General features: G+C 40.8%; 1 long non-coding RNA gene across 1 annotated transcript; it reads left to right on the top strand.

Moving 5' to 3' along the window:
* The first annotated feature begins 40507 nt into the window (after window positions 1-40507).
* On the top strand, window positions 40508-47957 carry LOC117505832. Its single transcript, XR_004559279.1, has 3 exons — window positions 40508-40645; window positions 40778-40831; window positions 47886-47957. It is a non-coding gene; the product is annotated as an uncharacterized LOC117505832 (long non-coding RNA).
* Window positions 47958-72089: the final 24132 nt, after the last annotated feature.

Raw genomic sequence — 72089 nt, 5'->3', positions numbered from 1 at the left:
TATATGACTATATCTCATGTCATGTTCCTTTGTCTGTCTTCCCTTCTGCAGCGTCAGCAACCTAAGATGAGATGCAATGTGGAGCTCTGGCTCCAGGAATACATTTAACGTCAGTTGGCGTCTGTAACCTGACTTTGCGGGTGATAGAATCCCCTATCACTAAAGTCCGGTGTTTCAGCCTGGAGACAGGAGTGGAAGTAACAACGGAGAGGGGAGGTGTTGACCTAGCTAGCGAATGCTAACTGCTAGTGAATGCTAACCGCTAGCAAATGCTAACTGTTAGCTATTCACAACAGGACTGTTGTTAACTAACGTTCAGAGTAGATACAATTAATAATAACCAGAAGAGTGCTAAACAGAAATAAAAGAAGCGTATACAACCATATGAAGTTCAGAGTGGCATCACAGCAACAAACAATCCGTCCAAAGCCATCAGACTCCTCAATAACTAGAACTCTGAAGAACTGCACACATTTTAATGACTGTAACAAGAATGTATATATGTATACACACACACACACACACACACACACACACACACACACACACACACACACACACACACACACACACACATACACACACACACTTGGCTTGTGTATTTATACTTCTTGCCCTTGTGCATTTAGTGTACTGTACTTATTGTATTGGTAAGTCGTTTAGCGTCGTACTACTGTAAATGTGCACTTTGATGAATTGTGTAGTTTCTTGTTTTTATGTAGCACCTCGGTCCTGGAGAAACATTGTTTGGCTTCACTGTGTACTGTATGCTGCAGTGCATGGTTGAAGTGACAAATACTACAACTCCTACATGTTCCAAACTATATAGTACAAATGCGGCTCCATGGACAGTGATGGTTTTTCTAATTTTGCCTCGTACACCACAATGATAGAGATTAAATAAAACAATCGAGATGTGCCTGTTGTGTAGACTTGCCATGACCATGAATGTAGTTTGTAACTGTAAGTTGCAATTGTCAAGAAGTGCCCTAAGTGATTTGGGCGCTATATAAATGAAGATAAATACTAAATAAGCTGAACATAAATGAACATTGTGATTAAATAGTGTTTGTGTGTGTGCCGCATGGACACCCGTCCATGCGGCACACACAATGTTTTCATTATCGGATTATTTTCTTAGATAAATTTAAAAACCATCATCTGACTAATTATCTTCCGATGAATTGCTGTCCGATAACTTTTAGACCGATAACATAGTAAACCAAGCTGAACAGTGAAAAATATTTTTAAAACTTGAAAGCAAAAGAGATCTACCTGGTAAAGTTTCCTAATAAGTATGTTGTTCTACTCTCTGCAAACAGAAGAGAGCTGTTTTCAGAAGAAACCACTCTATCCTCTGTAGGCAAAGGAGAACTGGTGACCAAAAAAATAATAATTTCTTTTAACAACATACTGATATAATCGCAAAATCACCTAAGTCATCCAGAGGCATACACTTTTAACTTGTAAATTTTAACCTACTCATTTTGGGCAAGTTATTTAAAATTACTGCCATGTCTGAGTTTTATAAAGTGAAAATATCAGATATATGTTTTCGTTTTAAAGTAATGCTGTGCCAGGCAGCAATGCATTATGGGTAGCATAGGGTAATCTCAGACGTTCACGACAGGACAAATGCATTTCAGACACTCTGTTCAGGCTCCACGGACAACAGCATTAAACTCTAGTGCCTAAAACTCTTGTGAATATATTCTCTGGGTTTATAGATGTTAGCATATTTGCGTTTGTTAAATTCCACGCATCTTAAATGTAGCAGACATGTATTGTCTGGAATTTTGTTTGGCAAGTTTTCAAGGCCTCTACTGCCATCTACTGGCCAGTAGTGTTCATGGCAGTATTCGCCCCAAGTACTAAGCGTCTGGGCACCAGTAGATGGCAGTGTTCTATTTATTTTGACCCGATTATATCAGATGGTGATCAAATCAACTTTTTGGCTTTGCAAATGGCTTTTTTTTTTTTTTTTTTTACAAAATTTTACAAATTAAGTTTTAAAACAGCTCTGCGGTTGGATGCTTGTAGCTTTTAGCAGCAGGAGGTGGTCGTGAGATGTTAAAGCTTGTTACTCCACTACATGATGCAGGACGCACAATTAACCTGAAACTCAGTCCAAAAATTCTCACACGAATGAAAAATCATCTGAAAAATGGCCAAAACATGCACAGTGTAAAGCCAACATTTATGTCAAGATAAGGCTTTTCAGAACTGACCAATTGTTAACCTTGTCCTTTGTTTTATCTGTTTTTATTATTTATTATTGCATTTTAACCCGTGAAGTGCTTTGTGACTTATGTCTGTGAAAGGCACTATATAAATACATTTACTTACTTACTTACTAATTGAGTGCACGTTTTACAACATCATAAAACGCACACATCATCAGACGTGCGTACGGCATTAATAAAACATGCGCACATTCTCTCCACATGCAAAACATTTTGCGATGACACTTCCAGGGCTCCGTAAAAATGCCTGTTTTTACAAATAAAAATGGAATATTTTACAAAAGCACATTTATCTTTAAACCAACACATGACACACGTCACATTAACGTGTTGGTTTACATAATGAATGACTGAACCAATCAGTGTTTAGCAGAGGCACTTTTACCCAGAATGCTTTGCAGTCTGTGTTTGTTACAAAACCTCAGAATTAGTGCATTATTCAACATTAAAAGATATATGTTATATTTTAACTTTGTACAAATGACAGAATTGACATTAATGGAGATATTCATCAGTATTTTCACAAAACCATAAGTTAGTATGACTTTATTTTTCAAGACCTCCGCCTGACCGGAGCATTACGATTAGCCAAGAGCTGTTTTTGTGGGTGCATTTAAGATTCGTCTGTGCAGCTTCCTGCAGGAGGCAGCATGGTCAAACATAGAAAATACTGACTCATTCTTTGGGTCCTTTGTTGCTTTAGATGTTTTCAAAAGCGATCATGTTAAAAATCAATTTCAGCTTCTTAGTAATTGCAAATGTACTGGAGATAACACGGGAATTTATCGATTATCTGTAACTTCCCATACATTTTTGGGTGGTTTATCGGTTTATCTTTATCAAAGATAACTTTTCAGTTATGTTATCTGTTATTGAAGTTAATTTTTTGGTTATCTGTGCCCGCCACTGTATATGTGTATATATATATATATATATATATATATATATATATATATATATATATATATATATATATATATATACGCGAACAAAAACACAATGTGCACACAAAAATAACCAATAATGGATAAGCTAACCACTCCTAAGGCTCACACATACGCAGATAAATGAATTAAAATTCACAGCAGTTACACTGAAAAACCAACAGAAGTATTAAACAGGTGAAAAAGCAGCAGCTATAAAATACACTAAACAGTTAATTAACTAACAGGAATGTAAAAAATGAAATGAAAAAATGATGAGAAGGGTCAGAAATAGCTAACACAAGCTAGCCACTAGCAAAAATGCTAGCCACTCCTAAGATTTTACACAGGAGTAAAAATTACTTAAAATTCACAGCAAGAGAAATTACTGTCTCTGCCTCCAGGCAAAGATCTACAGCTTTAAAGGCAGAATTCTGACATAAAAGAAATTTGGGGTACAACCCCCCCCCCCCCAAAAAAAAAATTATAGATCTAATGGAATTTGGCCCTTCTGACTTTAATCTCAGAATTTAGTTTATTTATCCTTCAAAAGATCAATACTCAATATTACAGAATACTTTAAAATTAAAACGTTATGTTAAATCCAAATCTGTTTTAATTCGGTTGAAAAACCCATCTGAACCCAAAACAATTTTTAAAGTTTGTGCAAACTTTAACACGACCATGGCGCAATCAACAGCACAGAGACAAGTTATTCTACAGGCATGTCAAGAGAGCATCCTTCAACTGTTCCTGAGCTTCTGCAATTCGCTGTCAGAGGAACAATGGCAGAGAATCCTGAGGGGAGACTCCATGGAGGAGTCCACCATCTGCCTGCTTGAGGAGTTGATCTGTGACGTCATGGCAGAGGTATCAAAGGCGATAAGACAGAAATTCTGTACCAGGTCTGCCTCACCAACATCACCCACTGAAGACACACTGAGTGTGACCAGTGAGGCGTCTCAAAAGTCATGTTTCGATACAGACAGCTTAGACAGTGTGATCACACAGAGGCTCATCATCAGGAGCCTGAACGAAACTTTTAACCAGAGTCTGAATGAGTGTGTTGGATCTCATGTCAGAATTGAGAGTGAAAGTACAGAAACGCTGGCCAGGCTGGTCGGAGAAGAGGTTATCCAAAGTCTGAGGTCCATGCCCTCCAGCACAGATAGTAGTAATGACTCTAAGGCCTGGTTTTCCCACACCAGAGACACCCTCCACAAAGCTTTCCAGTGCATCACCAAAATGTTGAAAGATGCTGCTGTCAAGATGAAGAGATGGTCATGCAAGCAGAAAAAATCCCAAAAAAGCCCAAAGCAGGAGGAGCATGTGGAGCAGATTTCATCTGATGACACATTTGTCCTCAAAGCTGCAAAACATTTCCAGGACGTGATCAGGGCAGAGGCCACAGAAATCCTGTCCACTGTCTCTAATCATCTGTCAGAAACCGACCGCTTGTATTTAGAGTCTCACATCTCATCAGAGACAGAGTCCCTATCATCTGAGATTGTTGATGAGATGATAAGTTGGAAGCCACAGATGGAGGAAAAACAGCAGAACACCCTGATGAACAAGGTTCTAAATCGGGTGAAATGCTTTTACACAAAAGTGTTCAGCAAAGTCTCATTGCTTTGGAAAGTCAGAAAACTCCGTAAAAATCTGAATCTTCCTGCATTAGACAAAGCTTCAGTTCACACTTTAATCAGCTGTGTTGATACAGCGTTCAAAGAATTCACTGAGCTGCCAATCCAAGCAACTGAAACAACCTCATGTTATTATAACGATCTTAAATTCAAAATCAGCTGTGGAAGCTCACTGCAGTTCACCAAGGCCCTGAGTGACATCCTCCACAGATCCATCACGGACATGATGTTCAGTGGGCCAAGACATGCATACGACAAAATGAATGAACCTGAACCCCAAGAGCCCAATGAGGTCAACGTTTACATCGACATATCCCTCGCAACACGACTCTTCCTGGAGCGAATGGAAGCTTGGCTGCACCGGCAAACGACGCAAAAAGCCAAACGTGAAACTTTAACACGCGTTTGGAAAAACATCCAGGACCATTTCCAGGCAGAGCACACTAAATTTTATGCCACCTGCCTCTGCAAGATGCTGGTGTCACACACCGTCAAAAAATCTGGAAGTCTTGAGGTCGTGCCTGAACAAAACAAGATCGTCGCTCGCCTTGTTGCAGCCGTTTTGGAAGAAATCAAAGATACTGGTGCCATTTTTGTGGGAAAAGAGAAGATAATGAAGAACATCTTCAAAGATGTTTACAAAGACCTCAAACAAAGTTATCACAATTCAACCATTTTAATGGTAGCCATGACAATGGAGAACCAACAATTCAACATGTTTGTTGCCAGGTGCATCAAACGGCACCTGATGGCACCAAACAAATCCACATGGTTTGGGAAGCTTTTTGGGGTTAATAACGTTAGCCCTAAGTGATTTGGGCGCGCTATATAAATGAAAATATATATTAAATAAGCTGAACATAAATGAAAATTGTGATTAAATAGTGTGTTTGTTTGTATGTGTGTGTGTGTGCCGCATGGACGCGTAGTCAGCATCTAAACCGGCTCCCGCACTATCGTTCATGCTGGTGAGGAGGGTGGCATGACACCCAGCAGGAGGAAAAACAAGACCTGTCAAAGGGTGATATATATATATATATGTATATGTACGTATATGTACATATATGTATATATGTATATATATATATATATATGTATATGTATATATGTGAACAAAAACAATGTGCACACAAATAAAGATGAACAAAAACAATATTCAAACTAAAATAAAGTAAATGTGAACAAAAACATGCAGACTAAGATAAGGCAAAATTGAACACACACAATGTAGACCCTTAATATAAAGTAAAGGTGAATAAAAACACAATGTGATGACTAAAAAATAAAGCAACAGTGAAGAAAAACAATTTGCAACCTAAAATAAACCAAAGGTGATCAAAAACACAATGTGCAGACTAAAATAAAATTAAAAGTTAGCAAAAACAATGTGCAGACCAAAATAAAGCAATGGTGAAAAAACAACAATGTACAGACTAAAATAAATCATAAGTGAACAAAAACACAATGTACAGACAAAAATAAAGCAGTCTGTACATTGTGTTTTTTCACCGTTGCTTTATTTTAGTCTACTAACTCAGCCACATGGGGTGTGCAGCGAGTACATTCTGTGCTGGTCCCAAGCCCAGATAAATGAGGAGGGTTGCATCAGGAAGGGCATCTGGCGTAAAACAAGCCATCTCAGCTATGCAGACTAAGAATCGAATTTCCATACCGGATCGATCGCGGCCCGGGTTAACAACGTCCGCCACCGGTACTGTTGCCCAACAGGGTGCCGGTGGAAACTGTGCTACTGCTGGGCGAAGACGACGAAGAAGAGGATGAGAACATTTCCACAAACAGCGGGAGAAGAAGAAAACTGGAAGTTGTGTGTGCAAGAGACCAAGTGAAAGGGAAGTAAGAGCAGGAGCATTGCCGGTGGGTACAAGTTGTTGTACCATGGTGAGGACAGGAACAGAAATGGTGTTGGGGTCATTTTAAAGGAAGAGTATGTTAAACGTGTGTTGGAGGTTAATCGAGTGTCTGACCTGGTGATGAGTGTGAAGTTGGAAATTGAAGGGGTGATGATGAATATCATCAGTGCATATGCCCCACAGGTAGGTTGTGAGATGAAGGAGAAAGAAGATTTCTGGAGTGTGTTAGATGAGGTGGTGGAGAGTGTGCCCAAGCATGAAAGAGTGGTGATAGGAGCAGACTTCAATGGGCATGTTGGTGAAGGGAACAGAGGTGATGAGAAAGTAATGGGTAGATATGGTATCAAGGATAGGAATGGGGAAGGACAGATGGTAGTTGATTTTGCAAAAAGGATGGAAATGGCTGTGGTAAACACCTGCTTTAAGAAAAGGGAGGAGCACAGGGTAACATATAAGAGTGGAAGGAAAACATTAAGAAACAAAATTATTTGGTCCACTTACATGAAGAAAAAAAGCATACGTCCATGATTATTAAAGGGTCACCATTTGGGTGTTGCAGTAAATTAGCTGATAGATGATTATGATGCATATAATAAATTCAACTCCCTCACAGCGAGAAGGCTGTGGGTTCAACTCCCGTGGCCTTTCTGTGTGGAGTTTGCATGTTCTCCCCGTGTTTGCGTGGGTTTCCTCCCACATCCAAAGACATGCGGGTTAGGTGGATTGGAATCTTTAAATTGTCCTTAGGTGTGCGTGTGGGTGTGTATGTGTTTGTTTGTCTGTTTGTGGCCCTGCGGCAGACTGGCATCCTGTCCTGGGTGTACCCCGCCTCACGCCCTATGACTGCTGGGATAGGCTCCAGCCCCCCGCGACCCTTAATTGGACTAAGCAGTAGAAGATGGATGGATGGGATTCAAACATCAAATCCTTATCTTATCTCAACACTTCACAGCAACATTCACATGCCTGCAGCTTGGATGTTAAGTCCTAAATCTAAACATTTTCTTTGCTCGCTTGTATTGTTGCAAGTTCCTGCTTTACTACCTTATTCTGACCAAGAAACATCTGAAGTGAGTCAAAAAAATAACTGAAACTTCTTGAAAGCAGCTTTTTTCTGGTTAGTTTTTAATACTCCCTGAAGACATCAAGATTCTCTGATCAGATTTCTTGGGAGACTTTCCAAAAGGGAGACATCTATTGTTTTAATATGAAAATCAGCCGTCACCATTTTATGTCAAGTGTTCCCTGAAAATCACAGATAACTGAGTGACAGAGAACTGAAGCAACAAGTTTGAAGTTTCAAATAAAACAGGGTTCATCAGCATTTTCTTCATAAACGCCTGCTGGTTTATCAGAATCTGAATCAGAACAGCTTTTAATGGCCAAGTATCCACAGAATACATGGAATTTGACTTTGGTTTGAGCCACACTCTCTCTGTACACTGTAAATGCATGCAAACATACAAACAAATTAAGTATGATAAGTTAACCAGACTCAGTTTTCAAGCTGTAGCTTCAAGAAAATTAAGTTGACCTGAATATGATGAATGAACAAAACTATTTTGAGAATTAAGCCGTTACTTGCTGGATGCTCATGCTTTTTAAGCCAGCAAGTTTGCATTTTTTTTTTAGTAAAGTCAACTTATTATATTTTACAGTGCATGGCATGTAGAAATACACTAAACACTGAATAATCCGCAGTAAAAAAAATGTACAGTGTTGTGTGGGCCGCTGAAGAGGAGGTACTGCTGGCCCACCACCACCAGAGGGCGCCCTGCTTGGAGTGCAGGCTCCAAGCACGAGAGGGCGCCAGACCTAGAAGAAGTGACAGCTGTCATTCATCCCCTGCACCAGCTGTCACTCGTTCATCATCATCACCATCATAAAAGCCGGACTGCAACTCCACCTCCTCGCCAAGAAATTGACTACCAGTAACAAGGTAATTTCTCTGCTGCCTGACACTGTGTGTGTTTAACCTGAACTTCTATTGCAGTCGTTTTCCTGGAGTGTTTCCTTATCTGGAGGATTGGCGTTTGGTGTGACAGTGACGGCTTCGTCTCACACCCCAACTCAGATAAGTGGTTAACCAGGAGCTGCACGAGTGTGTGTGATTGGAGGTGGAGGTGCTTCCTCCTAACTGTGTTTGGACTGTGAATTACTGAGTGTGCGGACACACACTCACACATCATATCTCTGCTTTCTGCCAGCAGTACCAGGGTCGACAGCCGAAGACAGAGGCCACCTGGGGACTCGGGACTTGGCGGGTCCGGTGTTCTTCAGACCGTTGGTGGTGGAAGCCGTGTGGGACGCGGCTTCTCTCTCGTCAGGAGTCTTCTATCTTCGAGCCTGCCCACACGTCACCTGGTGTTTATTGACTGTGCAAATTACTGTACATTTCGTTGTGTATTATCACAACATTAAATTGTTACCTTTCATTTGCGCCCCCTGTTGTGGGTCCGTGCTACGACACCTTCCCAACACAATGTGTTTTTAAAAACCGCTTGTAATTATGAAGAAACTAGTTTAGCTAACAACTGCTACAGAAAGGTGAACATTTGTTAAAATTAATCTGAAATACACGAGTTGACCAACATCAGGAGGGTAAGAGTTCTAATGTTAAAACTCACTGTTGTTACTCTGCTGTTTTATGATTTGTAAAAAGCTGCACCAGGCACTTGAAAGTTGCACATTTCCGACAAATTCTGTCAAAAAACATTAAAAGCCTGTGAGCCGACACACTGCTGTCAGTGTGACAAGAGGAAAGTGTGTCATGTAGAATCTGTGCATTTGTTCAGAGTGTAATTATAAATCTCAAGCCATTTTTTAATGTGGATAAAGATTTAAATGTGGTTGTTTTGCAGAAGTTCCCCTGAAAACACACCGAAGATGTAATTTTTACAATTCACATAACTCACACATGCCGTATCTTTGATAGTATCGTTAAACAGTTGGCAGTCATTTATTGAGAAATCTAACTAGCGGAGGGTTTTATGCTTTAAATTGTTATTTGGTTGTGAAAAGTTCCACAAAGTCTTAGTTTTTGAGCTGATGCTGTCTGTCTGCATAAATTTTTGTCTGAGAGGGGAAACGTCTGACATTACAGCCAATATGTTTTTTTTTTCTTACTTTATGGACCTTTAAAAACTTTAGTCATATTAAATCAATGTTTTTTCTATTTTCTTTCTTACCTCATAAAGGCAACTCTCTCCCTGGCTCCTCGTCTCGTCTAAATTATCCTCTGGGGTAAATCTATCGGCCTGAATTCTTCTTCTTCTTCTTCTTGTTAAACCAGAATAAACTTTTTATGCATCACAATTATTTCTCAAAAACATTTATTAATACCAGTCCAAAATACCCTCGAACCTCCGGGCATCTTGCAGGAGCGACGGTCTCGTCTCGCCACAAACTGAAAGAAAAGACGTGACTTATTAAATATTTACACTTTAAAAAAACGTCATGATGTGATTTTTTGTTCTTACTGTGTGTAACACGAGTCCGTCCCCGCGGCGCCCTGTTGATGGTTCGACAGACCTCCGTCGGTTGTAACACATCAGCTCTGCGTTATTAACCTGTATTTTTAATGTAAATGAAATTTCAGAGGGTTTACATCTCTGTTGCTGTGTCTGGGGGAAAGCTTGATTAAACAGCGTTAAATAAACTCCTAACAGAGAATATCCACAAACTGTAACACAGAAGATACTTATTAATGAAATATTTACACTTAAATATGAGCTGATTTTCTTACCTCATAAAGGAGAGTCTGTCCCTGGCGCGTCGTGTCGTCTAAATGATCCTCTGGGGTTAATTTGTTGGGCTGAATTCTTCTTCTCCATCGTAACCAGAATCAACTTTTCTCTCTGTGGGGCTCTATCTAACAAAAAACATTATTTAAAAATGTTTAATCAATCAATCAATTTTATTTATATAGCGCCAAATCACAACAAACAGTTGCCCCAAGGCGCTTTATATTGTAAGGCAAAAGCCATACAATAATTACAGAAAAACCCCAACGGTCAAAACGACCCCCTGTGAGCAAGCACTTGGCAACAGTGGGAAGGAAAAACTCCCTTTTAACAGGAAGAAACCTCCAGCAGAACCAGGCTCAGGGAGGGGCAGTCTTCTGCTGGGACTGGTTGGGGCTGAGGGAGAGAACCAGGAAAAAGACATGCTGTGGAGGGGAGCAGAGATCGATCACTAATGATTAAATGCAGAGTGGTGCATACAGAGCAAAAAGAGAAGGAAACACTCAGTGCATCATGGGAACCCCCCAGCAGTCTACGTCTATAGCATAACTAAGGGATGGTTCAGGGTCACCTGATCCAGCCCTAACTATAAGCTTTAGCAAAAAGGAAAGTTTTAAGCCTAATCTTAAAAGTAGAGAGGGTGTCTGTCTCCCTGATCTGAATTGGGAGCTGGTTCCACAGGAGAGGAGCCTGAAAGCTGAAGGCTCTGCAAAAAAGCAGTCCTACATATTTGTTTAATATGCACATTGAATGACATATCCTGATCAAAAATGACTCCAAGATTTCTCACAGTATTACTAGAGGTCAGGGTAATGCCATCCAGAGTAAGGATCTGGTTAGACACCATGTTTCTAAGATTTGTGGGGCCAAGTACAATAACTTCAGTTTTATCTGAGTTTAAAAGCAGGAAATTAGAGGTCATCCATGTCTTTATGTCTGTAAGACAATCCTGGAGTTTAGCTAATTGATGTGTGTCCTCTGGCTTCATGGATAAATAAAGCTGGGTATCATCTGCGTAACAATGAAAATTTAAGCAGTGCCGTCTAATAATACTGCCTAAGGGAAGCATGTATAAAGTGAATAAAATTGGTCCTAGCACAGAACCTTGTGGAACTCCATAATTAACCTTAGTCTGTGAAGAAGATTCCCCATTTACATGAACAAATTGTTTACCACCGTGGATCTTTAAAAAAAAAACAAAAAAAAAACAGAAGCATTTCTATCAAAAGATTACTTAAATCACTTACCGTGAAAGACTTTCACACTCTGAAGAAAAAGAAAACTTCATTCCGACTTCATTAAATGAACGTCTGCTCCGGTCAGCGGCTGGAATGATGGAAAAACACTGCAGCGGGGGGCGGATGATGATGATTGATGATTACGTGTGTTTTACGGTGGACACCATAAAACACACGTAATCATCGATCAGGGAATTTAGCCTGACACCTCTGTCCGAGGGAAACAGCTGGACCTCATAAAATATTGCTTCAAACGATGACCTCTCTAAGACCTAAGATCTGTGATGCTCACCTGGTTTGTCAAAAGAGCTGCGACCTTTTGTGCTAAACACCACAAATACACACACACACACAGGCACACACTTTTAAGATGCAAATATCCCCAGCCCCGTGCGTGTATTGGTACCATATTATGAACAAAAGTGGATGGATAGCAAAGTCATGACAACTTTATACACCATGTCAGAAACCGCACGAACAAAACATCTACATATCTTTAACACCAAAGAGATTTAAATATATCTGTACATACATATTTACATATGTACATACTCATAATTTTTTCCCATTTCTGATCGTTCGATCGATTCAATCATGGTGTATAAAGTTTTATCGTGTTTGCACGCGTTTAAAAATGTCCCTCACATAAAACATGTTCAAGCTAAAATATCTGAAGTGTTTCTAGTATCCTCAACAAAGCAAAAATATTTATCGAATTACAAAGCTCTACATATTTTATGACACTCCATGTGGTCCAGCTGCTGATGGTCTATTTCAGAGAGCCCACGGATGGGCTTGTCCTTCTTGCAGATGTAAGTTTGTTCCTCTTCTTTCTTAAATTTTTATTGCATTGAATAATATTCTCACAACATGTATATATTTTCTGTACCCTATAGTCATCTTTCACAGTGGCTGACATCAAGAAGACCCTGACATTAGATGAGCTGAAGTTATAGTCATCCCAGCAAAGCATGAATGTTAACCCAATTAGAGATATTTTCAAGATGCTTTCTGAAATAACTCCAATTTCAGATGAGACAGAGTGTGTAACTGCGATACTGTAATTTCAGTGTACTACATCTTTAACCTGCAGTGCCAAGAGGAGGCTGCCTGCACTTGAATTCATTCAAATGTAAGGCTTGTCTTCTCCAATTGACCTTATTCACAGCAGTCATTTTGACATTAAATTGTATGGTCAACTCTATCATGGTACTGTAATGACATAAACTGAAATGAAATAAACAATATAGAAGGTTCACTTCTTCTATAAACAACAATCATCTTTGGGAGTGACAAGAATGGACAAGATTAGGAATGAACATACCAGAGGGACAACTCAGCATCCTCAACCTGGGAGAGAACCATCTGAACATCTTTGTTGGCAGTTTTGCTCTGAAAGTATTCCACAATCGCTCTTCCATATTCTTCCATGGCGAGTTCCAGGAGATGCAGCACATTAGAGGTCTGTGAGAAGCTCAAAATGAGAATAGATGACCCTTTTATGGTTGAATTTTGACTGTTAAGGTGTGAACTTTCCGTTTATTGATGGAGTTGCTGATTGATGAAAGTAATCCCTTATTTTAATAAATGTTATAATTAATCATGTGTCTTCTTTCCCATAGAAATTGTATTGCTGCATTTTACTTAATTACATCATTTCAATAGGCTATATGTTGTATAAAATAAAGAATACACATTAAATTTGCTAATCAAGGTTATAGTAAAGACACTGCTTAATTGGTTGTCATGAATACTGACAAGGTATCATAAAGGTAATGGTCGACATAAGGATTTGTAAGTGTTGCCCCAAACTTCCACGCAGTAATTCAGATATGGCAAAACAAGTGAACAATATAAAATATGTAGAGCTTTGTAAATATTTTTGCTTTGTTGAGGATAGCATTACCCTGACCTCTAGTAATACTGTGAGAAATCTTGGAGTCATTTTTGATCAGGATATGTCATTCAAAGCGCATATTAAACAAATATGTAGGACTGCTTTTTTGCATTTACGCAATATCTCTAAAATCAGAAAGGTCTTGTCTCAGAGTGATGCTGAAAAACTAATTCATGCATTTATTTCCTCTAGGCTGGACTATTGTAATTCATTATTATCAGGTTGTCCTAAAAGTTCCCTAAAAAGCCTTCAGTTAATTCAAAATGCTGCAGCTAGAGTACTGACAGGGACTAGAAGGAGAGAGCATATCTCACCCATATTGGCCTCTCTTCATTGGCTTCCTGTTAATTCTAGAATAGAATTTAAAATTCTTCTTCTTACTTATAAGGTTTTGAATAATCAGGTCCCATCTTATCTTAGGGACCTCGTAGTACCATATCACCCCAATAGAGCACTTCGCTCTCAGACTGCAGGCTTACTTGTAGTTCCTAGGGTTTGTAAGAGTAGAATGGGAGGCAGAGCCTTCAGCTTTCAGGCTCCTCTCCTGTGGAACCAGCTCCCAATTCAGATCAGGGAGACAGACACCCTCTCTACTTTTAAGATTAGGCTTAAAACTTTCCTTTTTGCTAAAGCTTATAGTTAGGGCTGGATCAGGTGACCCTGAACCATCCCTTAGTTATGCTGCTATAGACGTAGACTGCTGGGGGGTTCCCATGATGCACTGTTTCTTTCTCTTTTTGCTCTGTATGCACCACTCTGCATTTAATCATTAGTGATCGATCTCTGCTCCCCTCCACAGCATGTCTTTTTCCTGGTTCTCTCCCTCAGCCCCAACCAGTCCCAGCAGAAGACTGCCCCTCCCTGAGCCTGGTTCTGCTGGAGGTTTCTTCCTGTTAAAAGGGAGTTTTTCCTTCCCACTGTAGCCAAGTGCTTGCTCACAGGGGGTCGTTTTGACCGTTGGGGTTTTACATCATTATTGTATGGCCTTGCCTTATAATATAAAGCGCCTTGGGGCAACTGTTTGTTGTGATTTGGCGCTATATAAAAAAAAAATTGATTGATTGATTGATTGATACTAGAAACACTTTTAGATATTTTAGCTTGAACATGTTTTATGTGAGGGACATTTTTAAACGTGTGCAAACGCGATAAAACTTTATACACCATGATCGGGAGGCCGCTCTCAACATCCAGTCCATTTTCAGGCGAAAAAAAAAAATAAAAAAATTTCAGGATCAAAGATTAACACGAGCCGTGACTATTTGAAACGCGTGCAAACGCGATAAAACTTTAAAGGTATGATCGGGAGACCGCTCTCAACACATCTGACTCGTTTTCAGGCGAAAAAAACATAAAAAAAAAAATTTAGGATCAAAGTTTAACAAGACCCGCGGTAATTTTTAAATGTGTGCAAACGTGATAAAACTTTAAAGGTATGATCGGGAGACTGTTCTCAACACATCCAGAACATTTTTTCACAAAAACACACGCATAAAAAAAATCAAGGTCAAAGGTCAACACTTCTTTCTGTACTTAATAACTTTTTAAATTATGCAAATGTGATAAAACTTTAAACATATGATCCGGAGGTTGTCCTAAGATAGGGGTTACATTTTCATGAGAAAAAAAAAAAAAATTTAGGATCAAAGGATATAGCTCATAGCTCAGCTCATAACTTTTTTTAAGTGTAAATATTTCATGAATAAGTATCATTTGTGTTACAGTTTGTGGATATTCTCTGTTAGGAGTTTATTTAATGCTGTTTAATCAAGTTTATCCCCAGACAGAGCAGCAGAGACGTAAACCCTCTGAAATTTCATTTACATTAAAAATACAGGTTAATAATGCAGAGCTGATATGTTATAACCGACGGAGGTCTGTCGAACCGTCAACAGAGTGCCGTGGGGATGAACTCACGTTACACGGTAAGAAAGAAAAATCATATCATGACGTTTTTTTAACGTATATTTAATAAGTCGCGTCTTTTCTTTCAGTTTGTGGCAACTTTATGTAAGCGGGCTTTAATAAACATGAACAATTGCTTTTTTCTCTCTGTGTGACTTTAATGAATGTAATAAACCACAGATTCTAAAACTTATAAGGCCTGTGTTCTTTCCTATAATGTTGAAAAGGGTCAGTTGTTTTTCAAACGAGGTTTTGGTGGAAAAAAAGGTTCTCATTTGAAGTATGCACGCACGCACACACACACACACACACACGCCCCCCTTCTAAAAAAAAAAAAAAAAAAACCCTCTCTACCGTTTGGCGTGATGCACGCACACACACACACACACATGCACACAGACAGTTCTAGCCTCTGCAACAGGTATTACAGTCACGGGGTCATATTCCGGTGAGGAGCTTCTTGTTTCAGTGAGAGGCTATTTCTTTAATTATTCCGAGAGAAAAAAAGTTTTTTTTTTTTTTTTTTAACATCTAATAGGTATTAACAGTGGGGCTCATGGGATGTGACGCCTGGGTCTCTCCGTGCAAAGACTTAACCCTCCCACCATTACATTGAAGAGGCGGTTATTTTTTAATCGTTCTTTAATTTAAGAATTAAAAATTATTAAAGGGGTATTAAAATATTCACGTTTAATTAAAGCATAACTCGATATTTCTGTGATTAGTAAATTAAAGAAATCCTTAAGAATTAAAAAATATTAAAGGGGTATTAAAATAGAGTCTGTTTTAAATATTCACATTTAATTATATCATAATTCAATATTTCTGTAATTAGTAAAATAAAGAAATCCTTAAGAATTAAAAATATTAAAGTGGTATTATAATATTCACGTTTAATCAGTAAATTAAAGAAAAGCTCCCATAATTGAGTAAAAGATATGGGTATTTTTTAATCGTTCTTTAATTCAAGAATTAAAAAACATAAAAAGGACATGCTTTAATTTAAGAATTAAAAAATATTAAAGGGGTATTAAAATATTAGACACTGTTTTAGATATTTGTGTTTAATTATTTCATAATTAGTTAATTCTTTAATTAATACATTAAAAAAGATACAGGTATTTTTTAATCATTCTTTAATTCAAGAAATAAAAGGATATTAAAATATTAGACACAGGTGGGGAGGTGGGGCTTGGAGGCGGGGCTGGGGGAGGAGCTTAGGGCGGGGCTAGGGGGTGGGGGGTTACCTTTGACCTTTAGGTTGTAAATCAAGGGGCCCAACCCTTTGATGTGATGTGAAGTCGTTTAGTTTTCTCTCTCAGGTGCAATTAATACAGGTAAAGAGTGCAGAATAAGAGGGCTTCTTAAAGAAAAATTAACAGGTCTGTGTGAGACAGAATTCTTGCTGGTTGGTAGGGGATCAAATACTTATTTGCAGCAGTAACATACATATAAATTATTTTTAAAAAAAATCATACATTGTGATTTATGGAATTTTTTTTTATTATGTCTCTCACAGTGGACATGCACCTAAGATGAAAATTTCAGACCCCTCCATGATTTCTAAGTGGGAGAACTTGCAAAATCGCAGGTGGTTCAGTGTAATATTAAATAATGTTGCATCCCTAGTAACTTGAATTGTTGGAAAAGGTCATTTCCTCCAGTTCTTCTTCACCGTCCTCTGACGAGGACTCTTCAGAAGAAGAAGAAAAGAAAAAGAAAAGCAAGAGTCCAAGAAAATCTAAAGACACCTTTGGCAAAAGAAGTATGAACCAAAGCAATGTTTCAAGTTTTTTTTTTTTTTTTGCGCAATTATGATATTTACCATTTTTTCTTTTTTTTCCCAGTCAGTGATCCTGAGGGCATCCTTCACCGCTACCAAGCAATTTTAAAGACATTCAAAAAAACCCAGAAGCATTAACAGAAGCTGCAAAAAGTACAACATAGATCGAAACACCCTTGCATACACTGCAATCATCGCAGAAGTGCGAATACCTGCAGAGACAGAGGCTTCACAGATCCCACCTTTTACAGGAGGCTCAATTCTGAAGTATGCTCACACAGTGAAAGTGTTTTTGGATGGGAAACCTGACTTGAAGGCCAAAATTGCTAAAATGAAAGGAGATAAGGACTTGATCCCCATAGCCCACAAGTTTAAGATCTAAATGACATGTTTTAGGGTTTTATAATGTTCTTATTCTTTTAGAAAAAAAAGAATCTGGTTACTGGTTCAAGCTTGCAGTATTATTGTTAAAACATAAAACTTTCCTCCACATTGTGTTTGAGCACTACTCACCAACAGATCTGTAGTGAGCAGTGTTAACCATTATTTGTTTTGCTTGTGTTTCAGTTAAACCCTGTGTGTTGTTCCAGTTACTGCCTGTAGAGGGAGCCTCTATGCAGAACATAAAAAATTTCATTTTTTTTTTTCACTTAATTTGATTGTGTATTGATGCCAGTTTATATGGACAGTTGTACAGAACTTGATGCTGTTGCACTATTGTAATTGTCTTGTTTAAAAGAATGTTCGTTTATTATTGAGAAATGTGCATTTTGCAGCCCTGATTCCTGTTTATTACATAAAAACTACCAAATGTGTTTCTTGGTTTTGTTTCCATATAACAGAATTGAAACAGTCCAAAGTGAATTTTGCAGCTCTGTTTCTGATAAATTATATGAATATTACAAATGTAATTTCATAAATATAACAATACGGTAGTCTTAGCAGGGTGTTGTGACCCTGAACCATCCCTTAGTTATGCTGCTATAGACGTAGACTGCTGGGGGGTTCCCATGATGCATTGTTTCTTTCTCTTTTTGCTCTGTATGCACCACTCTGCATTTAATCATTAGTGATCGATCTCTGCTTCCCTCCACAGCATGTCTTTTTCCTGGTTCTCTCCCTCAGCCCCAACCAGTCCCAGCAGAAGACTGCCCCTCCCTGAGCCTGGTTCTGCTGGAGGTTTCTTCCTGTTAAAAGGGAGTTTTTCCTTCCCACTGTAGCCAAGTGCTTGCTCACAGGGGGTCGTTTTGACCGTTGGGGTTTTACATAATTATTGTATGGCCTTACCTTACAATATAAAGCGCCTTGGGGCAACTGTTTGTTGTGATTTGGCGCTATATAAAAAAATTGATTGATTGATTGATTGATTGATTATTAGTGCAATTTCATAGAAATTACAAATAAATTACATAGCTTCTCGTCTTAACATGTTTTCCCTAAATTAATGGAAACATTGTAATTTCTATAGGAACATCATGGTAATATGTGTAAAGAATCAGTTGAGTTACCTTTGATATTTAAACCAATGATGGAAACTACACAGATGTTTTCCACTAAGTATGTGGCTATTCTGTTACTGCAGTTATACAATAACACAGAAATGACCTTGTAACGCATCAATTCAAGATCCCCTCATAATGAAACAAGTGTGATGTGACAGCTATTACTTGGAAATTACCCATTAATACTTTGTTTACATGTAATCCAGTGGCAAATTCATGAGAACATTTTATACAAACAAAATATAAGAATCTACCTTGTCACTGTAATTATGATGTAATTTCATGGAAATAAGAAATAAATTACACACAAATAGTATTTTACTACACAGTTATTATTAAATATAACTAGGGTAGTTTCATGCAAATAAGACCTATGTTACCATACAATTTCCCTATTTAGTTTATTACCATGTTATTATGCTAATATTACCATATTATTACCATGCAGTCATGTAAAGTGCTACCCATGGGGTAGAAAGAATGCTATGTGAAAGACTAAAGATAATTTTATGTTTACTGAAGAAGTAGCAGAATTTCTTTTTGTTTGTTTGTTTGTTTTGTATATTGTTCTGCCACTTTTAATTACAAATTCATCCGCCCACCACCTGAGTTTTCACTATCCTTCATTTGTTTGGCATTTTTTGTTGAAAATTTAGCAGGTGAACACTTAATTCATAAGTGTGAAGTAAAACACAGCATACCATGTAAAAGAAACTGTTTTATTTTTGCTTAATAAACTGTACAATGTGGTCAAGACTATTTCTATTTAGTTTCTTTTGTCTGTATTAGCATATTTGATATTGGAGTAATCCAGAAGTAATTGAAAGTAATCAAATTACATTACTTTAAAATTATACACCAAAATGAACCAGCGCTGGAATCCACATAAAAACAGGTAACTATTAACTGTATTTTTAAACATATACATATACATATACATTTATACATTTTTAAAGTAACCCTCCCAACCCTGATTGCACACAAAATTGGCTCATATTCGGTTAACATCCGCAATACACGTGAAACGTGCTTGTATGAGTACTTTGCATCTGATTTGCGGCGGATGAAAATCAGATGCGCTGTGTTCACAGCTGGACGCCATTCTTTGTTCTACCGGCTGCCACGTGCTCTGCGCTGGACGCTGCATATATAAAATAATTATTTCGTGGCGGATTAATCATTTTATTCTGCAAATTGGCTGTTGAAAATGGCTCTAATCACCTCCTGAATCACAGAGGAAGCTGCAGCTGGGCTCGCGCGCACAAACGGCTAAGAAGCTGCAAAAAGCATTTTGAGCCGTCTAAAAAGGTAATTATTTGATTTATTTACATTGTCAAGGCTTGATAAAACAGTTGCGTGTTTTTTCTTCTTGTCTGCAGCTGTTACAGTATTTATTCCTGTGTTTATAACAGATTTGACTTCTTGTTATTATCATTCAGACGAGCTGCGCTATGGTGCGATCCACTGACGTCACCACCCGCTTTGTTCACTGCTTCTTTACTCCACTTGAGCTGCATGTGTTCGAGATTAGATCGCGCCACATAGCATGACATTTGTGCGTGAAAGATTTTTTGAACATTTCAAAATTCTCTGTGCGTAATAGCACGCACCAGCGCCCCTCTGGTGTCCTGTCTCCACCTGTTAAAGAACAGACACAGGTTGTGATGTGTCATGCGGAAAAGACAGGCTTGTGTCAGAGCACTTTAACAATCAACTTGAACAAGTCCAGCAATTGCTCCAGAGGCTGTATTATTGGTGTAAATAGTGATGCAGATGGCCCGGTGAATCATGTTTCATGCATATTGTGGATGTTAAGCGAATATGAGCCAATTTTGTGCGCAATCCATACGCAAATCCTCCTAAACGCCAGTGGGACAAGGCCCTAAAATAAATCAAAGGTGAACAAAAACACAATGTGCAAACAAATAAAGGTGAACAAAAACACAATGTGGAGTCTAAAATGAAGCAAAAGTGAACAAAAACACAATGTACTGTCAAAAATAAAGTAAAAGTGAACAAAAACGCAATGTACAAACTAAAATAAAGGTGAACAATTTGAACAACAACGTGCAGACAAAAATGAAGCAAAAGTGAAAAAATTCACAATGTGCAGATAAAAATATACCAAAAGTGAATAAACCAACAACGTGCAGACTAAAATAAAGCCACAGTAACAAAATCACAATGTGCAGACAAAGATAAAGCAAAGGTGAACAAAAACAAAATGTGCAGATTGAAATAAAGCAAAAGTGAAGAAAAACACAATGTGCAAAATAAAATAAAGGTGAACAAAAACACAATGTGCAAACTAAAATGAAGCAAAAATGAACAAAAACACAATGTGCAAACTATAATAACGTAAAAGTGAACAAAAACACAATGTGCACACTAAAATAAAGCAAAAGTGAACAAAAACACAATGTGCACACTATAATAACATAAAGGTGAACAAAAACACAATGTGCAGACTAAAATAACATAAAGGTGAACAAAAACACAATGTGCACACTAAAATAAAGCAAAAGTGAACAAAAACACAATGTGCACACTAAAATAAAGCAAAAGTGAACAAAAACACAATGTGCATACTATAATAACGTAAAGGTGAACAAAAATAATGTGCACACTAAAATAAAGCAAAAGTGAACAAAAACACAATGTGCATACTATAATAACGTAAAGGTGAACAAAAACACAATGTGCATACTAAAATGAAGCAAAAATGAACAAAAACACAATGTGCAAACTATAATAACATAAAGTGTTGGGAAAGTGTAGTGACACGGACCCACAACAGGGGGCGTAAATGAACGGACAATGGAAGGAGTCAAATTATAACACTTTACTGGTGTGAATGTCACAACCAAACACAGCAGAATCAGAATGTGCAACAGTCAATTAATAAAGGTGTCGTGTGGGCAGGCTCGACGATAGGAGACGCCCGTCTGGAAACGAATCGGAACCACACGATTTCCACCGCCACCTGAACCCGAGGAATACTGGAGCCGCCAAGTTCCGGAGTCCCCAGGTGGCCACTTTCCCGGAGTGTCGGATCTGGTACTGCTGGCAGAAAGCAAAAGACAGTCAAAGGGTGGGTGTGTGAACACCCAGTAACAAAGGTGGGAATGCCACCTCCACCTCTCACTCAGCGTGTTGCAGCGGTCTCAGCTGAAAAGGAGCGCCGTCTTGCACAGCCTCCTCACAAACGACTGGTTCTCCTGCAAACACTCACAATAATAGATTTATCGATCTCAAAAGGGGCTGAGAGTATTACCTCCAGATGAAGATGATATCTCGGCAGTTTGGTGGAGGTGTCTTCCTGCTTTTATACCAGATGTGTTGATTAGTGACAGTTGTCACAGATGATGGGTGACAGCTGTCACCACGGCTTGTTACTGAGGCGGCAGCGCCCTCTCGTGCCTGAAGCCCGCACTTCAGGCAGGGTGCCTTCTGGTGGTGGTCAGCGGCCTACACAACAGGAACCCCCCCTCAACGGGCGCCTCCTGGCGCCCGACCAGGCTTGTCCGGGTGGCGACGATAGAAATCGGCCAGGAGGGCCGGATCCAGGATGAAGCTCCTCTTCACCCAGGAGCGTTCTTCGGGTCCATACCCCTCCCAGTCCACCAAATACTGGAAACCCCGGCCCATTCGACGGACGTTCAAGAGCCGGCGAACTGTCCAAGCCGGCTCCCCGTCGATAATACGGGCAGGAGGCGGCGCCGGACCGGGTGCACAGAGGGGTGAGGTGTGATGCGGTTTTACCCTGGAGACATGAAAGACCGGATGGATCCGCAGTGAGGCCGGGAGTTGGAGCCTCACTGCGGTAGGACTGAGGACCTTGAGGATGGGGAAGGGTCCAATGAAGCGGTCCTTCAATTTGGGGGACTTGACCTGGAGAGGAATGTCCTTGGTGGAAAGCCACACCTCCTGCCCGGGCTGGTAAGTAGGGGCCGGGGACCGTCGACGATCTGCATGGGCTTTAGCCCTCGTCCGGGCCCTCAACAAGGCCGAACGGGCGGTGCGCCACACCTGACGGCATCTCCGCAGGTGGGCCTGGACCGAGGGCACACCGACCTCACCCTCCACCAAAGGAAACAAAGGGGGCTGGTACCCCAGACACACCTCGAATGGGGAGAGGCCGGTGGCAGAGGACACCTGGCTGTTATGAGCGTACTCGATCCAGGCCAGATGTTCACTCCAAGCCGTCGGGTGTGCGGAGGTCGTGCACCTGAGGGCCTGCTCCAACTCCTGGTTGGCCCGTTCGACCTGTCCGTTAGTCTGTGGGTGATACCCAGACCAGAGGCTTACAGTGGCCCCCAGTTCCCGGCAGAAACTTTTCAACACCTGCGAGGAGAAGTGGGGACCGCGATCCGAAACGATGTCTGTTGGTATCCCATGCAGCCGGACAACATGGTGGACGAGGAGATCCGCCGTCTCCTGGGCCGACGGGAGCTTCGGGAGGGCCACGAAGTGGGCCGCCTTGGAGAAACGGTCCACTATGTTGAGTATGGTGTTGTGTCCCCGGTACGGCGGGAGGCCCGTGACAAAATCCAGACCGATGTGGGAGCAGGGGCGGTGAGGCACAGGAAGTGGCTGTAAAAGTCCCTGTACCTTCTGGTGGTCAGCCTTGCCTCTGGCGCAGGTGGTGCAGGCCTGGATGTAAGCCCGGACATCAGTCTCCAGGGACGCCCACCAGAAGCGCTGCCGGACCACTGCCACGGTCCTACGCACCCATGGGTGGCAGGAGAGTTTGGACCCGTGACAGAAGTCCAGGACGGCAGCCCTGGCCTCTGGTGGGACGTATAGTCTGTTCGTCGGTCCTGTTCCGGGATCCGGGCTCCGTGCCAGGGCCTCCCGGACGGTCTTCTCCACGTCCCAGGTCAGAACAGCCACGATAGTGGACTCCGGGAGAATGGGTTCCGGTGGATCCGACAGCTCGGTCTTGACTTCCTGTTCATGCACCCGGGACAGGGCATCCGATCTTTGGTTTTTGGTCCCAGGGTGGTAAGTGATCCGGAAGTCAAAACGGCCGAAAAACAGTGACCAGCGGGCTTGCCTGGGGTTCAGTCGCTTGGCGGTCCTGATATACTCCAGGTTCCGGTGGTCAGTGAAAACCGTGAAAGGCACTGACGCTCCCTCCTGCAGGTGTCTCCACTCCTCAAGGGCCTCTTTCACCGCAAGGAGCTCTCGATTGCCCACGTCATAGTTCCGCTCTGCTGGGGTCAACCTGCGGGAAAAATAGGCACACGGGTGAAGAACCTTATCGATTTCTCCGCTCTGGGATAGCACGGCTCCTATCCCCGAGTCAGAGGCGTCCACTTCAACCACGAACTGGCGACCAGGATCGGGCTGCACCAAGACCGGTGCAGTCGAGAACCGGCGTTTCAACTCCCTAAACGCGGCTTCGCACCGATCCGACCAGGTGAAGGGAACTTTTGGTGAGGTCAGGGCCGTCAGGGGGCTAACAACCTGACTATACCCCTTAATGAACCTCCTGTAGAAATTTGCGAAGCCGAGGAACTGTTGCAGCTTCCTACGGCTTGTCGGTTGGGGCCAGTCTCTCACCGCTGCGACCTTGGCCGGATCCGGGGCGACGGAGTTGGAGGAGATGATAAACCCCAGGAAGGACAAAGAAGTGCGGTGAAACTCACACTTCTCGCCCTTCACAAACAACCGGTTCTCCAACAACCGCTGCAGGACCTGACGTACATGCCGCACATGGGTCTCAGGGTCCGGAGAAAAGATGAGTATATCATCTAGATATACGAAGATGAATCGGTGCAGGAAGTCCCGCAAGACGTCATTAACCAAAGCTTGGAACGTCGCGGGGGCGTTAGTGAGGCCGAACGGCATGACCAGGTACTCAAAATGACCTAACGGGGTGTTAAATGCTGTCTTCCATTCGTCTCCCTTCCGGATCCGAACTAGGTGGTATGCATTCCTAAGATCCAACTTTGTGAAGATTTTGGCTCCATGCAGGGGGGTGAACACTGAATCCAACAAAGGCAATGGGTATCGGTTGCGAACCGTGATCTCGTTTAGCCCCCGATAATCAATGCATGGACGAAGACCGCCATCTTTTTTTCCCACAAAAAAGAAACCCGCTCCCATCGGAGAGGTGGAGTTACGGATCAGCCCGGCAGCTAAGGAGTCCCGGATGTAGGTCTCCATCGATTCGCGCTTAGGTCGGGAGAGGTTGTACAGCCTGCTGGACGGGAACTCCACGCCTGGCAACAAATCGATGGCACAATCATATGGACGGTGCGGGGGAAAAGTGAGTGCCCGATCCTTGCTAAAAACGTCAGCAAGATCATGGTACTCAACCGGCACCGCCGACAGATTGGGGGGTACTTGGACCTGCTCCTTCGCCTGGGAACCGGGAGGAACCGAGGATCCCAAACACCTCCGATGGCAGGTTTCGCTCCACTGTACCACCACCCCGGACGGCCAATCAATCCGGGGATTGTGTTTCAACATCCAGGGGAACCCCAGAATCACACGGGAGGTAGAAGGAGTCACAAAAAACTCAATCTCCTCCCTATGATTCCCTGACACCACCAGAGTTACTGGTGGTGTCTTGTGTGTGAGTAAAGGGAGTAGGGTGCCATCTAGTGCTCGCACCTGCAATGGTGTAGGTAGCGCCACCAGAGGGAGCCCTACCTCCCTGGCCCATCTGCTGTCTAATAGATTCCCTTCTGACCCTGTGTCTACCAGTGCTGGGGCCTGAAGGGTTAAATCCCCACTAAGGATTGTAACTGGGAGTCGTGCGGCAATATGTGTGTGTCCCACGTGAAGTTTTTGGCCCACCCTAAGCCCAGTCTCTAGGGGCGGGCGTTGGTGTTTAACCGTTCGGGGCAATCGCTCAATTGATGCTCCATTGAGCCACAAACAAAACACGCCCCGCGTGGAAACCTCCTCTGTCTATTAGGTGGTCTAAATGTGGCCCTGCTCGTGTCCATAGCTTCGTCAGCAGGGGGAGCTGTCGCCCCACAGGACGTAGAGGCCAGGGAGCGTGGGAAGGGCGGACCCTTCTCGGACCCGGAAGGAAGAGGCGACGGCGCGCGCCCGGCCACGTCCTTCGTCTCGTTCCCGACGGCGTTCCTCCAACCGATTGTCTAACCGTATAACGAGATCAATAAGCCCATCTAATTCCCGCGGGTCATTGTTGGCCACTAGGTGCTCCTTTAGGACTGATGACAGTCTGTTTACAAAGGCGGCGCAGAGCGCAGCGTTATTCCAGCCGGACCTCGCAGCCGCGATGCGGAAGTCGAATGCATAAGCGGCTGCGCTCCGGCGTCCCTGTCTCATCGACAGCAGCACAGTTGAAGCGGTCTCTCAAACACAGTTCTGAACTCCCTCACAAACCCAGTGTATGTGTGAAGGAGCCGTGAATTTTGCTCCCAAAGCGCCGTAGCCCAAGCGCGTGCCTCTCCCCGAAGCAGAGTGATCACATAAGCTATTTTGCTTGCGTCTGACGCGTACATGACGGGACGTTGTGCGAAGACGAGCGAACACTGCATAAGAAAGTCCGCGCACGTCTCCACACAACCTCCGTACGGCTCAGGAGGGCTTATGTATGCTTCAGGGGATGGTGGGAGGGGTTGTTGAACCACCACTGGAACATTAATATCTAGCACAGGATCGACAGGAGGAGGAGCTGCAGCAGCGCCCTGAGCGCTCGCCGCCACTTGCGCGGAGAGAGCCTCCACCCTGCGGTTCAGGAGGATGTTTTGCTCGGCTATTTGATCCATTCGAGCCATAAAGGCGGTGAGAATATGCTGTAGCTCACCAATCACGCCTCCTGCAGATGCCTGCGCTCCCTGCTCTCCCATTGGTTGTTCAACAGCCTGGTGACGCCCCTCGGAGTCCATGACGCTGGCCGAGATATCCTGTTGGGAAAGTGTAGTGACACGGACCCACAACAGGGGGCGTAAATGAACGGACAATGGAAGGAGTCAAATTATAACACTTTACTGGTGTGAATGTCACAACCAAACACAGCAGAATCAGAATGTGCAACAGTCAATTAATAAAGGTGTCGTGTGGGCAGGCTTGACGATAGGAGACGCCCGTCTGGAAACGAACTGGAACCACACGATTTCCACCGCCACCTGAACCCGAGGAATACTGGAGCCGCCAAGTTCCGGAGTCCCCAGGTGGCCACTTTCCCGGAGTGTCGGATCTGGTACTGCTGGCAGAAAGCAAAAGACAGTCAAAGGGTGGGTGTGTGAACACCCAGTAACAAAGGTGGGAATGCCACCTCCACCTCTCACTCAGCGTGTTGCAGCGGTCTCACCTGAAAAGGAGCGCCGTCTTGCACAGCCTCCTCACAAACGACCGGTTCTCCTGCAAACACTCACAATAATAGATTTATCGATCTCAAAAGGGGCTGAGAGTATTACCTCCAGATGAAGATGATATCTCGGCAGTTTGGTGGAGGTGTCTTCCTGCTTTTATACCAGATGTATAGATTAGTGACAGCTGTCACAGATGATGGGTGACAGCTGTCACCACAGCTTGTTCCTGAGGCGGCAGCGCCCTCTCGTGCCTGAAGCCCGCACTTCAGGCAGGGTGCCTTCTGGTGGTGGGCCAGCAGTACCTCCTCTTCAGCGGCCCACACAACAGTAAAGGTGAACAAAAACACAATGTGCAAACTATAATAACGTAAAGGTGAACAAAAACACAATGTGCACACTAAAATAAAGCAAAAGTGAACAAAAACACAATGTGCATACTAAAATAAAGCAAAAGTGAAGAAAAACACAATGTGCAAACTAAAATAAAGGTGAAAAAAACAATGTACAAACTAAAATAAAGATGAACAAAAACACAATGTGCAGACTAAAATGAAGTAAAGGTGAACAAAAACACAATGTGCAAACTAAAATGAAGTAAAGGTGAACAAAAACACAATGTGCAAACTAAAATGAAGTAAAGGTGAACAAAAACACAATGTGCAAACTAAAATGAAGTAAAGGTGAACAAAAACACAATGTGCAAACTAAAATGAAGTAAAGGTGAACAAAAACACAATGTGCAAACTAAAATGAAGTAAAGGTGAACAAAAACACAATGTGCAAACTAAAATGAAGTAAAGGTGAACAAAAACACAATGTGCAAACTAAAATGAAGTAAAGGTGAACAAAAACACAATGTGCACACTAAAATAAAGCAAAAGTGAACAAAAACACAATGTGCATACTAAAATAAAGCAAAAGTGAAGAAAAACACAATGTGCAAACTAAAATAAAGGTGAAAAAAACAATGTACAAACTAAAATAAAGATGAACAAAAACACAATGTGCAGACTAAAATGAAGTAAAGGTGAACAAAAACACAATGTGCAAACTAAAATGAAGTAAAGGTGAACAAAAACACAATGTGCATACTAAAATAAAGATGAACAAAAACACAATGTGCAAACTAAAATGAAGTAAAGGTGAACAAAAACACAATGTGCAAACTAAAATGAAGTAAAGGTGAACAAAAACACAATGTGCAAACTAAAATAAAGCAAAAGTGAACAAAAACACAATGTGCATACTAAAATAAAGCAAAAGTGAAGAAAAACACAATGTGCAAACTAAAATAAAGGTGAAAAAAACAATGTACAAACTAAAATAAAGATGAACAAAAACACAATGTGCAGACTAAAATGAAGTAAAGGTGAACAAAAACACAATGTGCAAACTAAAATGAAGTAAAGGTGAACAAAAACACAATGTGCATACTAAAATAAAGATGAACAAAAACACAATGTGCAAACTAAAATGAAGTAAAGGTGAACAAAAACACAATGTGCAAACTAAAATGAAGTAAAGGTGAACAAAAACACAATGTGCATACTAAAATAAAGATGAACAAAAACACAATGTGCAAACTAAAATGAAGTAAAGGTGAACAAAAACACAATGTGCAAACTAAAATAAAGGTGAAAAAAAACAATGTACAAACTAAAATAAAGATGAACAAAAACACAATGTGCAGACTAAAATGAAGTAAAGGTGAACAAAAACACAATGTGCAAACTAAAATGAAGTAAAGGTGAACAAAAACACAATGTGCATACTAAAATAAAGATGAACAAAAACACAATGTGCAAACTAAAATGAAGTAAAGGTGAACAAAAACACAATGTGCAAACTAAAATGAAGTAAAGGTGAACAAAAACACAATGTGCAAACTAAAATAAAGCAAAAGTGAACAAAAACACAATGTGCATACTAAAATAAAGCAAAAGTGAAGAAAAACACAATGTGCAAACTAAAATAAAGGTGAAAAAAACAATGTACAAACTAAAATAAAGATGAACAAAAACACAATGTGCAGACTAAAATGAAGTAAAGGTGAACAAAAACACAATGTGCAAACTAAAATGAAGTAAAGGTGAACAAAAACACAATGTGCAAACTAAAATGAAGTAAAGGTGAACAAAAACACAATGTGCAAACTAAAATGAAGTAAAGGTGAACAAAAACACAATGTGCAAACTAAGATGAAGTAAAGGTGAACAAAAACACAATGTGCAAACTAAAATGAAGTAAAGGTGAACAAAAACACAATGTGCAAACTAAAATGAAGTAAAGGTGAACAAAAACACAATGTGCAAACTAAAATGAAGTAAAGGTGAACAAAAACACAATGTGCACACTAAAATAAAGCAAAAGTGAACAAAAACACAATGTGCATACTAAAATAAAGCAAAAGTGAAGAAAAACACAATGTGCAAACTAAAATAAAGGTGAAAAAAACAATGTACAAACTAAAATAAAGATGAACAAAAACACAATGTGCAGACTAAAATGAAGTAAAGGTGAACAAAAACACAATGTGCAAACTAAAATGAAGTAAAGGTGAACAAAAACACAATGTGCATACTAAAATAAAGATGAACAAAAACACAATGTGCAAACTAAAATGAAGTAAAGGTGAACAAAAACACAATGTGCAAACTAAAATGAAGTAAAGGTGAACAAAAACACAATGTGCAAACTAAAATAAAGCAAAAGTGAACAAAAACACAATGTGCATACTAAAATAAAGCAAAAGTGAAGAAAAACACAATGTGCAAACTAAAATAAAGGTGAAAAAAACAATGTACAAACTAAAATAAAGATGAACAAAAACACAATGTGCAGACTAAAATGAAGTAAAGGTGAACAAAAACACAATGTGCAAACTAAAATGAAGTAAAGGTGAACAAAAACACAATGTGCATACTAAAATAAAGATGAACAAAAACACAATGTGCAAACTAAAATGAAGTAAAGGTGAACAAAAACACAATGTGCAAACTAAAATGAAGTAAAGGTGAACAAAAACACAATGTGCATACTAAAATAAAGATGAACAAAAACACAATGTGCAAACTAAAATGAAGTAAAGGTGAACAAAAACACAATGTGCAAACTAAAATAAAGGTGAAAAAAACAATGTACAAACTAAAATAAAGATGAACAAAAACACAATGTGCAGACTAAAATGAAGTAAAGGTGAACAAAAACACAATGTGCAAACTAAAATGAAGTAAAGGTGAACAAAAACACAATGTGCATACTAAAATAAAGATGAACAAAAACACAATGTGCAAACTAAAATGAAGTAAAGGTGAACAAAAACACAATGTGCAAACTAAAATGAAGTAAAGGTGAACAAAAACACAATGTGCAAACTAAAATAAAGCAAAAGTGAACAAAAACACAATGTGCATACTAAAATAAAGCAAAAGTGAAGAAAAACACAATGTGCAAACTAAAATAAAGGTGAAAAAAACAATGTACAAACTAAAATAAAGATGAACAAAAACACAATGTGCAGACTAAAATGAAGTAAAGGTGAACAAAAACACAATGTGCAAACTAAAATGAAGTAAAGGTGAACAAAAACACAATGTGCATACTAAAATAAAGATGAACAAAAACACAATGTGCAAACTAAAATGAAGTAAAGGTGAACAAAAACACAATGTGCAAACTAAAATGAAGTAAAGGTGAACAAAAACACACTGGGCCTCATGTGTCAACGTTGCATATGGCAATATTTGAGCGTATATGGGGTGTACGCCAAAACGGCTGCGCTACTTGGCATTTATTAGTAGAGGCACTTGCTTGCCTCTACTGGTGGTTGGCTCTCACTGCGGTATTGTATCACTTCCTGTTCCGGAGCACAGCGGTGTTTTTCTGTATCTGTTAGCTGTTTAATCTGCGCAGTTAGATTGATCTAGTTATCTAGATTACGATTTGTTTCCCAGTGTAATCTTTACGTGCCTTAACTAAAGCACTCCTTCTGCTGAATCACCTCTAAATTATTTACACATTATTCACTTTGCGTGTTTTTAGGAATCCGCTAGCTTAGCGTAGCTACTAGCTCTTAGCCGATTTAGCATGGCGGCTTCTCCTGTCTCTCCCGCACTTTTCTGCTCTGGGTGTGAAATGTTTAGTTATTCCTCGGCCTCCTTTAGCAGTAATGGTACTTGTAATAAGTGTAGCTTATTCGTAGCTTTGGAGGCCAGGCTGGGCGAATTGGAGACTCGGCTCCGCACCGTGGAAAATTCTACAGCTAGCAAGGCCCCTGTAGTCGGTGCGGACCAAGGTAGCTTAGCCGCCGTTAGTTCCCCCCTGGCAGATCCCGAGCAGCCGGGAAAGCAGGCCGACTGGGTGACTGTGAGGAGGAAGCGTAGCCCTAAACAGAAGCCCCGTGTACACCGCCAACCCGTTCACATCTCTAACCGTTTTTTCCCACTCGACGACACACCCGCCGAGGATCAAACTCTGGTTATTGGCGACTCTGTTTTGAGAAATGTGAAGTTAGCGACACCAGCAACCATAGTCAATTGTCTTCCGGGGGCCAGAGCAGGCGACATTGAAGGAAATTTGAAACTGCTGGCTAAGGCTAAGCGTAAATTTGGTAAGATTGTAATTCACGTCGGCAGTAATGACACCCGGTTACGCCAATCGGAGGTCACTAAAATTAACATTAAATCGGTGTGTAACTGTGCAAAAACAATGTCGGACTCTGTAGTTTTCTCTGGGCCCCTCCCCAATCGGACCGGGAGTGACATGTTTAGCCGCATGTTCTCCTTGAATTGCTGGCTGTCTGAGTGGTGTCCAAAAAATGAGGTGGGCTTCATAGATAATTGGCAAAGCTTCTGGGGAAAACCTGGTCTTGTTAGGAGAGACGGCATCCATCCCACTTTGGATGGAGCAGCTCTCATTTCTAGAAATCTGCCAATTTTCTTAAATCCTCCAAACCTTGACTATCCAGGGTTGGGACCAGGAAGCAGAGTTGTAGTCTTACACACCTCTCTGCAGCTTCTCTCCCCCTGCCATCCCCTCATTACCCCATCCCCGTAGAGACGGTGCCTGCTCCCAGACCACCAATAACCAGCAAAAATCTATTTAAGCATAAAAATTCAAAAAGAAAAAATAATATAGCACCTTCAACTGCACCACAGACTAAAACAGTTAAATGTGGTCTATTAAACATTAGGTCTCTCTCTTCTAAGTCCCTGTTGGTAAATGATATAATAATTGATCAACATATTGATTTATTCTGCCTAACAGAAACCTGGTTACAGCAGGATGAATATGTTAGTTTAAATGAGTCAACACCCCCGAGTCACACTAACTGTCAGAATGCTCGTAGCACGGGCCGGGGTGGAGGATTAGCAGCAATCTTCCATTCCAGCTTATTAATTAATCCAAAACCCAGACAGAGCTTTAATTCATTTGAAAGCTTGTCTCTTAGTCTTGTCCATCCAAATTGGAAGTCCCAAAAACCAGTTTTATTTGTTATTATCTATCGTCCACCTGGTTGTTACTGTGAGTTTCTCTGTGAATTTTCAGACCTTTTGTCTGACTTAGTGCTTAGCTCAGATAAGATAATTATAGTGGGCGATTTTAACATCCACACAGATGCTGAGAATGACAGCCTCAACACTGCATTTAATCTATTATTAGACTCTATTGGCTTTGCTCAAAAAGTAAATGAGTCCACCCACCACTTTAATCATATCTTAGATCTTGTTCTGACTTATGGTATGGAAATAGAAGACTTAACAGTATTCCCTGAAAACTCCCTTCTGTCTGATCATTTCTTAATAACATTTACATTTACTCTGATGGACTACCCAGCAGTGGGGAATAAGTTTCATTACACTAGAAGTCTTTCAGAAAGCGCTGTAACTAGGTTTAAGGATATGATTCCTTCTTTATGTTCTCTAATGCCATATACCAACACAGTGCAGAGTAGCTACCTAAACTCTGTAAGGGAGATAGAGTATCTCGTCAATAGTTTTACATCCTCATTGAAGACAACTTTGGATGCTGTAGCTCCTCTGAAAAAGAGAGCTTTAAATCAGAAGTGTCTGACTCCGTGGTATAACTCACAAACTCGTAGCTTAAAGCAGATAACCCGTAAGTTGGAGAGGAAATGGCGTCTCACTAATTTAGAAGATCTTCACTTAGCCTGGAAAAAGAGTCTGTTGCTCTATAAAAAAGCCCTCCGTAAAGCTAGGACATCTTTCTACTCATCACTAATTGAAGAAAATAAGAACAACCCCAGGTTTCTTTTCAGCACTGTAGCCAGGCTGACAAAGAGTCAGAGCTCTATTGAGCTGAGTATTCCATTAACTTTAACTAGTAATGACTTCATGACTTTCTTTGCTAACAAAATTTTAACTATTAGAGAAAAAATTACTCATAACCATCCCAAAGACGTATCGTTATCTTTGGCTGCTTTCAGTGATGCCGGTATTTGGTTAGACTCTTTCTCTCCGATTGTTCTGTCTGAGTTATTCTCATTAGTTACTTCATCCAAACCATCAACATGTTTATTAGACCCCATTCCTACCAGGCTGCTCAAGGAAGCCCTACCATTATTTAATGCTTCGATCTTAAATATGATCAATCTATCTTTGTTAGTTGGCTATGTACCACAGGCTTTTAAGGTGGCAGTAATTAAACCATTACTTAAAAAGCCATCACTTGACCCAGCTATCTTAGCTAATTATAGGCCAATCTCCAACCTTCCTTTTCTCTCAAAAATTCTTGAAAGGGTAGTTGTAAAACAGCTAACTGATTATCTGCAGAGGAATGGTCTATTTGAAGAGTTTCAGTCAGGTTTTAGAATTCATCATAGTACAGAAACAGCATTAGTGAAGGTTACAAATGATCTTATGGCCTCGGACAGTGGACTCATCTCTGTGCTTGTTCTGTTAGACCTCAGTGCTGCTTTTGATACTGTTGACCATAAAATTTTATTACAGAGATTAGAGCATGCCATAGGTATTAAAGGCACTGCGCTGCGGTGGTTTGAATCATATTTGTCTAATAGATTACAATTTGTTCATGTAAATGGGGAATCTTCTTCACAGACTAAAGTTAATTATGGAGTTCCACAAGGTTCTGTGCTAGGACCAATTTTATTTACTTTATACATGCTTCCCTTAGGCAGTATTATTAGACGGTATTGCTTAAATTTTCATTGTTACGCAGATGATACCCAGCTTTATCTATCCATGAAGCCAGAGGACACACACCAATTAGCTAAACTGCAGGATTGTCTTACAGACATAAAGACATGGATGACCTCTAATTTTCTGCTTTTAAACTCAGATAAAACTGAAGTTATTGTACTTGGCCCCACAAATCTTAGAAACATGGTGTCTAACCAGATCCTTACTCTGGATGGCATTACCCTGACCTCTAGTAATACTGTGAGAAATCTTGGAGTCATTTTTGATCAGGATATGTCATTCAAAGCGCATATTAAACAAATATGTAGGACTGCTTTTTTGCATTTACGCAATATCTCTAAAATCAGAAAGGTCTTGTCTCAGAGTGATGCTGAAAAACTAATTCATGCATTTATTTCCTCTAGGCTGGACTATTGTAATTCATTATTATCAGGTTGTCCTAAAAGTTCCCTAAAAAGCCTTCAGTTAATTCAAAATGTTGCAGCTAGAGTACTGACGGGGACTAGAAGGAGAGAGCATATCTCACCCATATTGGCCTCTCTTCATTGGCTTCCTGTTAATTCTAGAATAGAATTTAAAATTCTTCTTCTTACTTATAAGGTTTTGAATAATCAGGTCCCATCTTATCTTAGGGACCTCGTAGTACCATATCACCCCAATAGAGCGCTTCGCTCTCAGACTGCAGGCTTACATGTGGTTCCTAGGGTTTGTAAGAGTAGAATGGGAGGCAGAGCCTTCAGCTTTCAGGCTCCTCTCCTGTGGAACCAGCTCCCAATTCAGATCAGGGAGACAGACACCCTCTCTACTTTTAAGATTAGGCTTAAAACTTTCCTTTTTGCTAAAGCTTATAGTTAGGGCTGGATCAGGTGACCCTGAACCATCCCTTAGTTATGCTGCTATAGACGTAGACTGCTGGGGGGTTCCCATGATGCACTGTTTCTTTCTCTTTTTGCTCTGTATGCACCACTCTGCATTTAATCATTAGTGATCGATCTCTGCTCCCCTCCACAGCATGTCTTTTTCTTGGTTCTCTCCCTCAGCCCCAACCAGTCCCAGCAGAAGACTGCCCCTCCCTGAGCCTGGTTCTGCTGGAGGTTTCTTCCTGTTAAAAGGGAGTTTTTCCTTCCCACTGTAGCCAAGTGCTTGCTCACAGGGGGTCGTTTTGACCGTTGGGGTTTTACATAATTATTGTATGGCCTTGCCTTGCAATATAAAGCGCCTTGGGGCAACTGTTTGTTGTGATTTGGCGCTATATAAAAAAATTGATTGATTGATTGATTGATTTATCAATGTGGTCGTTGGCGTACGCTGCGCTGAAAATATACACCAGGTCGAGAGGTGGCGTAAATTATAAACCAAAATGAACCAGCGCTGGAATCCACATAAAAATGAAGATGATCAATATGATAAACAGTGCCATTATACAAATCAATGCATATGTTACATAAATAACACTTTCCTGATTATACTACATAATAATCAATATAAATCCCGCCTTTGCGGGACTGTTATGGAGCACGATCCGTGGCCACAGCGCTGACTGCAAAAAAAGCGCTGCTCACGTTTTTCTCCAGACTTCGAGCCTGGAGCCAGAACAGCGCTGAGCTTAACTTCATGTGGTGTGATCGTTTTAGACTATGAAAATGATAACAACAACTGTAGTTTCGTCATTCCCTTAATTCGCCCGTGCTGCAACCAGGTTTTGTCGTCTCCATTCGGTTGTCACAATAAAATAAATACAGAAATACATTTAAAAAATAAAGAAATCTGACAGATTAGGCGTGTCTTATTAATTGAGCGAGCAAATATCCACATGTCAAGAATTATTGACATGTGAAAAGAGAATACAGTGGTCCCTCGCTATAACGCCGTTCACCTGTCGTGGCCTCAGAGTCTCGCGGAGTATTTAGTCCAATTTTGCATGCCTTTTTTTTTACAGTGTTCTGTGTTCTGCGTATCTGTTTATACGAATCTTCTCGCCCAGAAGAGAAAAGAGCGCCAACAACTACTCATAACTGTTTTTGTCACTCGGAAACAGACACCTGCAGCCAGGTGTGAGTGGAAAAAGGCGCAGCGCCAGGACGCAGAGGCACGATCTGTGAAATACTGGTCAGTCACTATTAATAATTTGGGCCTGAAAACAGGTTGGTCTTATTTTTCTAATAAGGTTTGAACTTTGAGAGTGTTTACACACGAGAGAAAATGTGTAAACTAAAATAAAGCAAAAGTGAACAAAAACATAATGTAGAGATTAAAACAAAGCAACAGTCAACAAACACACAATGTGTAAACTAAAATAAAGTAAAGGTGAACAAAAACACAATGTGCAGATTAAAATGAAGCGAAAGTGAACAAAAACAATGTGCAAACTAAAATAATGAAAAGGTGAACAAAAACACAATGTGCATACTAAAATAAAGCAAAAGTGAACAAAAATGCAATGTGCAAACTAAAATAAAGTAAAGGTGAACAAAAACACAATGTGCAGATTAAAATGAAGCGAAAGTGAACAAAAACAATGTGCAAACTAAAATAATGAAAAGGTGAACAAAAACACAATGTGCAGACTAAAATAAAGCAAAAGTGAACAAAAACGCAATGTGCAAACTAAAATAAAGTAAAAGTGAACAAAAACGCAATGTGCAAACTAAAATAAAGCAAAAGTGAACAAAAACGCAATGTGCAAACTAAAATAAAGTAAAGGTGAACAAAAACACAATATGCAGACTAAAATAAGCCAAAGGTGAACAAAAATACATGTTCAAACTACACTCAACAAAAATATAAATGCAACACTTTTGGTTTTGTTCTCATTTTGTATGAGATGAACTCAAAGATCTAAAACTTTTTCCACATACACAATATCACCATTTCCCTCAAATATTGTTCACAAACCAGTCTAAATCTGTGATAGTGAGCACTTCTCCTTTGCTGAGATAATCCATCCCACCTCACAGGTGTGCCATATCAAGATGCTGATTAGACACCATGATTAGTGCACAGGTGTGCCTTAGACTGCCCACAATAAAAGGCCACTCTGAAAGGTGCAGTTTTATCACACAGCACAATGTCACAGATGTCGCAAGATTTGAGGGAGCGTGCAATTGGCATGCTGACAGCAGGAATGTCAACCAGAGCTGTTGCTCGTGTATTGAATGTTCATTTCTCTACCATAAACCGTCTCCAAAGGCGTTTCAGAGAATTTGGCAGTACATCCAACCAGCCTCACAACCGCAGACCACATGTGACCACACCAGCCCAGGACCTCCACATCCAGCATGTTCACCTCCAAGATCGTCTGAGACCAGCCACTCGGACAGCTGCTGGAACAATCGGTTTGGTGATACTGTGTATGTGGAAAAACTTTTAGATCTTTGAGTTCATCTCATACAAAATGGGAGCAAAACCAAAAGTGTTGCGTTTATATTTTTGTTGAGTATAAAATAAAGGCAAAGAAAAACACAATGTGCAGAAGAAAATAAAACAAAGTGAACAAAAATACAATGTGCATACTAAAATAAAACAAAGGTAATAAATGAAATCCTACGGAAGCGTATTGCATTCACTGGATAAAAAAAAAAAAAATTGAGATCTTGATCAGGTGTGTAAATAGTTTTATGTATATACTTCCGTACTTCCAGTCCCTCAGCACAGACGTGAGCTGAGCTCAGCCGATGATAACACACTATAATCAAACACAGTGTGGATTTTCCCCCTGAAGTGCTCCCGGATGAATGTCCAGGGAGGAGCACGGGGCGACTTCCAGCTTTCACTCACACAGACCCACCGACCACTGAGGGACACAGCGGGGCTCACTCCCACCCGGGCACATGCCAGTCTGTGTGCCCGAGCTGTGCCTCGCCTCGCTGGAGGAGTTTCATTCATCCAGGAACAGTTTAGTGGGAAATCCACACTTTGTGCGCTGTGGTGTGGATCACAGTGCAGTGTCGGGGGTTACAAATTGGCCTATTATGACTCGGGCATTCTCACGCTTGGACTGGAAGTACGGAAACGATTACACACACACACACACACACACACACACACACACACACATAGAAAATAAATAAATAAAAACAATAGCTTGATCTCATAATTACGGCGACGTGGAGCATAATTTCTTGTTATAATGTGATAATTTCTCGTTATAACGTGAAAATACCGCATCATGAAATAACATGATAATTTCATATGACGAAATAACGTGATAAATATCACGTTATAACATGAAACTTTTCACGTAATTGCATGATACTGAGCCAAATATATATTAGGGCTTGGCAGCTCAGAGCTTCCGTACGTAAGAAAGAGAGCGACGTCCAGCACGTTAGACTGGGCTTTCTGCCGGAACAATCCCAAGGACTTGAGATACCTGCAGTGTTGACATACTAATATTAATATCATCCTCATTTTTAAGAAATATCAGTATTTCTCAGTGTCTCAGACCGAGAAGGTGGTAACAGCAGATTAATTGCGACAGCGCCATCATGCCCGCTGATCATTGAGGAAACGCGCATACGGGAAAAAATCGACCAGTGATCTCGTAATTATGAGATCTTTTCTCGTAATTACGAGATCAGGATGTCGTAATTATGAGAAAAGATCTCACAATTACAAGATAAGATCTCGAAATTACGAGATCAGTGGTCTATTTTTTTTTTATCCAGTGAATGCAATACGCTTCCGTAAAATCCATATAGTTTTTGAAAAAAATAAAAAGGACCTATATTTTATTGACAGACCTTGTATTATTTTGCAATAAACATTCAAGTGCTCCCCCCCCCAGGTATTGATGCTTGAAATAAAGATCCAAACAGGTGAAAGTAAAATGCTTTATTTCCTCTCTCTTTTTTAAGGTGTGTGTGTTTTCTGTATTTGAGTAAATCAGTTAAAGTTGAGAGTTGTTAACTGACAAAGTGGTTTTAGTGGTGAAGTGTGAATGAAGGACATGCAAACATTAAAAATGACTTTACAGCTTTGTTATCTGTACTGAATTGCTTCTGCAAACTTAATAAACATCTGTTTGACAGTGCAATAAAACTCTAAGTCAGTAAACCAGTACCCAGGCTTTCAATGGAATTAAGGATTGTTTCAACATAAAATGTAATTTCACTAATTAAAATTACAGCAATTTACCAAATCCCTTAATTTTTTTTTCTTTTGAGCTGTGTTAGGAGCTTTCCCTCCCCAATTTTTAACATTTTTTTATTCTTTTTTTGGGGGGTGGGGGGGCAGGTGGTCATGTGCCCTGGATGTACCCCACAATGGAGACTGAGTAGGTAACTCAGAAATGGGAGTTGGTCCACCAGTATATTGATCTGGGTTTGGTTACTGTTCACCCTACCTGTCTGTGGTCTTGGACATGTCACGGTCTCAGTCCACCCAGCTGTAAATCGGTACCAGCCTTATTTGGGGAAGTAACCTGTGATGGACTGGCATCTTGTTTAAGAGGAATTGTAGACTAAAGTCCACTTCAGACTACACGAGCAGGGGATAAGCACTGGCACCAGTGACACCTGGAGGATCGCTGAACTGAACTTAGGTGCTTAGGTGTTTCCTCTGAACATTTTCTGACTGTAGGTTCCTCTAACCCAGACCTGGGCAAACTGCGGCCCGGGGGCCACATGCGGCCCTTTGCATGTCTCTGTCCGGCCCTCATGAGGTCTGTGATTATTATTACATATATTAAAAATGTCAAGCTTGTGTGTTGCAAATCAGAGAGGTTTATTTAGGTATATTTAAATATTTACATATTATTACAATAATACAAATTACCTATAAAAGCTATTAAATAGGTAATTTTTTGTAAAAAATTTGTAATGGGAGACAGCCGAGTTATCGATGGTGTGGCCCTCGGACATAATTCAGGTTCCCTATGTGGCCCCTTGTAAAAATTAATTGCCCACCCCTGCTCTAACCAGAACTTTGAACCTCACTCTGATTTTGGGGGACCTTCTGTACCTGAGATACGTGTGTGTCAGGATGTTTTTGTTGTCTTCTCTCGTTCTGAAATATCCTTCCTGAGGATCCCACAGAGGAGAACCACCACATTGGATACGCCCCTGTAGCCTATTGAGTTTCCGAGCAGCACCTGAACGCAGCATTATTTTGAGCTCCCAGGTGAGCAGGCTACGCCCTCTCGCGCACAGGTGATGGGTAGAAACCGGTTCCACTGGTTTTCAGGGGTGTTTATGAAAACCAGCAGGAGTCACACGGATCCGATCTCCTGGATGAATGTTGTTGGGTTTTTTTTTATGGCGGATCTTCAGCTCCACACAGAAAACCGACTCCGTCTTCATCAGTTCAGGAAGGACAGAACGTCTGAAAGACAACAACAAATCTCTACCAACACCAGGCGTTAGCCGGTACCAACCAGCACAAGAACTTAACGCTGAACCGCAGCGGGCATAGGATAAATAATGGTGAGTTGTCGCTGGAGTTTATGTTTTGACGCCGATTATCAGTCGTGTGTCGTCATGACAGACTGCTAAAAGTTGTTATAAATGTCCTTTAATTGTTAAAATGAGTTTTTAAATGACTGATTCGTGTGTCAGGATCGATATGGGAACCTGGATTTGGATTTGGAGTGTGATGGAGGCGGCGTATCTGTGAGTAGTTTCTGTTTTCAACATAGTTTTGTGTCGTGTGGGAATTTATTTTTATTTTTCCTGGATAATCTAAGGCGCCCTTAACTCTGATTAAAAACAGATTTTAACAGTTTTCTGAGTGAAGCGGTGACACGCAGAGCCGTGTTCACATTGCTGGGGGGCCGGGGCTTCACCTGGGAACCAGAGTGATGTCTGAGATCTCTCCAAACCTAACCAGAAAAAAAAAAAAAAAAATCAGTAATGACCTTGTACACTATCAGGTGTACTATTGTTGAAAAAGTATTGTTATGCAAGCTTTGGGAAATACATTGTGCTCAGTATGATTAGTCGAGTAACTCGATTACAAAAAATGTTCGAGCCAAATTCTGTGCCTCAAAGCTTCATTTAACGTTGTAGTCCATATGCCAGGCCTGTGTGTGCTACAGCTTTCCAGTGTGACACAGAGTAAGTAAAGCTTTTTAGGAGAAAGACGGTGTCCCGTCGAGATGAGGTGAACGTCGAGATGAGGTGCGTCGCTCTACTGCGCATGCGCACATCGCTCTGCCCCGGACTTGAAGACGTCACCCGTCGAGATGAGGTGCCTCGCGCAACTGCACATGTGGAGATCAATCAATCAATTTTTTTATATAGCGCCAAATCACAACAAACAGTTGCCCCAAGGCGCTTTATATTGTAAGGCAAGGCCATACATAAATTATGTAAAACCCCAACGGTCAAAACGACCCCCTGTGAGCAAGCACTTGGCTACAGTGGGAAGGAAAAACTCCCTTTTAACAGGAAGAAACCTCCAGCAGAACCAGGCTCAGGGAGGGGCAGTCTTCTGCTGGGACTGGTTGGGGCTGAGGGAGAGAACCAGGAAAAAGACATGCTGTGGAGGGGAGCAGAGATCGATCACTAATGATTAAATGCAGAGTGGTGCATACAGAGCAAAAAGAGAAAGAAACAGTGCATCATGGGAACCCCCCAGCAGTCTACGTCTAAAGCAGCATAACTAAGGGATGGTTCAGGGTCACCTGATCCAGCCCTAACTATAAGCTTTAGCAAAAAGGAAAGTTTTAAGCCTAATCTTAAAAGTAGAGAGGGTGTCGATCTCCCTGATCTGAATTGGGAGCTGGTTCCACAGGAGAGGAGCCTGAAAGCTGAAGGCTCTGCCTCCCATTCTACTCTTACAAACCCTAGGAACTACAAGTAAGCCTGCAGTCTGAGAGCGAAGCGCTCTATTGGGGTGATATGGTACTACGAGGTCCCTAAGATAAGATGGGACCTGATTATTCAAAACCTTATAAGTAAGAAGAAGAATTTTAAATTCTATTCTAGAATTAACAGGAAGCCAATGAAGAGGCCAATATGGGTGAGATATGCTCTCTCCTTCTAGTCCCCGTCAGTACTCTAGCTGCAGCATTTTGAATTAACTGAAGGCTTTTTAGGGAACTTTTAGGACAACCTGATAATAATGAATTACAATAGTCCAGCCTAGAGGAAATAAATGCATGAATTAGTTTGTCAGCATCACTCTGAGACAAGACCTTTCTGATTTTAGAGATATTGCGTAAATGCAAAAAAGCAGTCCTACATATTTGTTTAATATGCGCTTTGAATGACATATCCTGATCAAAAATGACTCCAAGATTTCTCACAGTATTACTAGAGGTCAGGGTAATGCCATCCAGAGTAAGGATCTGGTTAGACACCATGTTTCTAAGATTTGTGGGGCCAAGTACAATAACTTCAGTTTTATCTGAGTTTAAAAGCAGGAAATTAGAGGTCTTTATGTCTGTAAGACAATCCTGCAGTTTAGCTAATTGGTGTGTGTCCTCTGGCTTCATGGATAGATAAAGCTGGGTATCATCTGCGTAACAATGAAAATTTAAGCAATACCGTCTAATAATACTGCCTAAGGGAAGCATGTATAAAGTGAATAAAATTGGTCCTAGCACAGAACCTTGTGGAACTCCATAATTAACTTTAGTCTGTGAAGAAGATTCCCCATTTACATGAACAAATTGTAATCTATTAGACAAATATGATTCAAACCACCGCAGCGCAGTGCCTTTAATACCTATGGCATGCTCTAATCTCTGTAATAAAATTTTATGGTCAACAGTATCAAAAGCAGCACTGAGGTCTAACAGAACAAGCACAGAGATGAGTCCACTGTCCGAGGCCATAAGAAGATCATTTGTAACCTTCACTAATGCTGTTTCTGTACTATGATGAATTCTAAAACCTGACTGAAACTCTTCAAATAGACCATTCCTCTGCAGATGATCAGTTAGCTGTTTTACAACTACCCTTTCAAGAATTTTTGAGAGAAAAGGAAGGTTGGAGATTGGCCTATAATTAGCTAAGATAGCTGGGTCAAGTGATGGCTTTTTAAGTAATGGTTTAATTACTGCCACCTTAAAAGCCTGTGGTACATAGCCAACTAACAAAGATAGATTGATCATATTTAAGATCGAAGCATTAAATAATGGTAGGGCTTCCTTGAGCAGCCTGGTAGGAATGGGGTCTAATAAACATGTTGATGGTTTGGATGAAGTAACTAATGAAAATAACTCAGACAGAACAATCGGAGAGAAAGAGTCTAACCAAATACCGGCATCACTGAAAGCAGCCAAAGATAACGATACGTCTTTGGGATGGTTATGAGTAATTTTTTTCTCTAATAGTTAAAATTTTGTTAGCAAAGAAAGTCATGAAGTCATTACTAGTTAAAGTTAATGGAATACTCAGCTCAATAGAGCTCTGACTCTTTGTCAGCCTGGCTACAGTGCTGAAAAGAAACCTGGGGTTGTTCTTATTTTCTTCAATTAGTGATGAGTAGAAAGATGTCCTAGCTTTACGGAGGCCTTTTTTTGAGCAACAGACTCTTTTTCCAGGCTAAGTGAAGATCTTCTAAATCAGTGAGACGCCATTTCCTCTCCAACTTACGGGTTATCTGCTTTAAGCTACGAGTTTGTGAGTTATACCACGGAGTCAGGCACTTCTGATTTAAAGCTCTCTTTTTTAGAGGAGCTACAGCATCCAAAGTTGTCTTCAATGAGGATGTAAAACTATTGACGAGATACTCTATCTCACTTACAGAGTTTAGGTAGCTACTCTGCACTGTGTTGGTATATGGCATTAGAGAACATAAAGAAGGAATCATATCCTTAAACCTAGTTGCAGTGCTTTCTGAAAGACTTCTAGTGTAATGAAACTTATTCCCCACTGCTGGGTAGTCCATCAGAGTAAATGTAAATGTTATTAAGAAATGATCAGACAGAAGGGAGTTTTCAGGGAATACTGTTAAGTCTTCTATTTCCATACCATAAGTCAGAACAAGATCTAAGATATGATTAAAGTGGTGGGTGGACTCATTTACTTTTGAGCAAAGCCAATAGAGTCTAATAATAGATTAAATGCAGTGTTGAGGCTGTCATTCTCAGCATCTGTGTGGATGTTAAAATCGCCCACTATAATTATCTTATCTGAGCTAAGCACTAAGTCAGACAAAAGGTCCGAAAATTCACAGAGAAACTCACAGTAACGACCAGGTGGACGATAGATAATAACAAATAAAACTGGTTTTTGGGACTTCCAATTTGGATGGACAAGACTAAGAGTCAAGCTTTCAAATGAATTAAAGCTCTGTCTGGGTTTTTGATTAATTAATAAGCTGGAATGGAAGATTGCTGCTAATCCTCCGCCCCGGCCCGTGCTACGAGCATTCTGACAGTTAGTGTGACTCGGGGGTGTTGACTCATTTAAACTAACATATTCATCCTGTTGTAACCAGGTTTCTGTAAGGCAGAATAAATCAATATGTTGATCAATTATTATATCATTTACCAACAGGGACTTAGAAGAGAGAGACCTAATGTTTAATAGACCACATTTAACTGTTTTAGTCTGTGGTGCAGTTGAAGGTGCTGTATTATTTTTTCTTTTTGAATTTTTATGCTTAAATAGATTTTTGCTGGTTATTGGTGGTCTTGGAGCAGGCACCGTCTCAACGGGGATGGGGTAATGAGGGGATGGCAGGGGGAGAGAAGCTGCAGAGAGGTGTGTAAGACTACAACTCTGCTTCCTGGTCCCAACCCTGGATAGTCACGGTTTGGAGGATTTAAGAAAATTGGCCAGATTTCTAGAAATGAGAGCTGCTCCATCCAAAGTGGGATGGATGCCGTCTCTCCTAACAAGACCAGGTTTTCCCCAGAAGCTTTGCCAATTATCTATGAAGCCCACCTCATTTTTTGGACAGCACTCAGACAGCCAGCAATTCAAGGAGAACATGCGGCTAAACATGTCACTCCCGGTCTGATTGGGGAGGGGCCCAGAGAAAACTACAGAGTCCGACATTGTTTTTGCAAAGTTACACACCGATTTAATGTTAATTTTAGTGACCTCCGATTGGCGTAACCGGGTGTCATTACTGCTGACGTGAATTACAATCTTACCAAATTTACGCTTAGCCTTAGCCAGCAGTTTCAAATTTCCTTCAATGTCGCCTGCTTTGGCCCCCGGAAGACAATTGACTATGGTTGCTGGTGTCGCTAACTTCACATTTCGCAAAACAGAGTCGCCAATAACCAGAGTTTGATCCTCGGCGGGTGTGTCGTCGAGTGGGGAAAAACGGTTAGAGATGTGAACGGGTTGGCGGTGTACACGGGGCTTCTGTTTAGGGCTACGCTTCCTCCTCACAGTCACCCAGTCAGCCTGCTTTCCCGGCTGCTCGGGATCTGCCAGAGGGTAACTAACGGCGGCTAAGCTACCTTGGTCCGCACCGACTACAGGGGCCTGGCTAGCTGTAGAATTTTCCACGGTGTGGAGCCGAGTCTCCAATTCGCCCAGCCTGGCCTCCAAAGCTACGAATAAGCTACACTTATTGCAAGTACCGTTACTGCTAAAGGAGGCCGAGGAATAACTAAATATTTCACACCCAGAGCAGAAAAGTGCGGGAGAGACAGGAGAAGCTGCCATGCTAAATCGGCTAAGAGCTAGTAGCTACGCTAAGCTAGCGGATTCCTAAAAACACGCAAAGTGAATAATGTGTAAATAATTTAGAGGTGATTCAGCAGAAGGAGTACTTTAGTTAAGGCACGTAAAGATTACACTGGGAAACAAATCGTAATCTAGATAACTAGATCAATCTAACTGCGCAGATTAAACAGCTAACAGATACAGAAAAACACCGCAGTGCTCCGGAACAGGAAGTGATACAATACCGCAGTGAGAGCCAACCACCAGTAGAGGCAAGCAAGAGCTTGAGATGATGTAACTCGTTCAACATGCAACTGCGCATGCGCATTTTGTTTTTTCGTCAGTTTTTTTTTTATTAATTGTATTCAGTGTATTTATAGCCTAGTAAGTAAAACTTTCTGTATTTTACGTTAGGAGCATAAATGTATGTATATGTATATTTTGTCTGTCGAAATAAGCTAACTCCAGGTTACAAATATTTATCGTTTTATAGTGAGTAGATTTTATACATTACTACGTTCGGATGAACAATTTATACACTCAACAAAAACATATACGCAACACTTTTGGTTTTGCTCCCATTTTGTATGAGATGAACTCAAAGATCTAAAACTTTTTCCACATACACAATATCACCATTTCCCTCAAATATTGTTCACAAACCAGTCTAAATCTGTGATAGTGAGCACTTCTCCTTTGCTGAGATAATCCATCCCACCTCACAGGTGTGCCATATCAAGATGCTGATTAGACACCATGATTAGTGCACAGGTGTGCCTTAGACTGCCCACAATGCGGCGGCACAGGAAAAACACCTCCGTGTTGATAACCATTTGTAAAATCCAGACGGCTTTTGATGGCTTTCAGTGGAGTGAGTATATGAGAAATTGTTTAACAGCTGGACATGTTCCAACTTGTCCTTAAGGCTTCCAACGGAGGTGTTTTTCCTGTGGTGGAGCGTCGCAACGGTTGCGAGGCGACGCTGCAATCTGCCCGCACGTCTTTCATAAAAAATCTCCTTTAACAGTGGAATATCCGGATAAAATGCTGAAACCGACTTCTTCTGAAACTTCTCTGTTCTCTCACGATGTCCTGGATCAATATAGCCTGAAATGTGGAGGTTTTCAGCTTGAAACAGGCTGACGACGGCGCCTGAGAGCGCTGCGCGACATATCGCACCGTGGGAAGTCCTTAAAACAACAGTATTACCTCAAAATCTCTCATCAGCCGTTAAAATTTTCACCGAAAACCAGCTTAATTTTTCGAACCATGTCCACTTCGATGTGTCTCACAGGTTTAGAAAAAATTTTGATCAAACAAAGCGCCAGTCTCTCAGCAACTTCTCAGACAAAGGAATTCCGACGAGGGGCTGGACGACTCCTCCCACAAGGAGTGCTCACAGGCGGATGACGTCACCGACAAGCGTGGAAAAACTCACGCATGCGCACGAGGGTTCAAGCATGTCTGACGTAAAAACATATGAATGAAATCCATATAGTTTTTGAAAAAATAAAAAGGACCTATACTTTATTGACAGACCTCGTATATTCATCAATCGCAATTATTTGTCTGACAATTAATCGTCTCCAGAAATTCCTTATCGTGACAGCCCTACTGTTAATTCCACTTAGTACTCATGTTTTGATGATGTATCCTCATTGTCAATGACCACAGTGGAAATAAATGCTTGCACTTTATTGTGTTTAGCCTTTTCTTGTCATGCTATTGTATCTGTGTTACGCAATGCCTTTAAAATGTATTTATTTTGAGTTAAGTCTTTTACATGATTGTAAACTGGTCATGAGTGGGCATCTCGAGAATATTCAATTTGGAATGTTTTAATTGTAAAATGGTTGGAAAACTTCAATGTCCTGCCACCATGAATACACAAATAATTAAGTTCAGCAAATGTAACCTGATCAACAACTTCACAGCCCCCCTCCCCTTCATATTTTTCACAAAAAAATTGCAATTTGAATAATTCTCATGATGCGCTCTTCCACAGTCATGTGAACATAGTCATGAGTTAACTTGTTTCATCTACATTTTAGTTCAAATACTGTTTTATTTTCTCTTTTTACCTGTCATTCAGCAAAAAGCTTCATTATTCAGTGGGATGTTCAAGAAATCCTCCAAGTCTGGAGAATCGTCTGTCCAAGTTCAGGTGATGGCAGTTTGTGAGAAAATGTGCTGGAATGTGATTGAAATTTGACTGTGAGCCATTGTTCTACGTCGTGTGTGTGTGTGTGTGTGTGTGTGTGTGTGTGTGTGTGTGTGTGTGTGTGTGTGTGTGTGTGTGTGTGTGTGTGTGTGTGTGATATACAGTAGTGTTCAGAATAATAGTAGTGTTATGTGACTAAAAAGATTAATCCAGGTTTTGAGTATATTTCTTATTGTTACATGGGAAACAAGGTACCAGTAGATTCTCACAAATCCAACAAGACCAAGCATTCATGATATGCACACTCTTAAGGCTATGAAATTGGGCTATTAGTAAAAAAGAAGTAGAAAAGGGGGTGTTCACAATAATAGTAGCATCTGCTGTTGACACTACAAACTCAAAACTATTATGTTTAAACTGTTTTTTTTAGCAATCCTGTGAATCACTAAACTAGTATTTAGTTGTATAACCACAGTTTTTCATGATTTCTTCACATCTGCGAGGCATGGAGTCAACCAACTTGTGGCACCTTTCAGCTGTTATCCCACTCCAAGATTCTTATCAACATTCCACAATTCATTCACATTTCATGGTTTTGCTTCAGAAACAGCTTTTTTGATGTCACCCCACAAGTTCTCAATTGGATTTAGGTCCGGGGATTGGGCAGGCCACTCCAAAACATTCATTTTATTGGTTTGGAACCAAGATTTTTGCCCGTTTACTAGTGTGCTTGGGGGTCATTGTCTTGTTGAAACACTCATTTCAAGGGCATGTCCTCTTCAGCAACATGACCTCTTCAAGTATTTTGACATATCCAAACTGATCCATGATACCTGGTATGCAATATATAGGCCCAACACCATAGTAGGAGAAACATGCCCATATCATGATGCTTGCACCACCATGCTCACTGTCTTCACTGTGACCTGTGGCTTGAATTCAGAGTTTGCGGGTCGTCTCACAAGCTGTCTGCGGCCCTTGGACCCAAAAAGAACAATTTTACTCATCAGTCCACAAAATATTCCTCCATTTCTCTTTAGGCCAGTTGATGTGTTCTTTGGCAAATTGTAACCTCTTCTGCACATCTTTTATTTAACAGAGGGACTTTGCGGGGGATTCTTGCAATAAATTAGCTTCAACACAGGTGTCTTCTAACTGTCACAGCACTTACAGGTAACTCCAGACTGTCTTTGATCATCCTGGAGCTGATCAATGGGTGAGCCTTTGCCATTCTGGTTATTCTTCCATCCATTTTGATGGTTGTTTTCCATTTTCTTCCATGCATCTTTTTTTTTGGGTCCATTTTTAAAGCATTGGAGATCATTGTAGATGAACAGCCTATAATTTTTGGACCTGCGTATGTTTTCCCCTCTCCAATCAACTTTTTAATCAAACCTACACTGTTCTTCTGAACAATGTCTTGAACGTCCCATTTTCCTCAGGCTTTCAAAGAGAAAAGCAACAGGTGCTGGCTTCATCCTTAAATAGGGGACACCTGATTCACACCTGTTTGTTCCACAAAATTGACAAACTCACTGACTGAATGCCACACTACTATTATTGTGAACACCCCCTTGTTTACTTTACTCTTTTTTTTTTTTACTAATAGCCCAATTTCATTGCCTTAAGATTTGCATATCATGAATGCTTGGTCTTGTTGGATTTGTGAGAATCTACTGAATCTACTGGTACCTTGTTTCCCATGTAACAATAAGAAATACTCAAAACTTGGATTAATCTTTTAGTCACGATTGATTGATTGATTGATTTATCAATGTGTCGTTGGCGTACGCTGCGCTGAAATATACCCAGGTCGAGAGTGGCGTAAATTATAAACCAAATGAACCAGCGCTGGAATCCACATAAAAATGAGATGATCATATGATAAACAGTGCCATTATACAAATCAATGCATATGTTCATAAATACACTTTCCTGATTATACTACATAATAATCAATAAAATCCCGCCTTTGCGGGACTGTTATGGAGCACGATCCGTGGCCACAGCGCTGACTGCAAAAAAGCGCTGCTCACGTTTTTCTCCAGACTTCGAGCCTGGAGCCAGAACAGCGCTGAGCTTAACTTCATGTGGTGTGATCGTTTTAGACTATGAAAATGTATAACACAACTGTAGTTTCGTCATTCCCTTAATTCGCCCGTGCTGCAACCAGGTTTTGTCGTCTCCATTCGGTTGTCACAATAAATAAATACAAAATACATTTAAAAATAAAGAATCTGAAGATTAGGCGTGTCTTATTAATTGAGCGAGCAAATATCCACATGTCAAGAATTAGACATGTGAAAAGAGAATACAGTGGTCCCTCGCTATAACGCCGTTCACCTGTCGTGGCCTCAGAGTCTCGCGGAGTATTTAGTCCAATTTTGCATGCCTTTTTTTTTACAGTGTTCGTGTTCTGCGTATCTTTTATACGAATCTTCTCGCCCAGAAGAGAAAGCGCCAACAACTACTCATAACTGTTTTTGTCACTCGGAAACAGACACCTGCAGCCAGGGTGAGTGGAAAAGGCGCAGCGCCAGACGCAGAGGCACGATCTGTGAAATACTGGTCAGTCACTATTAAATTTGGGCCTGAAACAGTTGGTCTTATTTTTCTAATAAGTTTGAACTTTGAGAGTGTTACACACGAGAGAAATGTGTAAACTAAAATAAAGCAAAAGTGAACAAAAATAATGTAGAGATTAAAACAAAGCACAGTCAACAAACACACAATGTGTAAACTAAAATAAAGTAAAGGTGAACAAACACAATGTGCAGATTAAAATGAAGCGAAAGTGAACAAAAACAATGTGCAAACTAAAATAATGAAAAGGTGAACAAAACACATGTGCATACTAAAATAAAGCAAAAGTGAACAAAAATGCAATGTGCAAACTAAAATAAAGTAAAGGTGAACAAAACACAATGTGCAGATTAAAATGAAGCGAAAGTGAACAAAACAATGTGCAAACTAAAATAATGAAAAGGTGAACAAAAACACAATGTGCAGACTAAAATAAAGCAAAAGTGAACAAAAACGCAATGTGCAAACTAAAATAAAGTAAAAGTGAACAAAAACGCAATGTGCATACTAAAATAAAGCAAAAGTGAACAAAAACGCAATGTGCAAACTAAATAAAGTAAAGGTGAACAAAACACAATATGCAGACTAAAATAAGCCAAAGGTGAACAAAAATACATGTTCAAACTACACTCAACAAAATATAAATGCAACACTTTTGGTTTTGTTCTCATTTGTATGAGATGAACTCAAAGATCTAAACTTTTTCCACATACACAATATCACCATTTCCCTCAAATATTGTCACAAACCATTCTAAATCTGTGATAGTGAGCACTTCTCCTTTGCTGAGATAATCCATCCCACCTCACAGGTGTGCCATATCAAGATGCTGATTAGACACCATGATTATGCACAGGTGTGCCTTAGACTGCCCACAATAAAAGGCCACTCTGAAAGGTGCAGTTTTATCACACAGCACAATGTCACAGATGTCGCAAGATTTGAGGGAGCGTGCAATTGGCATGCTGACAGCAGGAATGTCAACCAGAGCTGTTGCTCGTGTATTGAATGTTCATTTCTCTACCATAAACCGTCTCCAAAGGCGTTTCAGAGAATTTGGCAGTACATCCAACCAGCCTCACAACCGCAGACCACATGTGACCACACCAGCCCAGGACCTCCACATCCAGCATGTTCACCTCCAAGATCGTCTGAGACCAGCCACTCGGACAGCTGCTGGAACAATCGGTTTGGTGATACTGTGTATGTGGAAAAACTTTTAGATCTTTGAGTTCATCTCATACAAAATGGGAGCAAAACCAAAAGTGTTGCGTTTATATTTTTGTTGAGTATAAATAAAGGCAAAGAAAAACACAATGTGCAGAAGAAAATAAAACAAAGTGAACAAAAATACAATGTGCATACTAAAATAAAACAAAGGTAATAAATGAAATCCTACGGAAGCGTATTGCATTCACTGGATAAAAAAAAAAAAATTGAGATCTTGATCAGGTGTGTAAATAGTTTTATGTATATACTTCCGTACTTCCAGTCCCTCAGCACAGACGTGAGCTGAGCTCAGCCGATGATAACACACTATAATCAAACACAGTGTGGATTTTCCCCCTGAAGTGCTCCCGGATGAATGTCCAGGGAGGAGCACGGGGCGACTTCCAGCTTTCACTCACACAGAACCCACCGACCACTGAGGGACACCAGCGGGGCTCACTCCCACCCGGGCACATGCCAGTCTGTGTGCCCGAGCTGTGCCTCGCCTCGCTGGAGGAGTTTCATTCATCCAGGAACAGTTTAGTGGGAAATCCACACTTTGTGCGCTGTGGTGTGGATCACAGTGCAGTGTCGGGGTTACAAATTGGCCTATTATGACTCGGGCATTCTCACGCTTGGACTGGAAGTACGGAAACGATTACACACACACACACACACACACACACACACACACACACACACATAGAAAATAAATAAATAAAAACAATAGCTTGATCTCATAATTACGGCGACGTGGAGCATAATTTCTTGTTATAATGTGATAATTTCTCGTTATAACGTGAAAATACCGCATCATGAAATAACATGATAATTTCATATGACGAAATAACGTGATAAATATCACGTTATAACATGAAACTTTTCACGTAATTGCATGATACTGAGCCAAATATATATTAGGGCTTGGCAGCTCAGAGCTTCCGTACGTAAGAAAGAGAGCGACGTCCAGCACGTTAGACTGGGCTTTCTGCCGGAACAATCCCAAGGACTTGAGATACCTGCAGTGTTGACATACTAATATTAATATCATCTCATTTTTAAGAAATATCAGTATTTCTCAGTGTCTCAGACCGAGAAGGTGGTAACAGCAGATTAATTGCGACAGCGCCATCATGCCCGCTGATCATTGAGGAAACGCGCATACGGGAAAAAATCGACCAGTGATCTCGTAATTATGAGATCTTTTCTCGTAATTACGAGATCAGGATGTCGTAATTATGAGAAAAGATCTCACAATTACAAGATAAGATCTCGAAATTACGAGATCAGTGTCTATTTTTTTTTTATCCAGTGAATGCAATACGCTTCCGTAAAATCCATATAGTTTTTGAAAAAAAATAAAAAGGACCTATATTTTATTGACAGACCTTGTATTATTTTGCAATAAACATTCAAGTGCTCCCCCCCCCCCAGGTATTGATGCTTGAATAAGATCCAAACAGGTGAAAGTAAATGCTTTATTTCCTCTCTCTTTTTAAGGTGTGTGTGTTTTCTGTATTTGAGTAAATCAGTTAAAGTTGAGAGTTGTTAACTGACAAAGTGGTTTAGTGGTGAAAGTGTGAATGAAGGACATGCAAACATTAAAAATGACTTTACAGCTTTGTTATCTGTACTGAATTGCTTCTGCAAACTTAATAACACTCTGTTTGACAGTGCAATAAAACTCTAAGTCAGTAAACCAGTACCCAGGCTTTCAATGGAATTAAGGATTGTTCAACATAAAATGTAATTTCACTAATTAAATTACAGCAATTTACCAAATCCCTTAATTTTTTTTCTTTTGAGCTGTGTTAGGAGCTTTCCATCCCCAATTTTTAAACATTTTTTTATTCTTTTTTTGGGGGTGGGGGGGCAGGTGGTCATGTGCCCTGGATGTACCCCACAATGGAGACTGAGTAGGTAACTCAGAAATGGGAGTTGGTCCACCAGTATATTGATCTGGGTTTGGTTACTGTTCACCCTACCTGTCTGTGGGTCTTGGACATGTCACGGTCTCAGTCCACCCAGCTGTAAATCGGGTACCAGCCTTATTTGGGGAAGTAACCTTGATGGACTGGCATCTTGTTTAAGAGGAATTGTAGACTAAGAGTCCACGTCAGACTACACGAGCAGGGGATAAGCACTGGCACCAGTGACACCTGGAGGATCGCTGAACTGAACTTAGGTGCTTAGGTGTTTCCCTCTGAACATTTTCTGACTGTAGGTTCCTCTAACCCAGACCTGGGCAAACTGCGGCCCGGGGGCCACATGCGGCCCTTTGCATGTCTCTGTCCGGCCCTCATGAGGTCTGTGATTATTATTACATATATTAAAAATGTCAAGCTTGTGTGTTGCAAAATCAGAGAGGTTTATTTAGGTATATTTAAATATTTACATATTATTACAATAATACAAATTACCTATAAAAGCTATTAATAGGTAATTTTTTGTAAAAAATTTGTAATGGGAGACAGCCGAGTTATCGATGGTGTGGCCCTCGGACATAATTCAGGTTCCCTATGTGGCCCCTTGTAAAAATTAATTGCCCACCCCTGCTCTAACCAGAACTTTGAACCTCACTCTGATTTGGGGGACCTTCTGTACCTGAGATACGTGTGTGTCAGGATGTTTTTGTTGTCTTCTCTCGTTCTGAATATCCTTCCTGAGGATCCCACAGAGGAGAACCACCACATTGGATACGCCCCTGTAGCCTATTGAGTTTCCGAGCAGCACCTGAACGCAGCATTATTTTGAGCTCCCAGGTGAGCAGGCTACGCCCTCTCGCGCACAGGTGATGGGTAGAAACCGGTTCCACTGGTTTTCAGGGGTGTTTATGAAAACCAGCAGGAGTCACACGGATCCGATCTCCTGGATGAATGTTGTTGGGTTTTTTTTATGGCGGATCTTCAGCTCCACACAGAAAACCGACTCCGTCTTCATCAGTTCAGGAAGGACAGAACGTCTGAAAGACAACAACAAATCTCTACCAACACCAGGCGTTAGCCGGTACCAACCAGCACAAGAACTTAACGCTGAACCGCAGCGGGCATAGGATAAATAATGGTGAGTTGTCGCTGGAGTTTATGTTTTGACGCCGATTATCAGTCGTGTGTCGTCATGACAGACTGCTAAAAGTTGTTATAAATGTCCTTTAATTGTTAAAATGAGTTTTAAATGACTGATTCGTGTGTCAGGATCGATATGGGAACCTGGATTTGGATTTGGAGTGTGATGGAGGCGGCGTATCTGTGAGTAGTTTCTGTTTTCAACATAGTTTTGTGTCGTGTGGGAATTTATTTTTATTTTTCCTGGATAATCTAAGGCGCCCTTAACTCTGATTAAAAACAGATTTTAACAGTTTTCTGAGTGAAGCGGTGACACGCAGAGCCGTGTTCACATTGCTGGGGGGCCGGGGCTTCACCTGGGAACCAGAGTGATGTCTGAGATCTCTCCAAACCTAACCAGAAAAAAAAAAAAAAAATCAGTAATGACCTTGTACACTATCAGGTGTACTATTGTTGAAAAAGTATTGTTATGCAAGCTTTGGGAAATACATTGTGCTCAGTATGATTAGTCGAGTAACTCGATTACAAAAAATGTTCGAGCCAAATTCTGTGCCTCAAAGCTTCATTTAACGTTGTAGTCCATATGCCAGGCCTGTGTGTGCTACAGCTTCCAGTGTGACACAGAGTAAGTAAAGCTTTTTAGGAGAAAGACGGTGTCCCGTCGAGATGAGGTGAACGTCGAGATGAGGTGCGTCGCTCTACTGCGCATGCGCACATCGCTCTGCCCCGGACTTGAAGACGTCACCCGTCGAGATGAGGTGCCTCGCGCAACTGCACATGTGGAGATCAATCAATCATTTTTTATATAGCGCCAAATCACAACAAACAGGTGCCCCAAGGCGCTTTATATTGTAAGGCAAGGCCATACATAAATTATGTAAAACCCCAACGGTCAAAACGACCCCCTGTGAGCAAGCACTTGGCTACAGTGGGAAGGAAAAACTCCCTTTTAACAGGAAGAAACCTCCAGCAGAACCAGGCTCAGGGAGGGGCAGTCTTTCTGCTGGGACTGGTTGGGGCTGAGGGAGAGAACCAGGAAAAAGACATGCTGTGGAGGGGGAGCAGAGATCGATCACTAATGATTAAATGCAGAGTGGTGCATACAGAGCAAAAAGAGAAAGAAACAGTGCATCATGGGAACCCCCCAGCAGTCTACGTCTAAAGCAGCATAACTAAGGGATGGTTCAGGGTCACCTGATCCAGCCCTAACTATAAGCTTTAGCAAAAAGGAAAGTTTTAAGCCTAATCTTAAAAGTAGAGAGGGTGTCGATCTCCCTGATCTGAATTGGGAGCTGGTTCCACAGGAGAGGAGCCTGAAAGCTGAAGGCTCTGCCTCCCATTCTACTCTTACAAACCCTAGGAACTACAAGTAAGCCTGCAGTCTGAGAGCGAAGCGCTCTATTGGGGTGATATGGTACTACGAGGTCCCTAAGATAAGATGGGACCTGATTATTCAAAACCTTATAAGTAAGAAGAAGAATTTTAAATTCTATTCTAGAATTAACAGGAAGCCAATGAAGAGAGGCCAATATGGGTGAGATATGCTCTCTCCTTCTAGTCCCCGTCAGTACTCTAGCTGCAGCATTTTGAATTAACTGAAGGCTTTTTAGGGAACTTTTAGGACAACCTGATAATAATGAATTACAATAGTCCAGCCTAGAGGAAATAAATGCATGAATTAGTTGTCAGCATCACTCTGAGACAAGACCTTTCTGATTTTAGAGATATTGCGTAAATGCAAAAAGCAGTCCTACATATTTGTTTAATATGCGCTTTGAATGACATATCCTGATCAAAAATGACTCCAAGATTTCTCACAGTATTACTAGAGGTCAGGGTAATGCCATCCAGAGTAAGGATCTGGTTAGACACCATGTTTCTAAGATTTGTGGGGCCAGTACAATAACTTCAGTTTTATCTGAGTTTAAAAGCAGGAAATTAGAGGTCTTTATGTCTGTAAGACAATCCTGCAGTTTAGCTAATTGGTGTGTGTCCTCTGGCTTCATGGATAGATAAAGCTGGGTATCATCCTGCGTAACAATGAAAATTAAGCAATACCGTCTAATAATACTGCCTAAGGGAAGCATGTATAAAGTGAATAAAATTGGTCCTAGCACAGAACCTTGTGGAAACTCCATAATTAACTTTAGTCTGTGAAGAAGATTCCCCATTTACATGAACAAATTGTAATCTATTAGACAAATATGATTCAAACCACCGCAGCGCAGTGCCTTTAATACCTATGGCATGCTCTAATCTCTGTAATAAAATTTTATGGTCAACAGTATCAAAAGCAGCACTGAGGTCTAACAGAACAAGCACAGAGATGAGTCCACTGTCCGAGGCCATAAGAAGATCATTTGTAACCTTCACTAATGCTGTTTCTGTACTATGATGAATTCTAAAACCTGACTGAAACTCTTCAAATAGACCATTCCTCTGCAGATGATCAGTTAGCTGTTTTACAACTACCCTTTCAAGAATTTTTGAGAGAAAAGGAAGGTTGGAGATTGGCCTATAATTAGCTAAGATAGCTGGGTCAAGTGATGGCTTTTTAAGTAATGGTTTAATTACTGCCACCTTAAAAGCCTGTGGTACATAGCCAACTAACAAAGATAGATTGATCATATTTAAGATCGAAGCATTAAATAATGGTAGGGCTTCCTTGAGCAGCCTGGTAGGAATGGGGGTCTAATAAACATGTTGATGGTTTGGATGAAGTAACTAATGAAAATAACTCAGACAGAACAATCTGAGAGAAAGAGTCTAACCAAATACCGGCATCACTGAAAGCAGCCAAGATAACGATACGTCTTTGGGATGGTTATGAGTATTTTTTTCTCTAATAGTTAAAATTTTGTTAGCAAAGAAAGTCATGAAGTCATTACTAGTTAAAGTTAATGGAATACTCAGCTCAATAGAGCTCTGACTCTTTGTCAGCCTGGCTACAGTGCTGAAAAGAAACCTGGGGTTGTTCTTATTTTCTTCAATTAGTGATGAGTAGAAAGATGTCCTAGCTTTACGGAGGCCTTTTTTTGAGCAACAGACTCTTTTTCCAGGCTAAGTGAAGATCTTCTAAATCAGTGAGACGCCATTTCCTCTCCAACTTACGGGTTATCTGCTTTAAGCTACGAGTTTGTGAGTTATACCACGGAAGTCAGGCACTTCTGATTTAAAGCTCTCTTTTTTAGAGGAGCTACAGCATCCAAAGTTGTCTTCAATGAGGATGTAAAACTATTGACGAGATACTCTATCTCACTTACAGAGTTTAGGTAGCTACTCTGCACTGTGTTGGTATATGGCATTAGAGAACATAAAGAAGGAATCATATCCTTAAACCTAGTTACAGTGCTTTCTGAAAGACTTCTAGTGTAATGAAACTTATTCCCCACTGCTGGGTAGTCCATCAGAGTAAATGTAAATGTTATTAAGAAATGATCAGACAGAAGGGAGTTTTCAGGGAATACTGTTAGTCTTCTATTTCCATACCATAAGTCAGAACAAGATCTAAGATATGATTAAAGTGGTGGGTGGACTCATTTACTTTTTGAGCAAAGCCAATAGAGTCTAATAATAGATTAAATGCAGTGTTGAGGCTGTCATTCTCAGCATCTGTGTGGATGTTAAAATCGCCCACTATAATTATCTTATCTGAGCTAAGCACTAAGTCAGACAAAAGGTCCGAAAATTCACAGAGAAACTCACAGTAACGACCAGGTGGACGATAGATAATAACAAATAAAACTGGTTTTTGGGACTTCCAATTTGGATGGACAAGACTAAGAGTCAAGCTTTCAAATGAATTAAAGCTCTGTCTGGGTTTTTGATTAATTAATAAGCTGGAATGGAAGATTGCTGCTAATCCTCCGCCCCGGCCCGTGCTACGAGCATTCTGACAGTTAGTGTGACTCGGGGGTGTTGACTCATTTAAAACTAACATATTCATCCTGTTGTAACCAGGTTTCTGTAAGGCAGAATAAATCAATATGTTGATCAATTATTATATCATTTACCAACAGGGACTTAGAAGAGAGAGACCTAATGTTTAATAGACCACATTTAACTGTTTTAGTCTGTGGTGCAGTTGAAGGTGCTGTATTATTTTTTCTTTTTGAATTTTTATGCTTAAATAGATTTTTGCTGGTTATTGGTGGTCTTGGAGCAGGCACCGTCTCAACGGGGATGGGGTAATGAGGGGATGGCAGGGGGAGAGAAGCTGCAGAGAGGTGTGTAAGACTACAACTCTGCTTCCTGGTCCCAACCCTGGATAGTCACGGTTTGGAGGATTTAAGAAAATTGGCCAGATTTCTAGAAATGAGAGCTGCTCCATCCAAAGTGGGATGGATGCCGTCTCTCCTAACAAGACCAGGTTTTCCCCAGAAGCTTTGCCAATTATCTATGAAGCCCACCTCATTTTTTGGACAGCACTCAGACAGCCAGCAATTCAAGGAGAACATGCGGCTAAACATGTCACTCCCGGTCTGATTGGGGAGGGGCCCAGAGAAAACTACAGAGTCCGACATTGTTTTTGCAAAGTTACACACCGATTTAATGTTAATTTTAGTGACCTCCGATTGGCGTAACCGGGTGTCATTACTGCTGACGTGAATTACAATCTTACCAAATTTTACGCTTAGCCTTAGCCAGCAGTTTCAAATTTCCTTCAATGTCGCCTGCTTTGGCCCCCGGAAGACAATTGACTATGGTTGCTGGTGTCGCTAACTTCACATTTCGCAAAACAGAGTCGCCAATAACCAGAGTTTGATCCTCGGCGGGTGTGTCGTCGAGTGGGGAAAAACGGTTAGAGATGTGAACGGGTTGGCGGTGTACACGGGGCTTCTGTTTAGGGCTACGCTTCCTCCTCACAGTCACCCAGTCAGCCTGCTTTCCCGGCTGCTCGGGATCTGCCAGAGGGTAACTAACGGCGGCTAAGCTACCTTGGTCCGCACCGACTACAGGGGCCTGGCTAGCTGTAGAATTTTCCACGGTGTGGAGCCGAGTCTCCAATTCGCCCAGCCTGGCCTCCAAAGCTACGAATAAGCTACACTTATTGCAAGTACCGTTACTGCTAAGGAGGCCGAGGAATAACTAAATATTTCACACCCAGAGCAGAAAAGTGCGGGAGAGACAGGAGAAGCTGCCATGCTAAATCGGCTAAGAGCTAGTAGCTACGCTAAGCTAGCGGATTCCTAAAAACACGCAAAGTGAATAATGTGTAAATAATTTAGAGGTGATTTCAGCAGAAGGAGTACTTTAGTTAGGCACGTAAAGATTACACTGGGAAACAAATCGTAATCTAGATAACTAGATCAATCTAACTGCGCAGATTAAACAGCTAACAGATACAGAAAACACACCGCAGTGCTCCGGACAGGAAGTGATACAATACCGCAGTGAGGAGCCAACCACCAGTAGAGGCAAGCAAGAGCTTGAGATGATGTAACTCGTTCAACATGCAACTGCGCATGCGCATTTGTTTTTTCGTCAGTTTTTTTTTTATTAATTGTATTCAGTGTATTTATAGCCTAGTAAGTAAAACTTCTGTATTTTACGTTAGGAGCATAAATGTATGTATATGTATATTTTGTCTGTCGAAATAGCTAACTCCAGGTTACAAATATTTATCGTTTTATAGTGAGTAGATTTTTAACATTACTACGTTCGGATGAACAATTTATACACTCAACAAAAACATATACGCAACACTTTTGGTTTGCTCCCATTTTGTATGAGATGAACTCAAAGATCTAAAACTTTTTCCACATACACATATCACCATTTCCTCTCAAATATTGTTCACAAACCAGTCTAAATCTGTGATAGTGAGCCCTTCTCCTTTGCTAAGATAATCCATCCCCCCTCACAGGTGTGCCATATCAAGATGCTGATTAGACACCATGATTAGTGCACAGGTGGCCTTAGGACTGCCCACAATGCGGCGGCACAGGAAAAACACCTCCGTGTTGATAACCATTGTAAAATCCAGAGCTTTTGATGGCTTTCAGTGGAGTGAGTATATGAGAAATTGTTTAACGCTGGACATGTTCCAACTTGTCCTTAAGGCTTCCAACGGAGGTGTTTTTCCTGTGGTGGAGCGTCGCACGGTTTGCGAGGCGACGCTGCAATCTGCCCCGCACGTCTTTCATAAAAAATCTCCTTTAACAGTGGAATATCCGGATAAAATGCTGAAACCGACTTCTTCTGAAACTTCTCTGTTCTCTCACGATGTCCTGGATCATATAGCCTGAAATGTGGAGGTTTTCAGCTTGAAACAGGCTGACGACGGCGCCTGAGAGCGCTGCGCGACATATCGCACCGTGGGAAGTCCTTAAAACAACAGTATTACCTCAAAATCTCTCATCAGCCGTTAAAATTTTCACCGAAAACCAGCTTTAATTTTTCGAACCATGTCCACTTCGATGTGTCTCACAGGTTTAGAAAAAATTTTGATCAAACAAAGCGCCAGTCTCTCAGCAACTTCTCAGACAAAGGAATTCCGACGAGGGGCTGGACGACTCCTCCCACAAGGAGTGCTCACAGGCGGATGACGTCACCGACAAGCGTGGAAAACTCACGCATGCGCACGAGGGTTCAAGCATGTCTGACGTAAAAACATATGAATGAAATCCATATAGTTTTTGAAAAAATAAAAAGGACCTATACTTATTGACAGACCTCGTATATTCATCAATCGCAATTATTTGTCTGACAATTAATCGTCTCCAGAAATTCCTTATCGTGACAGCCCTACTGTTAATTCCACTTAGTACTCATGTTTTGATGATGTATCCTCATTGTCAATGACCACAGTGGAAATAAATGCTTGCACTTTATTGTGTTTAGCCTTTTCTTGTCATGCTATTGTATCTGTGTTACGCAATGCCTTTAAAATGTATTTATTTTGAGTTAAGTCTTTTACATGATTGTAAACTGGTCATGAGGTGGGCATCTCGAGAATATTCAATTGGAATGTTTTAATTGTAAAATGGTTGGAAAACTTCAATGTCCTGCCACCATGAATACACAAATAATTAAGTTCAGCAAATGTAACCTGATCAACAACTTCACAGCCCCCCTCCCCTTCATATTTTTCACAAAAAAATTGCAATTTGAATAATTCTCATGATGCGCTCTTCCACAGTCATGTGAACATAGTCATGAGTTAACTTGTTCATCTACATTTTAGTTCAAATACTGTTTTATTTTTCTCTTTTTACCTGTCATTCAGCAAAAAGCTTCATTATTCAGTGGGTGTTCAGAAATCCTCCAAGTCTGGAGAATCGTCTGTCCAAGTTCAGGTGATGGCAGTTTGTGAGAAAATGTGCTGGAATGTGATTGAAATTTGACTGTGAGCCATTGTTCTACGTCGTGTGTGGTGTGTGTGTGTGTGTGTGTGTGTGTGTGTGTGTGTGTGTGTGTGTGTGTGTGTGTGTGTGTGTGTGTGTGTGTGATATACAGTAGTGTTCAGAATAATAGTAGTGTTATGTGACTAAAAAGATTAATCCAGGTTTTGAGTATATTTCTTATTGTTACATGGGAAACAATGGTACCAGTAGATTCTCACAAATCCAACAAGACCAAGCATTCATGATATGCACACTCTTAAGGCTATGAAATTGGGCTATTAGTAAAAAGAAGTAGAAAAGGGGGTGTTCACAATAATAGTAGCATCTGCTGTTGACACTACAAACTCAAAACTATTATGTTTAAACTGTTTTTTTTAGCAATCCTGTGAATCACTAAACTAGTATTTAGTTGTATAACCACAGTTTTTCATGATTTCTTCACATCTGCGAGGCATGGAGTCAACCAACTTGTGGCACCTTTCAGCTGTTATCCCACTCCAAGATTCTTATCAACATTCCACAATTCATTCACATTTCATGGTTTTGCTTCAGAAACAGCTTTTTTGATGTCACCCCACAAGTTCTCAATTGGATTTAGGTCCGGGGATTGGGCAGGCCACTCCAAAACATTCATTTTATTGGTTTGGAACCAAGATTTTTGCCCGTTTACTAGTGTGCTTGGGGGTCATTGTCTTGTTGAAACACTCATTTCAAGGGCATGTCCTCTTCAGCAACATGACCTCTTCAAGTATTTTGACATATCCAAACTGATCCATGATACCTGGTATGCAATATATAGGCCCAACACCATAGTAGGAGAAACATGCCCATATCATGATGCTTGCACCACCATGCTTCACTGTCTTCACTGTGACCTGTGGCTTGAATTCAGAGTTTGCGGGTCGTCTCACAAGCTGTCTGCGGCCCTTGGACCCAAAAAGAACAATTTTACTCATCAGTCCACAAAATATTCCTCCATTTCTCTTTAGGCCAGTTGATGTGTTCTTTGGCAAATTGTAACCTCTTCTGCACATCTTTTATTTAACAGAGGGACTTTGCGGGGGATTCTTGCAATAAATTAGCTTCACACAGGTGTCTTCTAACTGTCACAGCACTTACAGGTAACTCCAGACTGTCTTTGATCATCCTGGAGCTGATCAATGGGTGAGCCTTTGCCATTCTGGTTATTCTTCCATCCATTTGATGGTTGTTTTCCATTTTCTTCCATGCATCTTTTTTTTTTGGGTCCATTTTTAAAGCATTGGAGATCATTGTAGATGAACAGCCTATAATTTTTGGACCTGCGTATGTTTTCCCCTCTCCAATCAACTTTTTAATCAAACTACACTGTTCTTCTGAACAATGTCTTGAACGTCCCATTTTCCTCAGGCTTTCAAAGAGAAAAGCAACAGGTGCTGGCTTCATCCTTAAATAGGGGACACCTGATTCACACCTGTTTGTTCCACAAAATTGACAAACTCACTGACTGAATGCCACACTACTATTATTGTGAACACCCCCTTTTTTACTTTACTCTTTTTTTTTTTTACTAATAGCCCAATTTCATTGCCTTAAGATTGTGCATATCATGAATGCTTGGTCTTGTTGGATTTGTGAGAATCTACTGAATCTACTGGTACCTTGTTTCCCATGTAACAATAAGAAATATACTCAAAACTTGGATTAATCTTTTTAGTCACATAGCACTACTATTATTCTGAACATTACTATATATATATATATATATATATATATATATATATATATATATATATATAAGCAAAGTGGCCCTGTGTGGGGGGGGGGGGGGGCTTCGATCATGGAGAAACTGGAGAGAGCTGACGTTTGCCGTTTGGCATCCTTATGTGTTTGGGGTTTTAAATGTTATTGTGGTTCATGTTAGTTTAACAGTGTTAGTGTTACTGATTGTGTTTTTGTAGTTCAATTGGTTTAGTCAGTTTAGATAAGTGTCATGCTGCTGTTATCATGAGTGGGAGGTGTTGTGTGTTTGCCTTCTGCCACCGTGTCTGTCTGTGGATGTGTTTATAAAAAAAACAAAAAAAACAAGCACTTGCTTATGGTGGAATACAGAAAAGACAAAAAGCTTTGAGTGTACGCATGTGGCTTTGATCACGGACAAACTTGGGAGAGCTGACATTTGCCATTTATGTTTATGTATTTTTGGTCAAGGATGAACACTGTCAAAATGGAACACTGATAGGACTAATATTTTTGGAGCAACTACGGATATTGACTAACAACACTGAACAATGGACGTAGATGGACTCACACACCATTGGAGCAGGGGGCATAAATCATTTATATATTAAAAGTGTGCATGCGTGATTTTATTTAGTAAGTTCAGTATAAGTACATAATATAATTGTAAATATGTTAAAAATACATGGATAACAGAAGAAAATGAAAACACTTATTTCCATTGTGGTCCATTTAAAAATCAATTGACAAAGTTGAAGTAATAATAATACTAGCAGCTGATCTGCTCTCTGTCAGCCTGATCTCATCAGATCTCAGAAGCTAAGCAGTGCAGGACCTGGTTAGTACTTGGATGGGAGACCCCTTTGGAACACCAGTGGCTGTGTGTGTTTCTCCAGGTAAAACTGGAGTTGCGTCAGGAAGGGCATCTGGCGTAAAACTAGTGCCAAATACCAATGCGGATCTGGCTGTATCCGCTGTGGCGACCCCGAACACAAAACAGGAGCAGCCGAATGGACAACAGAAGTAATAATAATAATACTGCTAATAATGATGGTGTGTGTGTATATGATAACAATCAATCAATCAATCAATTTTTTTTATATAGCGCCAAATCACAACAAACAGTTGCCCCAAGGCACTTTATATTGTAAGGCAAGGCCATACAATAATTATGTAAAACCCCAACGGTCAAAACAACCCCCTGTGAGCAAGCACTTGGCTACAGTGGGAAGGAAAAACTCCCTTTTAACAGGAAGAAACCTCCAGCAGAACCAGGCTCAGGGAGGGGCAGTCTTCTGCTGGGACTGGTTGGGGCTGAGGGAGAGAACCAGGAAAAAGACATGCTGTGGAGGGGAGCAGAGATCGATCACTAATGATTAAATGCAGAGTGGTGCATACAGAGCAAAAAGAGAAAGAAACAGTGCATCATGGGAACCCCCCAGCAGTCTACGTCTATAGCAGCATAACTAAGGGATGGTTCAGGGTCACCTGATCCAGCCCTAACTATAGCTTTAGCAAAAAGGAAAGTTTTAAGCCTAATCTTAAAAGTAGAGAGGGTGTCTGTCTCCCTGATCTGAATTGGGAGCTGGTTCCACAGGAGAGGAGCCTGAAAGCTGAAGGCTCTGACTCCCAATTCTACTCTTACAAACCCTAGGAACTACAAGTAAGCCTGCAGTCTGAGAGCGAAGCGCTCTATTGGGGTGATATGGTACTACGAGGTCCCTAAGATAAGATGGGACCTGATTATTCAAAACCTTATAAGTAAGAAGAAGAATTTTAAATTCTATTCTAGAATTAACAGGAAGCCAATGAAGAGAGGCCAATATGGGTGAGATATGCTCTCTCCTTCTAGTCCCCGTCAGTACTCTAGCTGCAGCATTTTGAATTAACTGAAGGCTTTTTAGGGAACTTTTAGGACAACCTGATAATAATGAATTACAATAGTCCAGCCTAGAGGAAATAAATGCATGAATTAGTTTTTCAGCATCACTCTGAGACAAGACCTTTCTGATTTTAGAGATATTGCGTAAATGCAAAAAAGCAGTCCTACATATTTGTTTAATATGCGCTTTGAATGACATATCCTGATCAAAAATGACTCCAAGAAATGACTCCAAGATTTCTCACAGTATTACTAGAGGTCAGGGTAATGCCATCCAGAGTACGGATCTGGTTAGACACCATGTTTCTAAGATTTGTGGGGCCAACTACAATAACTTCAGTTTTATCTGAGTTTAAAAGCAGGAAATTAGAGGTCATCCATGTCTTTATGTCTGTAAGACAATCCTGCAGTTTAGCTAATTGGTGTGTGTCCTCTGGCTTCATGGATAGATAAAGCTGCGTAACAATGAAAATTTAAGCAATACCGTCTAATAATACTGCCTAAGGGAAGCATGTATAAAGTGAATAAAATTGGTCCTAGCACAGAACCTTGAGGAACTCCATAATTAACTTTAGTCTGTCAAGAAGATTCCCCATTTACATGAACAAATTGTAATCTATTAGACAAATATGATTCAAACCACCGCAGCGCAGTGCCTTTAATACCTATGGCATGCTCTAATCTCTGTAATAAAATTTTATGGTCAACAGTATCAAAAGCAGCACTGAGGTCTAACAGAACAAGCACAGAGATGAGTCCACTGTCCGAGGCCATAAGAAGATCATTTGTAACCTTCACTAATGCTGTTTCTGTACTATGATGAATTCTAAAACCTGACTGAAACTCTTCAAATAGACCATTCCTCTGCAGATGATCAGTTAGCTGTTTTACAACTACCCTTTCAAGAATTTTTGAGAGAAAAGGAAGGTTGGAGATTGGCCTATAATTAGCTAAGATAGCTGGGTCAAGTGATGGCTTTTTAAGTAATGGTTTAATTACTGCCACCTTAAAGCCTGTGGTACATAGCCAACTAACAAAGATAGATTGATCATATTAAGATCGAAGCATTAAATAATGGTAGGGCTTCCTTGAGCAGCCTGGTAGGAATGGGGTCTAATAAACATGTTGATGGTTTGGATGAAGTAACTAATGAAAATAACTCAGACAGAACAATCGGAGAGAAAGAGTCTAACCAATACCGGCATCACTGAAAGCAGCCAAAGATAACGATACGTCTTTGGGATGGTTATGAGTAATTTTTTTCTCTAATAGTTAAAATTTTGTTAGCAAAGAAAGTCATGAAGTCATTACTAGTTAAAGTTAATGGAATACTCAGCTCAATAGAGCTCTGACTCTTTGTCAGCCTGGCTACAGTGCTGAAAAGAAACCTGGGGTTGTTCTTATTTTGTTCAATTAGTGATGAGTAGAAAGATGTCCTAGCTTTACGGAGGGCTTTTTTATAGAGCAACAGACTCTTTTTCCAGGCTAAGTGAAGATCTTCTAAATTAGTGAGACGCCATTTCCTCTCCAACTTACGGGTTATCTGCTTTAAGCTACGAGTTTGTGAGTTATACCACGGAGTCAGGCACTTCTGATTTAAAGCTCTCTTTTTTAGAGGAGCTACAACAAGAACCTAAACAATTTCTAAATACATTGAGACAGTAAATTAAGAGGAAATAAAAGGGTTGAGCTCTTCTAAAAACATTCTAGATCTCGATGTCAGCTGGTGCAGTTATGGTATTAAATTACTTTTTTTTTTCTCTGTTTTTTTTTTTTTTAAATTGCAACAATTTGGTGAAATATCTTTGTCGGATATTTGATTCAAATAAATCCTACTTGTTACCTTCACCAAAGACGTTGCAGTTTATTTGTTGACCAAATTCCACAAGATCAGAGTTCATGAAAATCAGATTTTTATAAAACATTGTGTAAAACTTTCATTTGCTGTAAAACAGAATCTGAAAAAATTTTGGGGTGATAGTAAAGGATTATTAACTGAGCGCGAGGTCTGTACGGGAAGATGAAAGATCTAAAACATTTTCTGTATACCCAAAATACCTGTTTCTCTTAAATATTGTTCACAAATCTGTCATAATCTGTGTTAGTGAGCACTTCTCCTTTGCTGAGATAATCCATCCCACCTCACAGGTGTGGCAGATCAAGATGCTGATTAGGCAGCATGAGAATTGCACAGATGTGCCTTTGGCTGGCCACAATATAAGGCCACTCTGAAATATTCAGTTTTGCTTTTTTGGTGGGGTTGGTGGGGGTCAGAAAACAGTCAGTATCTGGTGTGACCACCAACAGTGTGGTACATCTTCACATAGAGTTGATCAGGTTGTTGATTGTGGCCTGTGGAATGTTGGTCCACTCCTATTCAGTGGCTGTGTGAAGTTGCTGGATATTGGCAGGAACTGGAGCATGCTGTTGTTTACACCAATCCAGAACATCCCAAACATGGTCAATGGGTGACATGTCCTGGGAGTATGCTGGCCATGCAAGAACTGGGATGCTTTCAGCTTACAGGAATTGTGTACAGATCCTTGCAACATGAGGCCGTGGATTATCGCGCTGCAACACGAGATGATGATCTTGGATGAATGGCACAACAGACCTCAGGATCTCGTCACGGTATCTCTGTGCATTCAAAATGCCATCAATAAAATGCACCTGTTCTTGTTGTCCATAACCCCACCACCACCACGGGTCACTCAGTCCACAACATTGACATCAGCAAGCCACTCACCCACACAATGCCACACATGCTGTCTGCCATCTTCCCTGAACAGTAAAAACTGGGATTCATGCATGAAGAGAACACCTCTCCAGTGTGCCAGACGCCATTGAATATGAGCATTTTCCCACTGAAGTCAGTTATGACAACGAACTGCTGTTGGGTCCAGACACCGATGAGGATGACGTGCATGCAGTCGATCTTCCCTGAAATGGCTTCTGACAGTTGGTGCAGAAATTCTTTGGTTCTGCAAACCAATTGTTGCAGCAGATGTCTGGGTGGCTGGTTTCAGATGATCTTGGAGGTGAACATGCTGGATGTGGAGGTCCTGGGCTGGTGTGGTTACATGTGGCCTGCAGTTGAGAGGCTGGTTGAATGTACTGCCAAATTCTCTGAAACGCCTTTGGAGACGGCTTATGGTAGAGAAATAAACATTCAATTCATGGGCAACAGCTCTAGTGGACATTCCTGCAGTCAGCATGCCGCACACTCCCTCCAAACGTGCCACATCTGTGGCTTTGTCCTGTGCGATAAAACTGCACATTATCACTTATTAAAACAGAAATCTGCCCTATACTCCTAAACCAGCCTTCATGAGATACAAGAAAAATAGGGCTAATAAATTATACACTTGTCCTATCAATTTTACAGCCCTGGAAACTCTTCACATTGAAAATACCAGGCTTTGTATCTCCCCACTTTTCATCCAATCAGGAGCCCCCATTTCTCGGCCCCCACCAGTGACACAACCCCATTGTGTGTTACCCTGGTAACAAGTGCAGGATCCTGATACAGGATCCACATCATTTCATTCAAGGTGTGAGAGTTTTGGCCTCCCTAACAGGGAGAATTCTACAACTTGAGTCTCTTATGAAAGTTGTGAGACACCAATTTCTTGTCAAACAACTGTCATAAATGACAACAGAAATGACCCTGATCAAAAGTTGACATCCCCTTGTTCTTAATACTGTGTGTTGTCCCCTTTAACATCAGTAACAGCTTAGTCTTTTGTGGTCTTCTGGATGAGGCTCGCTGATGGTGAAGCTGCCACTGATTATGTCTTAGACTTTATTTACATGAAATATGAACAGTATGACACTCTGTGGTAAATCTGTACGAAGTAGACAGCTCTCAAAAACTGAGTGACTGTGCAAGAAGAAGAGTGAGGAAAGCCACCAAGACACCCAGACAACCCAGAATTAGTTACAGGCTTCTGTGGCTGTGATTGGAGAAATATTTTAAAAACAAGTCTCTGTGACAATGCAGATGTATTTCACTTAATTATGTCAATTTTACAGTTACTTCTGTGGCTCATTTGCGTTCGGGGGGTGGTCCATGCAGATCACAGTACAACTTTTAGGCCTTACACCACATGTGGAGAGGTTTCCTTTCTACTTTTTTACTCTCCTCCAGGCTAAAATATGGCAGTCAGGTATTGCGATGGCCATCTGGCTGTGCTCAGCATAAGTCCAGTCCTGTTACTACCAGGGTCTTCAAATTCACAGGGAGCATTCTTGGTACACAAACCTTAGACAAGTTAAAAAATGGCTAACCTTGACCCATGTTTAGAGGTCAAAAGGTCACATTCTGTTTCCTATTACGCTCATGCTGCCGAGGGTGTTTATTTTTGTTTATTTGACAGGGACAGTGCAATCAAACATAGTAAAAACATTTGCAACTGATGTGAGGCACAACTTTATAGCTAATGCTAATTCACAACTCCTGTCCCTGGTTGGGCCTTTCTGCAATTTACAAATCAACAACTTCATTCACTTATTTGTCCACCCTCACACATCTAAAACTTCCTTACATTTTCACACATACCAACACACATTTGTCATCCTCCTCTTGGCATCCGTCCATCTGTGGGAGGCGATGACATAGCATCCAGTTTGTTTTTCCTTTTTTTGTTTGTTTGTTTTTTAATACACTTTTTCAATTCACTTTCAATTTACCGTCATTTACAACCCCTGGCAAAAATTATGGAATCACCAGCCTCATAGGATGTTCATTCAGTTGTTTAATTTTGTAGAAAAAAGCAGATCACAGACATGACACAAAACTAAAGTCATTTCAAATGGCAACTTCCTGGCTTTAAGAAACATTATAAGAAATCAAGAAAAAAGATTGTGGCAGTAACAGTTACTTTATAAGACCAAGCAGAGGGAAAAAATATGGAATCACTCAATTCTGAGGGAAAAAATTATGGAATCATGAAAAACAAAAGAACGCTCCAACACATCACTAGTATTTTGTTGCACTACCTCTGGCTTTTATAACAGCTTGCAGTCTCTGAGGCATGGACTTAATGAGTGACAAACAGTACTCTTCATCAATCTGGCTCCGACTTTCTCTGATTGCTGTTGCCACATCAGCTTTGCAGGTTGGAGCCTTGTCATGGACCATTTTCTTCAACTTCCACCAAAGATTTCAATTGGATAAGATCCGGACTATTTGCAGGCCATGACATTGACCCTATGTGTCTTTTTGCAAGGAATGTTTTAACAGTTTTTGCTCTATGGCAAGATGCATTATCATCTTGAAAAATGATTTCATCATCACCAAACATCCTTTCAATTGATGGGATAAGAAAAGTGTCCAAAATACTGACTGACTGCCACAATTTTTTTTCCTGATTTCTTATAGTGTTTCTTAAAGCCAGAAAGTTGCCATTTGAAATGACTTTAGTTTTGTGTCATGTCTGTGATCTGCTTTTTTTTCTACAAAATTAAACAACTGAATGAACATCCTCTGAGGCCGGTGATTCCATAATTATTGCCAGGGGTTGTATATAGCACCAAATCACAGCAAAGCTGCCTTAATGCGCTTCACACAAGTGAGGTCTAACCTTACCAACCTCTAGAGCAAGCACACAGGGGACAGTGGTAAGCAAAAACTCCCTCTGATGATTTCAGGAAGAAACTTCAAGCAGACCAGACTCAAAGGGGCGACCCTCTGCTTTGGCTATTCTACCAACACAGTTGACAATAGAAATATACAGGAAATTTTTTGAACCGATGAATCTATAATATGCAACATCTAAATATCCATCCATCCATTTTCTTCCACTTTATCTGGAGACGGGTCGCGGGAGCAGCAGCTCAAGCAAAGCCGCCCAGACCTCCCGATCCACACACACCTCCCCCAGCTCCTCCGGGGGAACCCCGAGGCATTCCCAAGCCAGCCAAGAGACATAGCCTCTCCAGCATATCAAATCAAATCAATTTTATTTATATAGCGCCAAATCACAACAAACAGTCACCCCAAAGCGCTTTATATTGTAAGGCAAAAGCCATACAATAACTACAGAAAAACCCCAACAGTCAAAACGACCCCCTATGAGCAAGCACTTGGCGACAGTGGGAAGGAAAACTCCCTTTTAACATGAAGAAACCTCCAGCAGAACCAGGCTCAGGGAGGGGCAGTCTTCTGCTGGGACTGGTTGGGGCTGAGGGAGAGAATCAGGAAAAAGACATGCTGTGGAAGAGAGCAGAGATCAATCACCAATGATTAAAAGCAGAGTGGTGCATACAGAGCAAAAAGAGGTGAATAAAAAGAAACTGGGAGCATCATGGAAAACCCTCCAGCAGTCTAAGT

The sequence above is a fragment of the Thalassophryne amazonica genome, unplaced genomic scaffold (assembly GCF_902500255.1).
Source record: "Thalassophryne amazonica unplaced genomic scaffold, fThaAma1.1, whole genome shotgun sequence".
NCBI lineage: Eukaryota > Metazoa > Chordata > Actinopteri > Batrachoidiformes > Batrachoididae > Thalassophryne > Thalassophryne amazonica.
Note: the sequence above shows the minus strand (reverse complement) of the source record. Positions and strands in the feature narration are given on the sequence as shown.